Source organism: Nothoprocta perdicaria, unplaced genomic scaffold, assembly GCF_003342845.1.
Source record: "Nothoprocta perdicaria isolate Ctin4 unplaced genomic scaffold, notPer1 scaffold_51, whole genome shotgun sequence".
NCBI lineage: Eukaryota > Metazoa > Chordata > Aves > Tinamiformes > Tinamidae > Nothoprocta > Nothoprocta perdicaria.
The window spans coordinates 983,930-1,056,018 of record NW_020455766.1 but is presented as its reverse complement, the minus strand read 5'-3'; positions in this window follow the sequence as shown (position 1 = coordinate 1,056,018).

Genomic DNA, 72,089 nt, shown 5'->3' with positions numbered 1-72,089 from the left:
CTATTTAAATACATCATGGCTTGTAAAAAATAACACAGACTTAATAAAAGAGATTAAAAAAAAAAGATAGGAAAGAGAGAAGGGAAATGTTCTTACTAGAATTTGTGATGCTATCCAATGATGCAGTTAGATTGACGTTCTTGCATCACATCAGTCCTCCGCGTCCCTCGTTAATATAAAATTAAGTTCACTTTGTACTTCATGACAATGTTCTGGGAACATGCATTTACACTTATTAAAAGGTAATGAATATTTTACGTTTTTATTTGTTCAGCAAGCGTGAACACTTCCTCAAGAGTAAATTCTGTTTCTTGCCCCACATCTGGGTTCTCTACCCTACAATAGCATTTGCTAGCAATAGCTATTAGCATTAGATTAGCATGTGCAGAAATTTACTTCCACACTTGATATTTTAGTATTTGTCCAATGATACCAAGTCGTCATCGAAGTCTTACAGTGTGTGCTAAGAATGTGATATGCAACCAGAGTGGCAGAATTGGATTTAAAAGAAATAATATCAAAAAACAAATAGGACTTGACCAATTCCCTTAGCAGAGCTGTGACTTGTTTACATTGTTACTTAGATTTACGTATTTGCTTCTGCTTTCAGTGTTTAAATTGTTGAAAGCTTTATGAAGTGCTATCATAATTTGTGCAATATGAGTTCGGGTTGTTTGTTTGTTAACTCTTTTCCCCTAAGATTCCCCCACCCTATTCTCATTTATCCTGAGATAAGAAATGAAGGTGATGTGGTCTAGACTTACATAATTGCCAACAGGATCACAATCTGTCCCTGGTTTTCTCGCTCTCTATTGTGGCATATTCTGTTTTTTAACTAGGCACATGATGAGATGTAATTTGAATTTACAGCGTGGAAAAGAATCCCAGAGCACATTACAAACTCATCTACCAACTGCACACAGCAATCGTTTTCTCTCATTTCTGAAATGCAACCACTTCTGCTGGGAAGCACACTGACTTTTAATGGAATCACAACTGCTTAAGAAGGAAAAGAAGATAGACACCATATCCCAACACAATATCCTAGAGATTTTCAAACTGATCTGTGTTCCTTCAGTGCCTCTCAGAGCATTTCCTGATGGCCTGTGGAAACCTGAGTGGATTGTATGACACTCTTCTCCAGCTGCCTTAACTGGCCTCCCAGCTCTTCTCTGGAATAAACAGACTGCAAGTTTCATATTTGACACCTGTGTGGAAAACCCACATTGGGCAAAGGAGAAAAATTTTTATGGGAGGGAAAAATAGAAAAACAAACAAAACACCTAACAAACAAACAAAACCAAATACAAATGTAGGAAGAATTATTACAGAATGGCACAAACTAAATATTCTAGAATATCTGCAGAAATAGAGAAATATATCTATTAAGTGTCCACACAATCGTATAGCATTTGCTCTCAAATCAAAAATTAACTTCAGAAAATATTTTGAAGTCCCAAAGAAACTGATTAAAAGGTGTTCCTTAACTGAGGCTCGAGTCACAATCAAGTTCCAAAAGACTTAGTTATAGAGTCTCCTAAACTATTAAGAAACGTGCCACCAGAAATGGTATTTTATTCACATTTTGGCATCCATGAATCATTGTTGCACATGATCAGTGATCACAGCAGACTGAAGAAACTGCCTGTAGGATTTGCACAATCTTCCCATAGCCAGAGAAGGCATTTCACATACAATCTCTCAGTACTTGCTTGGGTAACATGTGTGGAGCCCTCAGCTGTATAGAAGACAGGGTTCTCCAAGCACACCTGCTGAGTCTTCATAAGAGAGATGAGAGACAAAATTGCCTAACATGAGTTTTGTCCAGGGTATAACAATTTGTAGAAGTAGTGAAGAAAAAAGAAAAAAAAAAAAAGCCACATGTCATCCTTCCCTTGGGGAAGGAAAGATAAAATACATGAGGATTAACAGTAAGCTGAGGAAGAAGCAATGTAGAGAAGCCTCATACGGAAGAAGAATCAGTCAAAAGAACAAATCCCCCCTTTTGAAAAAACAATATCTACCACACTTGACAGGAAGGCGAATATGAAGGACTCCATGCAAGTCTCAATCTCCCTACTGCTGGTACTGAGAAGCAATATGAGCAGGTCCCCCCACCAGCAAAGACCTTTGTGGCAGAGAAAGAACATCACGGAGGAAAATGGAGCCAGCAGCTTTTCATTACCTTAGAGTTAGGGCATCACGGGGAAGCAGTGAATCAGAGCAAATCCCAGCTACTTGTATGCCTATGACTTAGCACATGATGATTTTTGAGGCGTGATATTGTTCACTAGGCAGCAGCCGAGTCTCCCTAAAGGCCATGGAAAATCCAATCAGCTTATGTTCCCTGACAGCTCCTCCAGTTAGGCTCAGGTCTGTGTCCATGCACAAAACATACCAAAAGGAAAATACAAACTTGTCCGAGTATTTGAAACCCTCCCCCAGTTTCGGTTGCTGCAGTCAGCCCTGATTTTATCACTGCACCAGAGGTGTGATTGAGAGTGGCAGAGATGCACGAGGTTGCAGACAGTCCAGTCCTTTGTTGCTGCTGCCCCGCTCTAGTTGTTTATGAGAGACAGTTTCAGGCCTGGGTCTCAGCCCATCACTTTATGTTTCACAATCGCTTCACAGTAACATACAGCAAAATAACAACAAAAAACAAATTTTAGGTTGTCCAGACAAATCCAAATTTAGGTTGTCCAGAGAAAAAACAAGCCACCTGTCTGTTTGAACCCCAGTATTTTTATCAGGCTGGTTGTTGTATAAAGTAGGAGGAATGGGTGGGCTTTTTTTTTTTTTAGGGTTTTTTTTTTTTTTTTTTTTTTTTTTTTTTTTTTTTTTTTCAGTTCAAGAAGAAAGTTGGTGTACAGTGGGAACTTCTTAAGCTTTCACCAGTCCAGAAAGAAAGATTATTCTAACAGGTTGAAAAATAGAGCTAGTTCCCTTTTTGCTGGACACTTTGTATAATTTGCAAAACTTTCATTCCTCAAATAGTGAGGCTGGGAAAACAAATGGTGAATAGATAAGCAAGCACAATTCATCACGTAATAAAAATTCTGCCTCTTGTTTGGATGCCTAAGTATTTTAGCATTCACTTTCCTACAGCAAGTACACTACAACAGATGATAGCAAATATTCACTCATGCTGTAAATGGATTTATTAACTAATAACCACATTGCTATCATGGTTAAAACTTGCATAGGTGGCTGTGTAAACAGCATAATTAAATAAATAACACAGTTTCAATATCACTACAGAGTGACCTTTGTGAAAAGACTACTGACAGAATATATCTTCATCCATATTTTGATTTTGACCACAACATTCAGATATCAATATACATATGTTAATCTCTGTCCAAGGCCTAGAGTATTAAAGGATAATAGTCCAGGATCTATTCTGATTTGCATATGAATTCCTATTGTGCCAAATAGGATACCTTCCACCCTCCTTACTTCATGTCCTCGCTCCACTTTCTTACTAGACATAAATGAATTGACTCAGAGTTAATAAGAATGGAGCATGTATATCATATGAATTTGGGATCGAATCCATGCTGAATTTCTTCTGAGATTCAAAATACTTTATCTTCATTTTCTCATAGTTTTTCTCTGCCCCCAAAGGATTATGCTGCTATGCTACAAATTACCTATTCTCAAAGTATTTTCCACACTAGAGAAAATAGAGAAGCTCTGCTGTGATACTTCCATATGAAATTTCCACAGCCTGAAGGTTTGATCAAGACATGGAAACACACAATGGTAGATGGACTGAGCTTCCAATTCTACACTGCAGAACTGAAAGAGAGCTCACTTACTACGTTCATTGAAGTGCTATTCAGAAGTCTCTATAATATTTGATAAGTTGACCATCCATTCTGCTGTTCCATTTCCAATAATAATAAATCCCAAGTAAAACTTTTTCTTCAAATGACCTAAATGAGATGGTTACATCCATAACTCCTCAGTGCACCTTGACCCATGGCTAAAATTAGCCTATTTCTAGAATTACAGAGAACTACAAGCTTTCCCCAAGTAGTTTAATATAGTCACATTGTAGTCTTTATTTGATGCTTTAGCGTCCAAGGCCAGTGAAATTTTGTTGGGGTTGCATCACAGAAAGGTGTTCACCCAGACCAGATGCCAGTGTTCCAGATGAAGCTCAACACGTTATGCTAGAGCTTTCTCCTCTGTTCCCTCAAATTATCTCTGAGGTCTGGAGTCTATCCTTTCGATCACCCTGCACCCACTTCTCCCACAATCTGAAGAGCACATTACTTTTATTTCTCTGGTTGATGAATCTTTTGGTACCTCAGTCCTGATATATATCACAGTGGTTGTATGCTGTAAGATTCTGTCTCCATCTGCTTCCTGCTTCCACATCCTTGTGCAGCATAGGTCTTGTCCTTCAAATCTGCATATTTTGTCATTATTTCCCATTGACAGATGCTAATTTTCTTTTTAAAATCATGTGCCTTTTTTCACTTCTACATTCTTAGTACTTAAATAGCACTTTTCATCTGCATAGCTCAGAGAGCAAGAACCATATTAACCTCCTAAATCAAACTGTTGCCAAATTGTCAAGAACTCTGTCTACGCTCACTCACATCAAAAACCTGGCTTAGTTGTCCAAAGACTCACAAATTAAAGACTCACTGATAAGAATGAGGGCAAACCACATCTCTCTGTCTTTCTCAGTTCCTTCGCCTGTCTCTCACACTCACATATATACACTTAGAACAGTCCAGAACCACAACTACAGGATAATGGAACAAAGAATGATTTACAGTAGCATTGTCCAAGGAGAGATCTGTTTCACTATCGAAAGACCCAAAGATATAAATCGACCCTTGGCAAAATCAAAATGGGAAAGATAGAAAATAAAGATAAGAAGAAATAAAAGCACTAAATAAAAGGCAGAATGGGCCTCTGATATAAACAAAAATTTTCTCACAAAAGTCATGAGGGATAAGCAGAATCACTCCCGCTAATGATAACTGATGAAGAGGAAAGAAAAACTTTGTGAATTAAGACACATTTTGAGTTATTTCAGATTGTGTTCAGGTGAGTGAAAACTACAGATCCTTACCTCTCATGCAGACAGTTACAGAATGCTGTTAATGTCATAAAAATACACAGTCATCATCTTCATGTACTTCATTTCTAATCTAACTTGCTTGGTGTGGTTATGCTTTTTTGGTGGGGTTGAGAGGCAAAAGTAGTTTATGCCTTTTTGATGGGTTAAAAGGCAAAGGTACTAGCATAATTAATACAACATTTAAAGAGAGCTAATATTTCCTTTTCCCCCTTTGCTGTGATAGAATCAAAAGTGCTAACCACTACATACATGTTAAGACCAATGGTACAGTCCTGCATGGTAGGAGTGGCACAGAACAAGACAGAAGGTGTTGAACTTTCTTACTCAGCAAAACAAATAGGACACACAACTGTGTTTCTTTGTCTGATAGTGTGGCAGTCATCCACCTTCTCTTGCAAATGATTTTGTGCTTGTTTGCCTCCTCTTGTCTCGTGCAAAGTCATTTGAATGAGAGGTGACTTAAACTGGAGTATGAGGTGAGTGGAGCTGAAATGAGAGATCTAGTACTCCAGTGTATCACAATTCTTAACACCATCTTTGAAAGGCATCTCATAAAGCAAACACAGCTCTCATGTTAAAACGTCTACATTGCAAATCGTAGTATATTGTCAGACCAAAACAAGCTTTAAACACATTATCTGAGCATTGGAAATATCCCCACCATGAGAGCTTTGGTCTTATTTTACCATAATTCTTTAAACAGAGCCCAAGACTTGCTGGATAAGATCAACAGGCTGAACATCTGTTCAAATGCCAAGTAAACAGGCCCTTTTTAGAAACAGGGAATTTATTAACATGCTTAAGGCATGTGCTGACAAATATATTATTATTTCCTTTACAGTAGCGTCTAGAGAGGCCTCCAGCTGAGATAAGGACTTCCAGCTGTGCTAAACACTAGGCACACTATAGAAAAAGATAGGTCCCATTCAGAAGAGCTTACAAGCTATTGTGCTATTGTTCAGCCCGCTCTTCTTGTCAGCAGTGCTCCATATTTTGCATCTGTAATTTTGAGTAATGACTTAAGGATTTCATGTAAAAACACCAGCTTGCAAATCTCATGCTCTACTATACCTGCCAGATCCCAAACAACTGATTTTGATGGTATATTAGCTAAACACAAGGAAAGTCAAAAAATCTTTATATTTCTTTAAAGCAATATTAAACACTGAGATGGCAACTCAAATGCTAGTTAGCCTATTTTGCTTTACACAGTCATATGTCAGTCTTCTATAATAAGGTATGTGATGACTCATAACATCTAAAACGTTTCCCTTGGTGTTCAATATTTTATTGCATAGATGCCAATTACGTTACGATGGCAGACTGCACCAGCCCAAACAGCCATGCATTATATGAATGGTTCCATTGATTGCTATACTACAGAGGGTTATGCTTTCATAAATCATACTGAATAGGATTTCTTTCTGCAGACAGCAGGGGTAAAGTACTGGTGAAAGTGCTCTCATGGGTTACAGGCATCAGCCCTATGCTTGACCTTAGTCAAAGATTTCCCAGGCTTTGAATAACATCCCTTTCCCTCATCCCAACCCTTTGCACCCATTTCTTTAAACTTGTCTATGAGAAGGGAGAAAAAAAAATAGGCAACTTATTTTAAAGATACATGGTAATAGGTATCATGCTCAACACAATTAACAGGACTGAGTTAAAGCTTGAAATAACCCAGGATGAACAACAGGTTGTTCTTAAAGCACCTGGTTCATATAGCAGTCAATAAAGAAAGGCATACAGTTCATGCAGACGGATACAGTACAACATAAGACAGGACTTAGAGACACACAGTACATTCAAATTACTCTAACAGTCTAGAGATTACAGCTATCTGTCTTGAAGAAAAAAAGAAATCAGAACCACGTACTTCATTGAGAGACAACATGTATAAATCACGGGTAAGGGTAATAGGGACAAAGCAACAGATTGAAAATACAGACCTCTTTGAAATCATAAAAAATAACTAATTCCATACAAGCCATGAGTTCTTGCAATGGTTTAATTCACCACTTAAAATATCCTGTGACTGCTGCTAGCAGTCCTTATAACTTTGTACCTCAGAACAGGTACGAATCCTTGCAGAGCAGGAGGCCACAGACAGGTAAGAGCCCCCACAGACATGTAAGAGCAGTGCTCAGGATGCAGTTCACACCACCCACCCTTCTCAGCATTAAATGCACTGAAGCAACCAGGACCCTCCAGAAGAAGGGCATAAGCCACGACTGAGCTTTTCTCCTGGGCCACCTTCAGCATTGAAGGTGACACGTTCCTCCTCCTGACTGAGCTCCAGAGAGCGTGAAAGGAACGGTCCCTTTGAGCCCAATGTCCCCTCCATTCTCCTCACTTATTATATTCAGCAACGGCAAAGCTAGTCCTGGCCATTCTTAACAAGCATTCAATTCAGTAGGTAAATCAAATCTCATCCTGAAATATGAGATTTTTTTTCTCCTCCTTAAAAGAGGGAGGGAAGGAGCAATTTGCACACATAGTGATGAAAAAGGGCATTTACCTCAAAGAATACAGCTAGCAACCATAGGCACACTGGTTTTTCTCCCATAGAAAAATTTGCCAGACATATAGCTACTAAAATTACCATGAATTCTACATTGAGAACTTTCAGATTCCTCAGATTCTTTTAAACTCTACATTTAGAACCTGAGCACTTCTGCAAACTGAGACCTAGCAAACTTAGATCTAGCAAAAAGATGAGTTCTGTCCTACAAGATATATTCTGTTATGTAAAACTCACATTAAATCTATACCCACTAGTCATCTATCTATTGCTTATTTTGTCTTAGTCTTTCTCCTCAAAAAATTTTCAGCTGCTACTGGACACATCTAGTTTCCTCTTCTCTTTCTCAAATCATACATTTTAAGTTGTCCTTCCTATCCTCGTATCTAGTCGGTTTTTCCTCATAGAGGCAGTCACTAGCACAAACAGCAACTTCCCTACTGTTCCTTCACACGTTACCACTTCGTCTCCTGTAGCAATCCAGCCACAAATTCTTTTCCTCCTGCCTTTTCCAACATTGCTTTGCTCTGGCTCAGTCCATCGCACTGTAACTGGAACCCATCTAGTTCTAGAAGCCCCTCTGAGCTCAGCCGGGGTCTGCGAGGCCACCTTTCAGAGCAGGGCAGAACTCTGCCCTGCCAGACACGGGGCCACGTTTCCTCAGCAACGCTTCCTAACATCTGCTCCATGCAAAAGACACAAGGCATGTAAGGTTACTCTGCCACTGTAGCTTTTCAGAAGTAATACATGGAAACAAAAGCTCAGACAACTGTTTTGGTAAAAATCATGAAAGCCCAGAACGATACCCCAAGTGTGTCATTCACTTCTGTGTAAGAAGAGGCAACAAGCACACCTCCAGATGATCCAAAAGCCAAGCTCCTGTGCCAAGTTACCTGATAATTATTTTGGGCCTTACTGAGAGTCCCTTAAAAGCAATGCACTCTGCAAACACCCAGACAAAACCATAAAGCCCAAGTTCTGGGATGCCAGCTGCATTTTATTCACCTTATTTCTTACATCTGGTTAAACCTAGAATCCATTTCAACCTACACCCCAGTCACTCCCAGGTGGTTCTCATCAACCAGCACTGGAATGGCAGCACCTGGGGGCCTGCTGGAGCTGACAAAGATTTCCCCAAAATGGGTTACAAAAAGAGCATGTCCCCACACCCTTTCTCCCACCCCCCCCCCCCCCCCAAAAAAAAACAGAAAAAAAAAAAGCTGGTTGAAGAGACATCTTCTAATATTCCCACCACACAAGGATGAATGAAGCATAAGACTGGAGGAGTTAAAAAGAGATCAAACATTTTCAAGAGAAGTAAATGCTGCCCTAAGGAACCAATTCTATCCTTGCTTCTCACCTACCATTTCTGCTGAGTTTTTGAGATTAAGTAAATTACTTAATATCAATCTATTGCAAGAGATCATTGAGATCTAATAAAAATAAAGATGCCTTTGGTTGCAGATGGAATTATGCATGTCAAGAACTTTAAAAAAAATTAACTGTCCAGCCATTCTCAAAATGGCCATCTTAACATCTTTGTATCTAATCTGCAGGAAAGATGAGCACCCACAAACACTAGGGAAGCCAACTGCCATGGGGAACATTGCCATGGCTGTAGCTCCTTAGGCTAATGTGAAGCTGAACATAGCTAAAATTAACATCTTGGAGGCATTAGACACTGCACTGAGAAGCATCATAAAGATGCCCATGGAATAAGAAAAATGCCCATGGATAAAGAATTGCATGGGTTTCTTAACAGCTTTTCTTTGCAATATATGTACTTATCAGTAAATAATCAAATATGATCCATCAAAAGTGGAAAGGTTCTGGAGGAAGCATAAGTAAAGTTTGAATCATAATGCACATGTACAAGAAGGTCACATTTCAGGAGCCAGAACATGATCGCGTTACAGCAAGTTGCAAAATTTGCAGAAAATTGTAAAGAAACAAAATTCACATCTGAGGAAAAAGTGCAAACTGTAGTTCTTATTCTAATTCAAGCCTCTTTGCTTCAACTTTGTACATCTAGATGCCTTCAGGTAAACAGGGGATAGTTTAGTTTGTTCCAAAGTTGTAATGAAACATGTAGAAAGAGCAGCAACATTACTTTCATGGCCTGTAATTAAAGTGTGGTGTTCTTCCTTTGGGACTAGGAACTAATCTAAAAGTAACATATAGCACTGCAGTAAGATATAAAACAGACTTTCTATAAATATTATATCTGTAAAATTTGACCCAATACTTCATGCTTTCTGCATAGGATTAGAAATAAAGAACACAAAAATGGCAAAACTGTTTATTTTTCACACCAGGAGGAAAAAGCCTCATCATCTAGCCAAATATTGCTGGTAACATGATTCACTACTAATTAAAAGCTAGAAATCTTCCTTCGAGCTTCTGTAATTATACCATATATAGATATGACACTCTAAAGATGCTACTATATGTTTTAAAATTCCAATACCATGACAAGAAGTGAAAAAGAAATGGGCAGCTCAAAACTTGATGCCTCACACACAGTCTTAAGATGGGTGACTTAGTCATTCAACTAAGTATGTAATTTATGATCTTAGGAGCCCTTGGCCGTATTTCCTGACACAGTCATCCCCAAAACATAGCTCGAACTAAGCCAGCTGCCACAGCAATTATGCAGCAATCCTCCCCACACGCTGCAGAGTATATTCATTCTGCTGACATATTAAACATATTACAGTTATTGCTCACTGACACAAGGAGACCGCTTCCTTGGCGATGACCTTAATTACCTGAGAGGAAGGATGTGAAAAGGCAGGACTCGTCACACGGTGCCTTCAAGAGCACCTGCGCTGGATGTGGGCGAGGAGGAGAGCTTCTAATTTGTGTCAGTGACGTATTTTACTGCCCCTAATAGGACTACACCCAAATAAAAACTAAACTTCTGCTTAAGTAGTCCATTGGATCAACTCTCACTTGTAAAGTATTTCCTTATCTCACAGATATTCAATCTTTCTAGCACAATTTCTATAACATGCAAGATTTTTGCCTAAGACGCATTTATTTAAGTACCAAGTATTAGAAGATGCTCTCCCTTACATAAAGATATTTTGACCCTTTAAATGTTTGGCATCAACATGGAAACAAGAATGCACATTTACAGAACAAGCATGCCCTCAAAAATTGAAAGAAGCTAGTTAAGAAAAAATACACTTAGTTGAACTGCATATACTCGTGAAGATATCTGTGTCAAGCAAATGCTATTTAGAAATATATATGCAATAAAATCATACTTGCAACTTTGTTTTTTTGCCTAATAGGAACATTGTGCAATAATTCTGTTTAGTCCTTTCAGATATTCTGCTAGCTGAATGAATATTATGAAGTTTTAACTACATTTTCATGTATAGAGTACCAGCTTGCATTTGTCCTTAACAGCCAATTCTCCAAAATCGGATGGTATATAAATACAGCTCTTAAAAATGAAGCCTTTGGATGAAAAACAAAACAAAACAGTTGGGACCTGCTGCTATTTCACCTTCTTAAGGATTAATAATTTCCTCCCCCTTCCAATCTGTAACTTTCATCTACCTGCATGCTGAATCCCCAAGTGAGGGATGTACAAAGAGTAGACTGGAACTAGACTCCAAAGTTAACAAGAAAACACCAGATGTATCTGGGGAAGGACACATGTATGGAATTTATGCAAAGAGCTGCGATTTTATGCAATAATGTCCTAATTACAGAAAGGATTATCACCTGCGTCTGAAGGCTAATAAACACAGATAACCTATGAATGATCTCTACTCTTTCTGTCCTAACTGCTGAACATCCTTCCCTCTAACTTGACATGTTCTTCTCGAATCCCTAACCTGACATCCCCCTGTATTGTTTAGCCATCTATACCTACGCTCACAAAGAGTCCTTATGATCCCTCCTACCCAGAAGTAGAGAAAGAAAAACTTGTAAATTGTCAGTGACATCATCTGCTAGAAAATGATTCACACTTCATGAAACAGCAGGGAAAATTAAATTTACTCCCAGCCACCCCAGAGCTCTTCCACTGAATCAGTGTGTGGCAGAAATGATAGTGGGAGACGTAAATCCTTTCTGTATTTTAGAAAGACAAGGATTGTGTAATGAGCTGGAGTGCATAGAGCAAAATTACCATATACTGTCACTGAAATATATTTCCCCTGTGATTTTGCCAAAAAAGGTATGAAACTGGGACAGAAAATAAAATAGGTGATGCTAGAGGCAGAAAGTGGATTAGTACGCATCGCCAGTGATATGTGACCGGCTTGCAAAGCAGCGGGTTTCATGACTGACAGTACCAGCAGACAAGGCTTTTCAATATTCCCTCTGAAGCTGCCCTGTTCTCAGAACAGAGCAGCACCTGAATACAGTGCAACTTTTGCATAAGCCACTTTGCTGACAACGTGCAGAAGAGGAGGAGGAGATTTTAACACATGAAGGAGATGAGGTCCATACATCTCCCTGAACCCCGATGGAGCTTGGCATAAAAAGGGAAACAAAACCATTGTGTAACTTTTCCCCAGCATTCCTCAATCCCAACTGCTACTTCCATTTAAATTATAATAATGAGCTGTGCACTTTGCTCTCATACGTGAGGGATTCTTGACTCGCCATGACTAGAGCTGATTGAATTGCTTAACTTTCAGGCTGACATCTTTTCCAGGATGGCATCTTTTCCGATCCCTGCCTCAAAGCCCTGCAATATCCCAAAAAGTTAGGCATGAGCAGAACATAAGCCATGATCCCTTCTGCAAAAAAGACATCGCAACTGCAGGGCAAACTACCACTGGCTGACTCAAATGATATTTATTAACTCAGTGGCAAAAATGTTCCTTTAGTTCCACGTCGGTCTGAGTTGAAGAAAAGGAAAAAAGGCTTGAAGAGCTTAAAAGATAGAGCCTTCATCTACAGCTACCTTCCTAGCTCATCATGACACGAGGCATGTAGGACATGCTTGGGACAATAAGTGAAAATAGTTTCGGCCAAATCTCAGTATCTGGTATCTGATCTACACAGACAGGCAGACTTCAAGATTGCAGCAAACCATATACCTAAACATGAGTCAAAAAGTTTTCAGAACTTGGAAAACAAACCTGGGCACCATTTCAAGCAAGCTAGACCCTAAACAGTCATGCCTCAAAACCACATAAAACTTATTGTTTCATGCTATTTTGATACAAAGATGTACTGACAGCTTTCAGTACAGCTGTACTGACAGCTCTTGTCATGATTCTGTGTCCTTTTTGGAGCACCTCATTGACAAACTGGCAACTAGCCACAAGCACTGCAAGAAAATAAATGAAATGTACCCTTCTTTTTCAAACAATTCTGAATAGGCACTTGTACTGCTGCAAGTGATAAGCCAAGCGATGCCTGCTATGAGTTTCACTTTTTTTTTCATCAAGTAGCAATTTTAATAATGTAAGGCTTACGCAATGAATTGTTTTAATATAACCTGGTGTACGAGTATAAGCTCCAATAAAAAAAATAAAAATTGAAGGGCTCCTTAAAATATGTTTAAAAGATGACTAAGGAACTTAGAAGTTATTCTGAGATGTACGTATTTTTAACCCATTCTAGGTCTGCCTGTCCTCATGCTGGAAGTAGAAGAAATGAGGCACACGCGCCTGGCTTTTCAACCAAGCTAGGAGGCCACTGCACTGGGGACTCTCAGTTCATGCAGTGTCTTCTTAGGATATAAAGGTTCTGCCAGTAAAATCTGCAGCACCACATCCCTCAAAGGTACTAGCATGTGGCTGCTGCACTTCTGTTGGCCTTATTAATTCTATATTTAAGCACAAATACCTATATTTTAGTAATCGATTTGTTATGGAAAAAGGTATGTTCATTTGCACATTTTCATGTATTTTAGGAGACACAGCCTTTCCCATTATAATCATGAATATTCTCTGTCTTTTGATAACATTTTCTATAGTAATAAAAAATCAACCCAATAAAATTAGGGAATCTTTTGTGTTTATTTAATTTTACAGTGATAATATTATGAAAAGGAAGCTTCTCTGACAAGTACTGTGTAAAAGAGAGGCCTCTTCTGAAGAATAACTTGATTCTTGAGTGTATCTTTTCCTCCTCTACACCAGTAATGCATCACTGAGACCTACCACACTGGCTACTATATCTTTAGGAGTCTAGTAGAGGGAAACTTAAACACGTAACAGTGAACTAGTGAATTCTTTTTATTTTATTTTTATTATCTTTTTAACGACACTACTAGAGTGCAATAAACCACTCTGGTAAATAAGTCTGAGATTACTGAGATTATATACATATATATATATATACACGTGTGCGTGTGTGTTTTTATATATATATACATATTTTTTTTCTTCTATACCTTTTGTACCTCAAAATGAAAAACAAGAGCAAAACCTGTTCTACAGGATGTAGTGCTGTTTAAGTGATCAGCAAGCCAGTTCAAATGAAATAGTGATTTCCTACAGCTCAAAAAAACAGAAAAAAAAAAAGGTGATGATGTCCTTTGATTAGCTAACCTCTATGCTAATATGACAGCTCACAGCAGGGCTCTGGAGGCAGTCACACAGATCTGTTTAAACATACTAGTGAAACAACAAAAAAGAGAAAGGAAGCCTAAAGCACACACTGCCATACACCCTTCCTTATCCTTCTTTGAGCAGAAGATAGGTTACCATATCTCCCAAAAGCAGGAAATGTGCAAACTAACCAAGTTCCTGAGTCCTACTTCTTATCATTTACCTTAACACTGCCTCATATTAGTGCAACTTTCTCCTCTAAGACAACTTGCTTTCTAAGATGCTGAGTTGGATATTAGGCCTTAGCAGACAATGATTCATCTGAGCTGCCTCAGAAGTTAAACACTACAGTTTGTTTTGTTTGTTTAAGGATATCTCTGGGCAGCACGAAATCGAGGTCTGAAAGCTCCATTTGAGAAGTGCTAAAGCAGCACAAGTTCTTAGGAAATGTAAACTTCAGGCTGGCTCACGTATGCATTTTTAAATTGCATTTTGAAAATACGTCCAGATTCAGAACATACGTACTTCCAAAACTACAAAAATGTTTAATTTTTAATAGAAATGCCTTCCATTTAGTAAACTACTTTTCTGATGATCCCCAGACTATCCGAGTCAATACACGATCGGTTGTTTTCCCTTGCCTGCAAGCTAACTAAACATGTACCACCGTTTCTGCACAGAACCACAGTTGGCTATTTCAGTGCTGCAGAGCTGTCCCGTCGGCGTGCTGCTTTGCTGGCTGGATGAGGTGATTTTGCACAGATTCGTGGCACTGCAAGGCAGCAACCCTCAGGAGGAGGAAACGCAAACAAACAATAAAAAAAGGATAAATGCTTTGTTTCTTAGGCAAGTTTGATGACAGCTACTGTACCAGCACTCGTCTCTCAATTTTTGACTAAAAGGTGGCTTTGAAAGACAGTACTGTTTGTTTTGATGGAAAAGGACATGTCAGACCAAGCATGCCTTTTTCTAAGGGACAAAGTGCAATACTGCATTGAGCTCACTCCAAAACTTAAGAAACTACTGCCCAGTTGAGTACACCCTTGGTTTCAACTATCATTGCCCTTACACTTGAGTAGGAATGTTTCTTTCCTGCTGTCCATGCTAGACAGCAGGAAACACAAGTTTTCTGGAAAAAAAACACCATTTAAGGTAAAATCTTCTTTAAAAGCAGTCACCCAATCACTAGAAACACCAATGTGATGCTTACAAGGGGTCTGATCAAAAGGAAAACATACAGAACTTGGGACAGCAAATGTCAAAGCCAAAATGTCCATTGCAAGGAGGAGAGATACACGTCTTCCCAGCACACTCCCTGGCAACAGACACCCAAAGCTCTCATCAATAACAATAACATGCCCCAAAGAAGGGGGAAACATCCTGGCCAATATAACATTTTTCTCTGACAGAGGTAATACATCATTTTATTTCTCACAGTGATGGCTCTTTCAGCAGTTAAGTTGCAGGGAGCAGAAAGAAGACAATACCCCTCTTTTAAAAATTGCCCCAGTTTTCAAGTTAGCACAAGAGAGTCTGCTCAAAGGCAGACTAATTTAAAGGAATATTCCAAAGGGCAATTTTTCCCCAAAAGATGCCAAAAGGAATATTTTGTCTTTTTTATGCAATAAGAGGAAAAATGTTTTGGTGTTCTGATCCTTTCTGTTCAATCTCTTATTAACGTAAAAAATGAGTGGGCAGACATTCAGTATGCTCTCTGCCAGTCTATCTTGTTCTCAATCTGTGTACAGTTCCTGTCCATCTTGAAGATGGATCAGACAGGAAAAAAAAAACAAAAACAAAACAAAGAACACCACAGATTTGAAATGGCTACTTGCAGTTTCAGTACTCTTTCACAGTACTAACAAATCTTCCTCAATCTCCTACTTGTAATCAGGAGTCCCCATTTGCCGAGGCTGCATTTCCACTGTCAAGGTCATCCCATTGTGCTCAGCGCTGGACCTCCTTGGGGCAGGTGGTGGCAAGCACTGCTCTACAAAGGAGATATTTTTTATTTGTACAAATGGTTATTTAAAATAAAATGTAATGTCAATAAATGATGCTTAAAAAAACACAACATTTGCAGGTTTTATAGGAACCAGTAAGCATGACTGTGCAGTGCAAAAGGCTTCATTTACACAGAATTTTTATGGACATTCAAACACATGTTTGTTCTTTGCCATGTAAAAGGTATTTCCTCATCCTACCCCCCCAGCCTCTGCTTCTAAACAGTAGCCAGTAGAATATATTTTCCTTCCTGATTTGCACAAGCTATTTTTCCCACCTGAGTTCTTAAGCTGCACACTGCACCCTGTAAAAAATATTTAGTCTGATTTACAAAATCTATTTCTCTCCTTGGGCCTTTAAACTGCTGTTGCAGAAGTGATAAAGGTGTTCTCATTCAGACTTTTATTGTTCCTGGGCCTCTTGCCACCAGTTTTTATTTTTCCCTGCTTCCACTCTCTTCCCATCTCTTTCACGCAGAACGCCACAGTTGTCCATCAGAACCAATTCCATGTAATGGGAGACACATTTTTACGTGATTTCTAACCCATAAAAAAGGGGAAGGAAATAGCAACAGGATTGATATGCCTTGACCAGGAAGTAACCTGATCAGAAAGTAACTTGCACAAAGTTACTTGCACGTAAACACTGACAAATTTGAGGTTATTATTTTTGTTTTATTACATAGTGAAAAGTTTGAAAACTAATTTGCCTACCTTTATTCTATGTCTTACATTCACAATCAAAAACACTTTCTCTCTTTTAATCAGCCTAATGAAGGACTCTCTGTGAAAGCCCAAACACATCACAGTTCATCACTTGTTGCATCAGGTCACTTGTCTTTTTTTAACTTTTTTTTTTTTTTTTTAATTTAATAGGCTTCATTATTCCTTGATATCAGCTCACTTCAGAAGTATTATCTAGATTCAAATGCCTGCCATCATTATGAATGACAATTACAATGTTTCTAAAGCTGGGGTCTCTGTTCAGAGGCAACTTCACCATGCTGAAGAAACCAGGAAAGAGACCAGTACAGTAAACTACAATTTCACCTGAAATCCCAAACACAACCAAAGATATGAAATCATCAGATAAACTCATTTCTTATGACTTAATGACGGTGAATTAAAAAATTGTCTTATACATGCTGCTGTTTAAACTTCAAGTTCAATCAAATTCACATACTTTAAAATATCCAATTTAGCTACTGCGTACTCCCAATTATTTTCTTCTCATAAGTAGTAACTGCTCTTTCATAGCCCGCTTTTCATTTGCCTTACAATATAATCACCGCAAAAACATTTTAAACCGCCCCATTTGTCACCCAGACCTTCCCATTGCAGCTCACTGGCCCTGACCTTGTGAGCAGAGGGAGAGCAGTGGCCTGCAGAGCAGCAAACACCAACTCTTACATGAAAGGAGCTACCTCAGAACTAAGAGAATGTTTCACATGGTGCTTTGAAGTGTATGTTAAAACCATTAAAAATAAGGAGTTTTTTCAGATTTTTTAGATATATATATATATCTACATATATGAATAAAACTACATATTATATATATATATAAAATACTTTTTTTTATATATACATATATATATATATATATCCCACACCCTGGGAAAACATTTTGGGCCTCATCACAAACGCTTACAACCCTCCTACCATTTCACACCCCAAACGTTCGAAATGCTTCGTTGCTACAAAGTATGTTTAAATATTAATGCAGTGCAAACATAGCCAGTTGCAGACAGGTCAGTAGCTCTACAAACAGATTTAGTAGCTCTGCACAATGACTGTAATCCTTTAAATAAATCCACATATGTAAGTATCGCCAGGGCCCTAGGCCATACTAAGAGTCATACTAGGATGTTTACCCAGTTTATCAGGACTGGGATGTGTAAAGTCCATCTCAAGGAGGCTGCATGCCTCTCACTGCCTCAGAGCTTGCAGCACCTTTGACACCAACATACTGTGTTTTCCCTTAACAGAAGGGCATACACTTCCTTTGTAACAATCACAATCTGATTCACTAAAAAAAAAAAAAAAAATTGCACAAAAAGCCTCTTAAAAAGATGAAAAATCACCATAAAATGTACAAACTGCAAAAAGTTTGCATTTCCTTTTGTTTTCTAGAGAACAAGCATGATGCTACTGCACATATTTCACATTTGTGCATGTGTCATATTATTTATGCATGCGATATTCTCCATAAAATTCATGGATATCAATGAATATGTAACACAGAGAGATAAAAATGACAAAATCAAAAGCATAACACAAAACAATTAGTCACTTGTCCACATATTTCAAGTAAAAGTTTACTCAAAGCACACTCATTTTTCATCTGATAGATCTACCTTCACTGTAACCTCAGATTAGATAATAAATATGACATAGTATAAGTATCTTTTTCTTAATATCTGTCCTCATTAATATTTTGTACTTCAAAGGAATGGAGTAGTTCATACAGAGTTCAAATGAATACAGTTTGATTTTGTAAAAAGTATCTTTTCTTTGAGTGTTACCACTTACTGCATCACTTCAACATGAATTAAACATGAATTCATGATAAAATCATCAAAATGCAAAAACAAAGAGATGGTGGAGGGATCAAAGGCACCTTCTAGTTGCTAGAGAAACCAAAACAGCAAATGAATTTGAAGTACACAGTACTCAGGCAATCTCCTAGGACAAGTGCACATGAAGTGTGCGGGGAAACTCTTCCTCTATGTATTTCTGTAGCAGACCTGAAATGCACGGAGAATGATTTCATTAATACTATGCTTAGATGGGTTAACAGACCCCGAATTAGCAGGATACACTTCTAACAAGAGCTTCGGCAGGTCACCATGAAGAATTACAAGGTTGTCACCATGCAACTCTAGTGGGTAAAGGAAATTCAGATTCAAGGTTTTTGTTAGAGTTGTTGGTTTTTTGAGTGCTATTAATCAGGAATGCATCATTTGCATCATTTCTAAGAGCCCAGAAGAAAACGTATTAAAAAATTCAGGTTCACAGTCTGTAAATATCAAGTGCAGTTTCCTAAGTGGGGCTTTCACCTCCTGAAACAATTTCTAGCATTGGCCTGAGTTTTTCTTAAGCATTCTCCTTTCTCCACACACTTCTCTGAGATTTCCAGACAGACCGCAGAGCACCCAAAGACACCAGCTGTAATATTTATTGTATGCAACATGGAACCTGTCCAGTCACTTATTTCACATCAACACCACACAAAATGGCATATGGTTAACGGATTTGCAGCCACAGCTGTCCTTGTGGGATGGGAAAGACTGTATCCACTACAGTCTCCCTTAAAATCAGGTCCTCCTTCAGAGAGCAAGTGTCACTGCTTTGCTAAGCAGTCCAATTTTCCGATTAATATTGGACAACTTGCATTAAAATAGAGGCAGGAACAGCTGTATCAGTGCAGTGGAAACAGTTTTTGAAAGGTGACCGACGTGAGAGCAGCGCTGTGAGCCTGCACCTTGCCCACCCCACCGCAGGCCGGGCTTAGTCCTCGTCCTTCTCTTCTCACAGTGCTCGAGTGGATGCTCTTGGCAGGAAGATTAAAATGAACCAGAACTAATGGAAGGTATATTTAATAAAAGCATCATCATTGTAATGAGCATACAACTGCTACGCTAACGCTGAATAATGTTTAAGCTCCTGAACAAGTCCATATTGTTTCACCTAATGGGATTCACTGATTACCAAATAATTAATTCAGCTCCATAATTTTGCAGCACCATGTGGAAATGTGAAACCTCCTCATAAATTAATTAACGCTTAAGTCAATAAAAGAGACAAGTGTCTGGGATTGACGGCTGCTTCTCCTCAAATCAATCAAAACACTATCATTTACCTTGAGCCCCGCAGGATGGGTTCTTGGCTTGTCAGGAGTTTGGTCAAGTTTCCGTGCTGTAACCAGTTGTAATGCAAATCTAGCAGACCTGGGTAAACATTCAGCTGACAAAGCCCTCCTGAACATCATACTCTTCTTCAATCACTTTGATGCCGGGGTTTAACATCATCAAGTTGCTTATTTTCATTCTCACTACCTTTCCTGCTCCGTCCCATGTCCTTCTTACAGATGGTGATACTCTGCCAGTAGCTGGAAGCCAATATGCATACATGCTTATACATAAACATGTATTAAACTTGATGCATCTAATGTGAAGCCTGTTCTCACAGTCTTCTTAATAGGAGCGACACTAAGTCATTACAGCCATTGATTTTAGATCTGCACTCCTGGGTCCAGGCTTCGAATGTGAAGATATTGCTATGGGTCCTTACTCCCCATTTTCCAGTTCAGCTATCCAGGCTATTGGCATGTTTGCTGTGAGCACAGTTAGCAGAGTCAGGAATGCAAACAGCTTAACAAATCTATTTTTTAAATGGAGCATTTAACTATTTTTGAAAAATAAAGTAAATGAATCGGCTGTAGTCACAAGTCACACAATACATTCCTGGAAATACCTTTGCAAGCAGCCTGCTGCTTGCAACTGCTCTGACTTTAGTGGAGATTGGTGGAAATTCAGCAAGTTGTCTCCAGATCCATTTGCGCCGCCGGGGCCCTAATTACTATGATTTAGGACCAGTGCACTGGAGATTTCCTCCTCAGTCCTTCCCACCATACTCTACAACCGGATGATGAGGCAGCACCTCCTCTGTGGAAGAGCATTGACTACTGGTCCCCAGTAGGAACACGGAGGTGCTGGGAGCGCGGGCGCTGGGCGCAGGCCGCAGCAGCCTGCGGAGGGCCCACACACGCGGAGAGCAGGCCGGGCAGCCGCGGCCTGGCCCCGCTCGCTGCCCCCGCCACACCGCCCTGGCCTCTCCGCAGCACAACCTGCACGCTTGTGCCCTAAGACAAGAGCTCTGGGGTTTCATGACTTCCCCTGTGCAGAAAACATCACAAGGCAAGGAAAATATTTTGCTCCTACAGCCCTGGTTCTATCAGCACCAAAACAGACTTATTTTTCCAATTCCCTTTCTTTCTAGCCCCTGCCCCCCATCCCACCATCCGGCAATCTCTACATTTGAGAGGTCCACTGCTTATAGAAGTATCCCTAAAAAGGGGACACAAAAAATGGCATGTCTGATCTGCTGCTTCTTCGAAACCCAATGATGCACAAAGCCATCGCATGGATTTGAATGGCCTGAGAAGAAACAAGAAGAGATTCCTGGGCTATAGCCTGTTTTTGTGACAAAGCTGCCAGTACATCAGACACTAACCGATAGGGAAGAGGCTCCTAACCTAGCTCTATATCTGTAAACAAGTCTTTTTAGAGTCTATGATGTATTTGAAAAAAATAAAAATAAAAAAAAAAAACACTGGGAAATATTTGCTGGTGCTCTTTATTTCCCTCTCTGCAGCTTTTAAAGTAAATTTCAGAGAACTTTTACATTTTCTAGGCAGCTTTACAAATAACAGTGAAATGACAGAATCCAACAAATTGCCCTCATCCTGCCCTTGAACACTAGCAAATATATATTCAGCTCCCATCTATATACCTAGCTTATCTCAATTTAAAGTATTGACCTCATTGAATGGAAACCTTAAAAGTTAAAGCTTAGTAAGAATACCAGAGCTGAGCTTATGCATCAATCAGAACTACATAAATATAAATTCCTTGGCTAGTTAGACATTAGTATAATGTCATATACAAATGTGCAAATGACACAACTATTTGCAAAGGGTTTACCAAAAACAACCTGAAGCCCAATATGAATCAGCTAAGTTACTTGAGCACCTTAAAATAACAGAAAGATGGGATGCATCTTCTTAGAGATGCAGAGTTACTACCAAGGTTTTCAGGTGTCTATTTCCCTCAGGTACTTTAACACTTCTTTTTCATTTCTAACATCTTCTCAATCCTAAATCAAAAACAGACAAGCAGCATAATAGGTGGCAAAAAAACATCTACAAGGTGAGATAACTCCAAAGGAGTGGAGCTGGCTATGGCAAATAGCCGTTAAATTGGCAAAAGCAAGTGAAAATGGAAATAATCAACCCTAACCTGGCCTAGAGAGAATACAAAACTCCAGGGTATGTCCAGTCTTTCTGACTAGACTGGTTTGTATCAACATCATATAAAAGGGGTAAAGAGAAATAAGTTTTAGCTCGTTTTAAACAAGGGACTACATAATTCTTCCTGATTCATGCCTTTTGTATTGTCCTTATGAATTTTGAAACCTTATCTCTCCAAGATCCCCTAAATAACTGCAGTGAAGGGAAATAAAAAGTCTATTGCAGTTTCCTTGATAGGGTCCCAAATGAGTTTTTAAATGCTTTGAGTTAGACAAACATTCATCCAAAGGCAAATTTGTCCTAAAAGCATTTACAATCTCAAAGTTAATATCAGAAAAGCCGAGGTTACTATACCCCATTTGAGGACTTAGACCTTGAATAGGCTGATCTCAATTTACTTAAGGAACTTTTACAGGAGCAGAAAAACAATTGAGATTTCTGTCTCCACTAATCACAAAATCATTCTTCCCATTCTTCTTCCCAAAACTGTTCCTAACTCCATTATTTACTTTTCTTTCTGTGTTATCATCTTCTTGATATTAATAGTATTAACAAATACTTGGGGTTAAGTGAATTAATCTATAGTTTAAGTAATTAACAGTTTAAATATTCTGTAAATAAATTGTTCTACAAGACAAATATTTACAATAGTCCTTACAATACTGTCCTACAAAGGGAGCAGATTCATTTTACCTAGTAGATTTTTTCTCTTTTTGCTCCATATATTTCCTAAACCAATTGTTTATTTCCTCTCCTTCCAAAATATTTACAGCAGGTGTTTAGGGTGGCTAATGCACATAATATATGGAGCTGCATTCTGTCCTGAGGGAGAGAGGCCCAAAGAGGTTAAATATCTGGCACACAGGTCAGAAACACGTGAAAGGGATTCAAGACTCCTGATCACTGTATCCACAACTCAGCTCAATCCCTACAGAGTCTACACCAAAGCCTCTGTAAACCAGCAGATATCTTTCAACTGACCTTGATTTTTTCATTACACCAAGTTATATGAAAATAAAAATGAGAGAATAATTCACAACTGGAATCCTCTCACAGAGTTCCTGATTGCTTAAGGAAAGTAAATAGTCAGTGCTTGATTAATGCAATTATTCATCACATAGAGCGCATTAAAATCCAGCATTGCTAATACCTTGGCACAAATCTGAATTAGTTCACCCTCTCCAATTAGATGCCCCTCTTCAAGCTCAGGGTGATTATGAACATTCCTTCCTCAGACTTGCGTATTTTTTAACATACACCAATAAACACCCCCCCCCACCCCCCCACCCCCTCCAGTCTTTCTCCTGCTACTTCCTCTGCTGGAGTAATTTGTGAGGTGCCTGATGCACTCAAGCACTTTATCCCCTCCTGGGTTGCCCATGCGTGTGCACACTGGTGAGGTTTAGATCTTATCAATGCTCTTCACAGCCATAAAATACTTATTACAATACAGTGGAGATAAGAAGGTCTACGTCTTGCATTCAGTTAACCAGATTTCTTTTTTTTTTTTTTTTTCCTAATAATTTGATTCATTGAAGAAGGAGCAATTTCATTTACCCTGATGGCTGTGTTCTAAGCCACGTACGATCCTTTCTCCTCCACCACATCTTTCTCATCATCTGCACTCATGTATGTGTGTGTCCACACATGCAAACACACATGCACACCCTCTCTCTCAAGCTGGTCTTGTGCTTTGTTCAGCTGTCATCTCAGATGGATTGGAAACAGAAGATTGAAAGCATTTTGACTAGAGAACAGGTTCAACTTTCAACTGCAGGCATTTAGCCACTGGTTTCCTGTTCTTTATTCTCTGATGCTTAGTCAATGCAGCCCTAATAAAACACAGTCGTGTCATGTATTTTAATGAATAGCACAGGAGAAAAACTAATCTTATCAGAAGAGTGACATTCAGTCCATGGCAATTACATATATTGGGCAGTATATTGAATTTTTACTAGTGCAAATTAGAAAAGCATCATTAATTCCACAATACTCATAACTATAAAGGCAAATACAATATAAATAACTACATTAGAGAAGTAGCTTACTTTGTGTTAAATATTGAAATCACTGGAATTATGTTCATTTACCTGACATAGTTCTGGACTTACTCTTTCCACAACAAAGAAATAAAAAGTCCTCTAAAGATTAAGTGCAGCATATTTCAAACTAAAACTGTTGCTTTGTCATGTCAAAACTGAGCTATTAAAAAGGCACAAAAGCAAGCACCGGGTCTTTAGTGTGGTGATGTGGAGTAAAAAACAAATGTGTATCGACTACATCATTTTGACCTCTCATTAGTAAGTAATGCTACAAATGTCCTTCCACAGACCTTACAAGTATTTCACTTCCATGCTTTCAAAGTTTGGCAAATGTACAATGAGAGAGAGGAACCTCTCATTGAACAGGTAAAAAATACTTCCTTGCAAACTTCCACCTAGATTTTGCAACTTTTAAAGGACATATTTCCACTTTGTTATGTCTTACACAAGTGCTATTGAACTATCCTTCAGAATCCTAATCTCATCAAACATTCCTTCCAAGAATATACAGTAAATCAAAATCATACAAATGAAAGCAGAACAAATTCATTTTCTTTGTTACTTCACCTATCATACCAGGTATATTTTGAAATCTAATTACTAGGGAAAATTATTATTCAGTATATAGACACTCAATTTAAGCAACAAACTAATTTTTCTCTTGTCCAAAAATCTTCTACATGCAGTCTAGTGTCTGCACTGCTTTGTGAACTTTCTTTTTTAAAAAAACAAAAAGGTGTAAATAAAGCATTACAATTTAGGAAATCAAGCTTTGTGCTAAAGTATCAAAAAGAGTCAAAAGAGCCGAAAGAGTCTGGCAATGTCCTACAAGAGCAGCAAGTCTTGGTTCTTGGGAAAGGAAAATACTAACTAAATGCAATTTAGCAGTCATCATTGTGACCACTCATCATTAACAATTCCTTGTACATGTTGAATTCATTTCCAGATCACACCAAACAATTACTCTAGAGTAAAATGATTTTTTTTTTGATTACTTTGTGAATTGATGACTTTTCTTTGCAATCTCTTCCCAAATGATATGGGGAACACCTTGATGCATTCACTACTTTCACCTGTCTTTGTAACTAAGATGTGTATGTGGCAACACCTACCTACTCTCTGAAACAGGTTTGGATATTGAAAATACTGCTTTCTTTTGGACTCCTCTTATCAGAAGTGTTAAGATTATTTCTGCCTTTTTCATCTGTAGTTTTCCTTCAGTATTTTGAAAGAGGAAAAAGCTGTTTCTAGCATCTTTAACAAGGATAAGCTATATCTAGGATAGCACTATAAGATGAAAAGTAAACCTTAGACTCTACTTTAAAGGTATTAACCTTGAAAGATAGTGAAAATGTTGTCATTGTGTGAAAAACTTGGAAATCTTATAAAATAGGAAAATTTTCCATGAAAAAATAAAATATGAAAATGAAAATAATCCATGAATTAAATTTCAGAAAAATAAGATAAAGTAGAAGATCTTTGTGAAGTTTGGTGAGCTCTTCTTGTTTTTCCACAAGTCCAAGACACTCCCTTAGCTGAACTTAATATGTATATCAACATATGGAATTATATGCTGCAAAGCTACAGCACCGTGAAGTGCTGCACATAAAAAGACCTCTGTATAAAAAGTGATTCTTCCTGGCTGTGTGTACACAGGATTGAGTTACACCATCTACCTCGATAAGGGCTTTTTGTTCTGAAATGGAAGGGTGACATTTGTCCATACATTTGTGTGGTAAAGATACTCTGACTGTAGATTATTTTAAGCTCTACCTTCATCTTGTGAAAAGTAGAAAAATTACCTCCCACAATATAAAGTTTTATTTATCTTTTTATTTTCCTTTTGAACTTCTATGATCTTTCTATACACTGCACTGATTTATACTTTTTAACAAATTAAGCATGTGATTATCGTTGAGATGCAACAGTGATTTTTGATACAATATATAATTATCCTTCTTCTACGTATGCTGAAATGAAGATACGGATCTGCATGTACTCGTGTTTATCTATAATTGCCTGTGAGCAGTCGCAAGGTAACGGGACTCATTATATGCATCAGTTCACACCTGTTTACATAGTCACCAAAATCCAGGAGTAAGCTCTTTTGTACTATTGATCTATTATATCCAGGATGAATTTGATGACTTTATGACTAATCTGATGTTTGTTTTTCTGTACTGTTCCCCTCTTTTAGCCTCCATCTCACCAAGCTAACTGCTGTGGATAAGCTATTTATATGTCTACTCTGAGTGATAAATCACTGAACATAAACTTTATGCATAGACATTTTTAATGTCTTTTTTTTTTTAAACATAAAACATCTGTTCTCTTTTATTTGGGTCATCACCAAGCTACTCTGTATCTGATTTATTTTTCTGATTCCTAGACTAATTTTTCTCCTATATTTTCAAACAACTCCCTACTGTGTGGCTCCAGTTTAAATCAATATCAAAAACCCTATGGAATTAAGTGCTTTACAATTGTAACCTTTTGTGACAGAATACTCAGTGTGCACTCTGACGTGAATTCAGTTAAAATAATCTATGCAAAATTTGCAGCTAGATCTTCCAACTGCCTTTAAGTCACTAAGTCCTTCACCGGCAGCACCATGAATTTATTTCTCTCTTCATCTAGCTGAGCCTCAGAGTCATCAGCAGTAGCCAGTCAGTGCTTGAGGTCTTCTATGTCCAGTTAAGGAAACTGAGGCTGAAATTGTGGTTGATGCACTCCTACAAATATGCAGGAATTTGTTACTTTTGCATTTGCATTTGTTACTTTCATAAATAAGTATTTTAAAAGTTTTTCCAAAGTGACATGTGTGAAATTGAGCTCATCATCCTATCTTGATCAAGGTGCTAGACAGAAATTTCAGAGCAGACAAATGTTTCATTTTAGCACACTGAGTATTAGACACTGAAGTGCCATTTCCAGAAGAACTGGGCTCTTTCATCCAGAAAATACAAGGAATGGCCACACTCTGCTCACGAGGTGCCTGTGCTTAATGCTGCGGTAGCTACCTGAACTACTTCTGAAGAAGGGCTCTTTCTTCTGTTAGTGATCTCATCCTTGTCCACAGAAGCCTGATAAAAAGATAAAAACATCTGGTATTGAAGTCTAGCAGTCTTTCACCCTTGCTGACCTTCAAATCAGGGACATTCTTCCTTTTCTATGCTGAAAAATGAGCAAGTCATTTCAGGTTAGCTTGTGGCTTTAGGTGCATCTCCCGGGAAAAGACAGCAACCATGACCTGAGAGTCCCCTCAGACATTCTAACACAGACACAGCCCCTGATGGGGAAAATGCAAAAGTCGAAGTTACTGCTGCCTTGAAAGAGTGCAGTTTCTGCCCAACAGCCTTGTGGCAGCCGGCTCCTCCGTTCAGCAGGAGACAGTGCAGGGCCAAGTCCTCTTATTATCACTTGCTTCCCACAAAGGGACCAGAAAGAGGAAAATATTCCCTTCACCCAGGAGGTGAGTTGCTGCTAGTTAGTGGGGTGTAAATAGAGATGAGAAGGGCAGGACTGCTAAATACCTGATATTCCTTCCTCTGCCAAGTCAGAAAAGGATATAGTCAAATCCATTCTATTTTGAAAAAAAAAAAAAAAAAAAAAAAAAAAAAAGAAGAAGAAACAGTTGTGGGAAAGATGAGAAAAAAAATCAAACAAATTGCTGTCTTTTTTTAGTTAATTACATTTTAGATTACATTGCATCTTGCTCTTCCAAAAGAGCATCATGCTGCTTTCAAGAATTCCTGCTCCTCTGGGGCACCAACATGATTCATGCTTCCTTCAGACCAATATTTTGCCGCTACCTTTAACCCAATGAGGCATCAGTTGTTTTCAGAAGTACAAATGAGTTTAATAAGGGTCCCAGCAAGACTCTGTAATCATGGTTGACTTGTCGCACCTCTGGCCCCCCCAGGCTACATTTTGTTATTGATCTGTTTATTGCTTCCGCTGAGAGAACATTGTCAATCCACCTATGTCAGAATCCAGCCCGCAGCACGGAGCAAACACTGTTATTACTATTTAAGTGATGAATGAGACATGAATTCCATTCAGCATGTTTCTGAAGCAGGAAATATTCATTTTTTAAAGCACTGATACTTAGGAAAGTCAACTGTCAGTTCTTTCTCGTTTCTTGATACAAATAGTCATCAGTTTTACTGAGCTCCAGGTGGAAATGTTCATACACAACAGAATGTTGCTGTTTAGCTTTGGTGTTTTAGTGGAACCTCCCTGGAATAAATATCAGGATTACAAGCCTTACCGAAGCCAACACATTGGGCAAGGGGTGGGATTGGGTTGTCTGTTATTGCTGTTTTTCCAGTAGATTCGCAGTAGATCCTCAGTGGAACAGATCTCAGGCCTGATCTTTTAAAGATTTTTCAAGACTTTAAAAAAAAAAAAAAAAAAAAAAAAAAAGCAGGCAATAGCTAAGACATTAAAAGAGGCAAAGTTTATATGAAGACTCTATCTCATGATTATAATCAGAGCACAGTTACCCCAAATATATACTTGCCTTGCCTCTTAAAAACATCAGAAAACACAGTGTGGACATAGCTCTCTTACTTCATCTACTTCTACATTTTCAATAGAGGATCAAGACTGAAAAAAGGATTCTGTTTCTTCCTGCTCATCATAATTTGCCTTATTCATTAAAAGCTAGTTGCCCACTGAAAAGGAGTCATTTCCCAAAATCTTAATAAAAGAACCTGTTTTTGTTTGCATTCCCTGCAGCTTTTAAGCTCAATTCTGTATTTGCTGTATAAAACATGACTCATTTCACTGCCGTAGTCCACCTGAACTGTTGTGGTTTACACTAAGAAAAAGACAACTGAGATGACCTGATATAAAGAGCAAAATTTTCAGCCATTTTGAACATTGTTGGCCTATCCCAAGGTATCTCCTGGATAGGAATATTTTAATGGAAAATGCATGAGAGATAGAGGCATGGACAAGTTTCCAAGCACTTACTGAATTCATTAAGAAAGATAATCAATTGTTCTCCTAAAAAAAAAAAAATCAACAGAAAATATCTTTTTTCTAAAACCTCCCAAACATCAACCCTGATGATTAATGGAATAATAAAATCCAGAAGTGCCCTTAAAAAAACGCAGTAGTAAAACAAAAAAGAACAGAAGAAAAAAGAACAGAAGTCGTTTTCACCATTTCAAAGAAATCTAGAGATCCCAGTCTATAGAAAGTGATGAGAAGCCTGGACATCAATAAATGATGAATCAGACTTCCATTTCATAGAAGCAACACACTGTCACTGCAAAGCTAGTGGTTCTCATGCTATGGGGGTCCAAACAACATAGGTGCCATATGCCCAAGACTTTAAAAACTGCACAGAGATCTGAGTAACTTTCCATCTAAAAGATTCATCTAAAAAATGTGAGAAGTGCCCCATATTCTTACCCAAATTTCTAAGGAAACATTATCATGGAATTAAAATCTAAAGGATATAAAAGTATATTTTCAGTTTATTTCCCACAGTGCTCTGAGTTACGAATAACGTGAAGAACATTTATAAATTTTAACAGCGCACATTTATCTATGTATTTCAATTCAGCATTGCCAAAATATTTATGGAAATATATAGAAAATATTTAGGAAAGCAGGGAATTGGTAAGAATCCAACTGCAGAAAAGTTCAAACAATTCCTTTCTTTTTTTTTCTTTAAGTTACTTGTTTCTTCTCCCATTTAATACTAAACATTAACCGTCAACCTAACACACTTCAATCTTTCAGGCTTCTATTTTGCTGAGATCGGAATTTCTCTTCAAGATACCTTCCAGTCTCATATTCAGAGTGATGAAAACACTAGTTTTTCCCTCATTGAGTATACTGACATGTGAGATAATATTAGAAGTCCTGTATCAACCTATACTACATGAAAAGACTATGAGTTTTTAACTAAGGCCAGGAATCACATGCTGGAAAGAAATGGGTCAGACAGGAAGATTTCTCATCAGGGGGAAACCAAGTCCTGGCACAGTACTTCCAAAACCTTCACACACCAGGAATGACTAATCCATTGATGGGTATTAGTCAGGTCATTAAGGTTAAACATGTTTAAACCCAAGATTTAGAAGCTTTGATAATTGCAAAAGCTGGAAAATATTATTTACTCCATACCTGCCCATTCATTCTTAATCACGACTGACCAATTTCCTTCACCTTTTATGCTGAAACTCCAATAAATTAATTTTCTCAATCCCTTGTGTACTTTTTTCTTTTCCTGATAGAGCACAATAAGCTGTCTCTTACCTAAATGTGAATTGCCAAGTCCTTTAAAGCTTACAAAACAAGAAAAAAAAAAAGGAAAGTAGACACCTGCTTAGAAAAACAATCCGAAAGCAAACTAAACCTGCAAGTGCTTGTCCATTGTTTGAATTTTATTGAATTTAGCTATTGGCAAGGCTATTCACCATACACAGAATCTTAGTAGGAAAAACTCAAATGGATGAAGAATCAATGCCCAGCTTTATTAACATTCAGTCTGCCTTATGTGCATATATATATCTCTTATTTAGTAGACATTAGATTTTACATGGCACTGCTGGAAGCTTTTTCCTCTCCAACAGACCCAAGAAGAGGAGGAAAAAAAAATTATCTTGAAATACTGCAGGAACTGCAATACTGCAAGCTGCAGTAACATATTAAAGGCTAAGGGCAAAGACGGGAGCGCTGCAACTCCTGCACCAGAGAAAGAAAGAGAAAGAAATGGCAAATGGCACGGCCCCCTCTGCTAGCGCTGGAAACAAGACATGATCTCTCACTGGCAGGACAGCAGCAGGAGTTATTGCCATATCCCCACAAAAACTTTTGGGGCTTTCACTTTTTTTCCTGATAAAGTGTGTTTCTGCCCTGTTTCCAGTGAGATATTTTCCTACCCAATTTGTAGTGGTTTCTCAGGAATCCAATTCAACCCTGCCTATAAATTAAAAGGGAATATTTATGATTCTGGATAGACTGTATCCTGTGTTACAAACAAACAGGCAAATATCCCTCTTCAAACTGTACTTCTTTGCTTTTAAAAACTTCATAAAATGCTGTCACCCACTTCCTAATTTCCCAATAGCTTTATTACCAGGCAGTGTGTTATAAAAAGATCTCAGAGTAACTTCTTATTTCTGATAAAGAAAGAGAATCGTTACTTTGGGTTATCATCATATTTCGGTGAAATTGAACTGAAAGAATAAAAATGTTTCTGTAGTCAGATGGGACCAAATAGCCCCCATTTCCCGCCAGTGCTATTCCTGATGGGAGAAAAGAAAGCAAATGCATTGGCTTGGTACCAGCTACGTTGAGGAAAGGGCCGGAACAAGGAGTACAAGGCAGGCAGAGGGGGTTGGATCCAGACCTCTTGCCTTCACGGGTCATTTCTCTCACACTTGGCACTTAGTGGTGTCCACAGAATCTCTTAAAAGGCCTCTGCATCCCCAAATACCCCAGAAAAAATGGAGAAAGCAACATTACATACTGCAATAATTATTATACCCATTTTGCTCTCACACAATTCACACTTAGGGATTTCACACAGCATATTTTAAAAATATATTTGTCAATTGTGATCTACTAAGCCCTCTATCTGCAGCCATCTAATGAGAATTTCCAAAAAAACCCTGCCAGTTACGAGCTACATGCAGGAGTACAGACAGCGAGGATTACACCCTAAGGTGTCTTCACATATAGAGCACACGCTGCTCGGATCAGACGTCGCAATGGGAGGAATTTACTGATGCATCACGGCAGGGAGCCCAGGTCACAGCATCTTCACGGGGGCTGCTCTGCCCCTGCGGATGCCAAGGGAGAAACTTTAATTTAACTGGTGCTTAAAGGAAGCAGGATTGGTCCCTGAAATGGTGCAACTTCAACAACTGGGAAAGCACAGAAATGAAATAAGGTGAAAGACCCCAAAGGCGGGTGGGCCTGGGAGGTAGGCAGAGCCAGGACGGCGCCAGCACAGCCCCATGGAGCCCAGCGTGAGGCAACAGGGAGCCCAGCGTGAGGCAACAGGGAGGCTGGGAGGACCAGGAAGAGCAAAGGGCTGCGCTGGGGGACTGCGACCATCACAGTCCTCACACGTCTTCTGCCCCATCCAAGTGGAGAGTCAGCCACTGGGCAACGTCCAGCCCATTCTCACACTCAAGAACACAAGAATATCCCTCTCATCTAATCATCACGTTGAATTAGGTATTTCATTGAAACGAAACCTACAACCTACCTGCCCTTGTTGATACGTAACTCACCTGCCCTTGTTGACAGAAAACAACCCTATCTGATGTGGCTCCCCATGCACTGATTATAGACAGATTTGTCTTTTATGTTTTTTACTTATTAAAAGACAAAGCACTGTGGATGTGGCTTCCCAGAGATATCTATCTCTATGCGGCAAGCTCAGCTACTCATATTTCAGATACATCTCTGTAGAGTATCAAGGGCTGGTTGGCTTCTAGCATAATTAAAATCTACTACTTAACTTTATTATTCCATTATTAAATGATATCAACTTTTAACTGTGTATCTAACAATGTCTAGTGCCTAGGAACCACAGTTTCATTTACAATTAAACAAATAAAAGCCATCATGTTCTTCCAGGCATGGGGACCATCCCTGAATTCTGAAATTTTCTCACCACCAAACTTTGTCTAGTAGGTTTTGAGTTTTTGCTGAAAGGCAGCATTTCCATTTCACTTGTTCATCTTGATTTAGGTTGACTGAATTGCTTTTAATCTCTTGCGGGATGCTATCGTGTGAAATGCTTTATGACTACTTTGAGAAGAAAAAGAATTTGGTCATGCTTAGTTTATAGCTGGGAGGAGGGCAGCAAGAAATCTTTACCTATCCAGTGGACAGTATATAAAAAGCATGTGGAAATTTGCAGCCCATTCTTTGCTGCGTGGCTCTCTACCATATTAAAAGGTTGGATAGGTAACCAGCTAGATCTATAGCAGCAGAAGGGCTCTAGGAAAGACTCACTCTTGCCTGCTTGGTCCATGGCTTCAGAAACAGGTAGAGGATCGTGGGTCAGTTTGGTGTTTGCTGGCATATCCCAGGAGATGAACGTTGTTCAGGAAATTGAACAGGTATTAAATGCATTAGTTCATCCACTTTCCATTATTCATCTGCAGTAATATTACTTACGTGTCATCTTATTCCTAGAGATAGCACGTTTCTTTCTTCACCCCATCAGCAACACAATATCCATAATATTCTTCTTATTTAAGTAATCTCAAATATTATTATGCTAAATTTTTGATAGAAACTGCCATCAAAAACACAGACATTTAGATAACAGTAGGATGTTTGGAAATTTCCATCTTTCGGACTCCCTGTATAGCTTCAAAGGGTAGCTCACCATCTAACAAATATATCTTCCAAGATTCTTAGATTTTGCAGATCCTAATGGAGCAGCATTCAGGTTATCATATTATGAAGACAGAGGGCATGAAGAGCCTACAAGATGTCAAACTCAGAGCCGACAGTTCCATTAGGCAGAAAATGTCTATGCTTTTCTGTACGTATTTCCCATTTTTCTTGCACTTTCCTTTTTGCCCATTTCAATGAACCCAGAAAACGGTAAATAAGTAAATTATGAAGTGGCATGCTTTTGCCTCATTTCCCTCCCGAGGCATGACCTCATTACTCAGAGAATGCCTTAGTGCCTTCCATCCAGATGGCGTTTGTTTGTCTGACACGGGGGCGGATATATTTCACACATGTCCAGGAGTTTTTAAGACGGAGTGGGTGGAAGAGTCAGACCAAGCACTTTGCTGCTTTTTGGCAGGAAGGCACAGCAGAAATGAATTCACAACATCTGAGGCCCCTTACCTTTATAAGAACAGCATACTAAAGTTCTAGAGGTTTCCACAACGAACAAAAAAGCGAAATCACAACAAACAGTTTGCAAAGGTGCATATGAGTTGCTAAAAGTACTAGTGGATCTTCACCAAGAGCCAAATAGAAAATTATTGACAATAATTTTAAAAAAATGTTAAAAAAAAATCTAACTTGACCATAAATATGTTATGCACCAGCAGAAATCTGTCTATATTAAATTATGCATTAAGACTCATCATGTACAGCACCAGCTTTCTTTAACCTCTGTCCCCAGGGGCTGTGGCATCTCATAACATTTAAAAGAACAGAAACATTCAAGAAACAGACAGAATGAAAAGCATGGCAACGCCTTCCACTATTTTAGAGTTATCTGAAGTTTTGCATATTCTTACTTTTCAGAAAAACAAGGAAAAGTTTTTCTAAAAAAAGTTGAATAATTAATAACATTATAAAATAATGATAAAAAGATGGTTACTTTAGAAAAGGTATAAACTGGTAGCAGTGTAGAACTGGGTTCAGTGTATAAACTTGTAAAAATGTCAGATTATATTTATTAGGCAATGATGAATATCAAACTCGAGAGAAGAAACTGCCAGCATAAAGACAATGTTGTATGGAGCAATCAGCATGGTACAATCTACATATGCATGCTTTTACAATAACAAAAGGAGCTGAATATCAAATAGGATTGCTTGAGGTTATTTTTAGCATTCTTTAAAACAAGACTGGGGATTGCTGAAGGTAGCACGGCTAAATCATTTTAATGTGGCGAAAAACTTACAAGTAAATGGCTTAACTTATCATTTTGTGTTCCTTAAACAATTGAATATAAAACAGTCCTTTGTGGGGCCCAAACATCATTTTGAAAGACCTTCGCTAGATTGCTTCTTCATTTTTGATTTGTGCTAAAATTTACCTAAGCAATCATTGTACCTTGAAATAGTAGGGTAGTAGAGGAATCTAATAAAATTAATGAAATATAAAAATTAAAAGAGTGCAAAAGCTCAGCTCCAGATTGACTTTTGGACAAATATCTTGACATCACTTAAAAGCCACACAGTGCAGAAAACTGATAGATTAATGGATATTATCATCCCTCCTGACTGTTTCCTAGCCCTTTTATATACCAGAAAACACTGACTATCTATGGGAATAGTTCTGGTTTGACATTTGAAATATCCCTTTGTTCCCTTGGTTTATATACATGAAATAAATTGGTTTAATAGGGAACTAAGTTAAACTCGTTAGAGAATTTCTTAAAACTGTTATATAATGGTTACAGTACTGGAATCCAAGGCAACTTAAATTTCAACCCATGATAAGATTTGTCACCATCCTCACTATGAAGCAGAGCTAAGCAAAGTTTTCTCATATAGTAACTGCATCAACACCCAAAGATTTTGAAAAAATGAAAGTATAACCTTGAAGAAATTAAAGTGACCACATATTTTCTTATAATGTATGAAATAGTTTGGAAAAAAAGGAAAAACATATAAGCATAAAATTTGGGCCAAGGGAAAGGAGAAAGAGATTCATCTTATTTCGAAATATAAAACCATCAATTCACAACAGAGAGATTTTTCTAGTTTACCAGGATTACTTTTCATTGTTTAGGTTTGACACCTGAGCTAAAATTTCCATTATTGGCACTATCCTGTTGGTCATTTGTTTGTCATTTTGTTGTTTATCGCACAAAGTTTTGTTTAATAAGTAACAATAAGCTAATTTAAATGATCACCTGAAGAACCACATGCGTATATCCATTTACAATTCATCCTTGGCTTTCCCATCAGTAAAACATGGCTAAATTTACCAACCTTCTTATAAAAAGCAATTTTGCTGAGAAGTAGCTTTAGGACATCCACAGTGGGCCCATCCCCTTGCGTTCTTTTCTCTCCTTGTCGTAACCTCAAGTTGATTGACTGCCACTTAGCGCAGGCTAACTAACTTTTTAGAAATATTTCTATAAAATACAATGGACACCTTCCTGACATCTTTCCCTAACTGCCTTTTTATGAGAAGACTAAGTGGTATATGGTTGCTTATTTAGGATTGCTACTAAGCTTTACTTCTTTATCCTTAGGAGGTCAGCACAATGTGTGCCCGCCTCTTACCCAAATTACTGAGCAAGGACATACACTCCTTTCTCCCAATTTTTCTGCAAATTGCCTTATAGAATTGTGTGTGCTTTGTTTGCAAACTTCTGTCACTTTCCTTCATTATATTCTCCTTTTTTCCTTTTGTATTTTAGAACATGTGTAAAAGATACCTGTCTCACCCTAGGCTTTAGAGCCCTTATACACAAAGTAACTAAGCCAATGCATCCTTGTGAACACAAATGACATCCCTAGGGTGCCTAAGCTAACAACTCATTTTGCAGTGCTTCCTCAACAAATACCAGTCACCACGGTGCTTTTGCTTGTCTCACAGCAGAAGAGTTTGCTATCACATCATCATCTGATCTGAGGTTAAACATTACAGGGAGATTAGTTTAAAGCATTAAAATATATTTCAAAATACGTGACAGATAAATTCCCTGGGAGTTTTTATACCCCATTCTTCTAAAACTAGGAATCCAGTTTCAGTATTTTAGTTCATCATTTGAGAAAGAGAAAACAAGTGCTGTGAAGTTCAAATGACAAAAACATCACTTCATACCACACCCGGTCAGCAGGAAGCTGTTAATGAAGCGTGCAAAATATTGGTTCCATGCTCCAGCGGAGACGCACATCTAGTATATTAATTATATCCATCCCTCTTGCCAAGCATGAGGCTCTTGCCTCAACTAGAAGGTGCAAGGAATTAACGAGAGAAGGAATAGAGTGGGGAAAAAAGAAACTCGTAAATTTTCCTCAAAAATATCAGCTTTCATCAAAGATGAAAAACATAGTTCAGAGTTCGGGAAACCTTCTCTGAGGAAACCAAAGTGTTATCTGTGATGCAGAAGTGCACTTGAGTCTCCAAAGACCTTGAAATGTTTATCTTCCAAATGGGTTGCCCCATGTGTCTTGAGGGCTATATTGGAAGACCTAAACTGTTTATTCAGGGCATGTAAGGAAGAAAAAGATGGATTATACGAGAGCGATAGGTTTTAAGAAAGGTTAGAGGAAAATGACACACAGGGTTAGACAAGTAAGCACAAAAGATGTTATCAACCTGAGGCCTGGGAAGGAAGCTGAATTAGCATCTTTTCTTTTGCAGTTTAAGATGCTTGGAAAAGCATCAAGGAGTAGGATTCTCATATGAATGAGGATAGGGTTACACTTTTTTTGGCATTAGGTATGGCGTGATGATGCCAAGGATTCTTTGGATAATGCAAATCAGTGGGGAAGCTTCTCCTCAAACTGGTGATGGCCAAACTACATAGTAAAAATTATCATTTTTTTAGAACGTGTTTAAACATGTTTGAAATCGTGATAGCCTAACACTGACCTAACAAAGGGGAATGAAGGAGGAGGCTCATTTGAGAGGAGCACAGGAGAGCTTTTCCAACAACACAAGGTCCTACACTACCCTGCCAATGCACCAAGGCCTGTTCACTGCATGGTCACACCACTATTTCAGAGTGGTTTGGCCTTTGCCTCAAATGCAGATACAAAAATTTAAGTAATAGCATTTTGTGCAGTGTGTGATGTACCCTCCTGAATTTTAGCGGGGAAGATTCCCTCTGAGGCTTTGAGTAGGAAAATGTGGTATGTTTTGAATCTGAAGCGATTCAGCTTGTAGTGATTCAGATGGGACACTCAAGAAATGGATACTGGACACAACAAGACTGTGTTCTCAGTTTCCAGACAGCAGCGACCAACTTCAATGTGAAATGCATGTGGCACAGTACCTCTAAACAGATATTCTGGTGAAAGCATTTAGTTCCTATCATCATTTGTACTCTTAAAATACTTTATTCTCTCAATAAGTTACTGATAGGATTTTTTGCTCATCTGATGGCAATGATCAAAGCTCGCTCACTCTGTGACCCTCAGAGACTTTCAGTCACTAGTCAGCTCTGTGTCTCTACCTTGCTTTTTACTTTAATCATACCTGCAGTCTCTCAAAAATTGTGCAGTGTTTACAATAACGTGCTGAAGCCTTTTGAGTCCATCTGATGAAACATTATTAATAATTCATAATAATATAATAAATCATTTACATTTCTGCAAAAAGATTTATCACACTGTCTTGCCTGAACCTCCTCTCTTTCGAGGTCCTGTTTGTCATACACAAATACTGCTGGCAAAACTCAACTGAAAAACATGTTTCTGCCAATCAAACCCTAGGAGGTGTGTGTGCTTTTTTCATGACAGGATCTGTTTTTGTAGGTTAAATTCTGCGCAATTTCAAAACTCTTTTATGAATATCCCTGACGCTAAAATCCCTAACAAAAACTGAAAGCTCAGTAACATAAATATATGAGTATAAAACGATCTTCTATTTATGTAGAGAATGCATATGCAGAGGACATATATTGAGCATCAATTGCTGTTAGAAATTTACACCCTTTCCAAAAGATTGCAGCTAGAAACACAATGAAGATTTTATGACTTCCTATAAAGAATACTGAATTGGCCCTCTTCTCATCCAAAAAAATGTTAGATGGGGCAATGGCCTATTATTCCTGAAGAACATTTCAATCACAATTATGACTAAAAACAATCTAGGCCAACTCCACAAACAATCCTATTGATTTCATAACACTCCTTTCTGTGAGATGCGAAGAGTAATCTACAGAAATGGTGACTAACTGCAGGTCCTGGTGCCTTTACATTGAGTGGTGACTCTCTGCTTCCGACAGCAAGGCACTCGAGGACTTTGTTTTAGGTTTCCAGTTTAGCCTGGGCTGTTGAAAATGGGGTTCAAGGTCAAGCAATGGTTTGTCTTTCCACCTTCTTAATATTTTTGATCAGTCTGCAACACTTCCATAATGCTGACTTTTACCTCGACCCTCACTCTAATCCTGTTAGCACAATATTGATTCCAATTAAGGCAACAGCAGCAGAAGTTGAGCCAATTACTGCTCTATGGGAGAGGACAGACAACTTCTGTAGATGTTTAATTAAAACATATATACTCAAATTCTCTCAATCTTGCCTGCCTCAATGGGATTCAGCAAAATACAACTCTATTTTGAATCACTGTTTTCTTTAAGCTCTTAGCCAAAGTTTAGTTTTTGTAGTTTTTCTGCCAGACCACACTTCCCTTAAATGAATACTTGTTATTTCACTTCACTTTTGTAAGGTCATATTCTTCAATCCCATTTTATCTGCAGAGCCTACTTTTCCCACTGTAGGAGAAAACAATAGTGTCTGCATTTTGCTAAATTTTCTCCCAATAAACTCATAGTTAGGTGGCTATTCCCACTTCCCCACAGAATCAACAGTAAAATATACAATTAAAGTCCACTAGAACCTCCAAAATCTGGAAGGTTGAAGGCCTTTGACAGGGAATAGACCAGCCTAACATCTTTAGATATTTTTTCTCTCAGACTAGGTAACCTTCTCTGAGACTTGGGTGCCACAGCTTTCCTCTGGCAGCCTCCTTTCATTTAGCAGCATGTTCACAGGAAGCTAAGCAGCTCCACAAAAGGACAGACAAACATCAAACACCAGTGGACAACTCTGGCAGTTAAGAGGACTGAAGGACTGAAAATTTCAACAAATCTCCAGGAACCGTGAAAACACTAAATGTTCAGCACATTGTCATCCTGTCCGTTATTCCTAGGCCAGTAGTAGAAATCAATTTCTGTAAGAAACTATCAAAACCTGGAGAGCTAGAATATTGCTGCAGGTGTTGGATGTCATTTTTTCAAAAGTCTTCTCATGCCAGTTTCTAACAATCAGGAGAGTTCTCAGTTTTGCACAGAGGACAGAACTTTTTCTGTGCACAACATGAGAATTCAATTACTATGGGACCTATTCAAAGAATACGCCTTGAAAGATTTTGCATGAATCCAGTGGAGTTCAAGATGGATAATACACTTCAGTCACCAACATCTGCATATCCAAAACACTGCACTATCCGAGAGAGCAATCAAGCCCTTCTGCATAAACTCAGCAGGGCTGCACTCCACCCTGCTGGCTAAAAGGTCAGATGTTAAACTGATTTCACAGTATTACAGGAAACCTCAGAAACCAGCAAAAGAAAATAAGCCTTATCGAGACCATGCAAGAGTTTGAACAGTACATCATTTGAAAAGAATTAGTCACAACCGCACTAGGTGATACAGTAGACTCCTTTCCCAGCTCTTACGCTGCTGAGTGCAAGTGCAGAGGCACCGCTATTTCAGTTTAGAGACTACTCAGAAGGATGTCTGCATTATAGTCTAGTCCTTTATGCTCAAGGTACAAAAGCAAAGTGTTTATCATACTGGATTTTTATTACATAAACTGAGAAAAATGATAAAACTAATGTTTTTGGTTGATGCACAATTATGTTTCTTCCTGCCTCTAATGAAGCAATGAACAAGCTTAAGTAATTCAACGCTAGAAATTATATATTCAAATCTCAGGATACTTTGACCATTGCACATTGCTGCAGAGGTTCGCACTCAATTACCTTTTCATTTTGGGCCAATTCACCTACCCATACATGAAGAATGAAATCACTGCAACATAATCTGGCCCTTTTTAAAAAGCTCTAAAAACACAACAGCATCCCTGAAACTAATTTAGCTACAGCCTTGTGAATACATCACAGCAGCCACCAAAAATGATTTAGCTGCATCCTGGTGAATATGTGATACAAAACTAAAGGTGATTTAGTCCCATCCCAAGAGTGGCAGCAACTCCCAAGTGAATTATGGTTAAATTTATACTTTCAAAATCTCACCTTTCAGTGGGGAGCTGTTTATCTGTCCGCAGATGCCACAGTATACTTTAATCCAGGTTTATGTCTTCATCATTCACGTGCCTATAGCCTCATTCAATATACCCACATGTATACATTTTACCCTTCATCTGAGCCTGGACCACTGCACATGTGAGGCATTCCTTTCTGCTTACTGGCACTGGAATTACTAGAGCCATTGCCTATGTTGCTCATATACACAAAAACTGAGCTCATATTCAAGTTTTCAGTCACTAGCAAAGCAGAACAGTTGCTTTAAGTGTCTAAACCATCACTGCATGAGAATACAGCTGTCTATAAAACACAGTTTAGCAATAATTTAGAAATAGTCCTATAGTATGTCTTCAGCTAATATAAACTATTTTTTTTATATACTAGAGAAGGCAACTGAGAGTCCTATGAATTTGAACAATGTTAGTCACGATCTCCCGTCTCCTCCTTCATTTTTAAATGAATATTGACATCTCTATTCCCTCCCCACTACAATAAATTTGATTTAAACACGAAGATAAAGAAAAGGCCTAGATGGATGAGCAGGGCAATATGACAAAGCCTTTCTCTTGGTAGCCAAACACATCAGCAAGGGAGGATACACCTGCCTTGATGAAAGCCCCAGATTCTGTTAAAGGGTATCCTGTTACTGCTAAAAGATATTTTTTCCTGTTACTGGTAAAAGAGAGATTTTTTCTTTTTTTTTTTTTTTTTTTAAATAAGTAACATTTTTGGTTGTTTTTGTTTTTTAAAAAACAGAAATAGCAAAACTGGTCAAAGCAACAGTGTTATATTAGAGGTATAACATTGTTAACATTTTTTATGCTTCAAAAAGAACTAACGGATATTTTCCATATACTGTAACTTGAAACATGATTTTTGGGCAAGTATTTTGCTTTTGAATAAATGATAAGTACTTAAAATAACACTCTACTCTATTTACTTCTCAAATATAGCAAAGTAAATAACTTCTAAAAACTATCATCACTAAATGCTCTTTTCTCATATTTTGTTTAGTTATATATATATTCATTCTGTAATCAGACAGAGAGACAGTGGTTAAATGGAATAAAATCTGTTTTACAGTACTGCCTTTTATGGTTGGGAGGAAAAAAAACAATTAGGCTAGCACTAGCTTTGGACTTATTCAGATATATTCAGTGGTCATTATGCTCTTAGGTTTCATTTATGCACAAGAGTGTGTGTCAGATTACACAGCAACCTCACTCATGAGCTTTAGATTTGGACTTTTGAGGTGTTTCTTCCTAGAAGTGTCCTGGGGACAGCTGCAGTAAAGCAAACTCTCCATTCTCCTACTGCAAGAGTTGGGCACAATCCTAATCATGCCACCTTCCTCCTGGAAGACCAGTCAAACTCCTGAGCAAATATTGAAAACAGTCTTTACATCAGACTTTCATTAGCCAGCATTACTACAAAAACATATAGCCACTGGCTACAAGATCTTTAATCTTTTATGCATACCAAGATGCAATTTCACCATATGTTTTTCATTGTTGCTGCTATTAATTTAAATCAGTTGTTCTTCTTTCCATTATGGTTAATGCTACCAAATATCCATATATATATATATATATAAGTACACACACACAGATGATTTTTATATTCACCAAGTAGCCTTTGCCCAGGTTATTGTTCCATTGAGTATTTCTAGAAGGTACGAATAAATATATTTTCCAGCTTAACCTAACACAGTGCATTGAATAACCTCATCAGTGAAAGCTGTTCGACTAATGATTGCTACTATTTCTTATTCTAATTTATCAAAATTGGGGTTAGTAGATACTGTAATATGAAACAACACTTGTTATCGTTCACAGGACTGTAAAGCCAAATGGAGTGCAATAAATGCTTCTCCTTATTATATATTGCTTGTGATATTTGCTCACTTGAAAATCCATTAGCAGAACTGCCTTGATGTAAATGAAAACAGTTGTGGTCCCTCTCATCTATCATACTGTGTAGCTAGGCTTACGAGCAGAAACACAGCATCGATGGACTTATTTCAGTTGTTCTGCTGTTGTAATGCATATTTATGAGGAGAACAGTGAAAGCCAGCTTGTGCACACACACAGTTATTTATTTTCAAACTTCAAGAAGCAGCAAAACGTAATACTGACCTCAGCTGCATTGGCACTCTCGGCTAGCAAAACTTCCCAAAATAAAAAGATTTCGAATGCTAGCATGGTTTTGCTTAGCATGTGGCATTGCTTCAAGATGAAAAGAGCTGTGACTCCTGCAGCTTTCAAGATTTATTTACCTATGAAACTAGGAACAAAATTTGCTAATTACATGCAAAAACGGCAGCAAATTAAGCATTGTTGTTCAGCTTTTGATCTGTACTGTCAAAAGAAAGAGGACTTAGCAGGAAATATTATAAATAATGCATAATGATATCAGAAAAGAATGGGTATCATCTCCATAATCTCTGATAGAATAATTCTCTGCTACATGTATAAGCAGGAACGCCATCATAATGCAAATTTCACTGCTTCCCATCTCTGAGATGGCAGAAGAAGTTCAAAACTTTTGGCAAAGTTTCTTGCCGGACTTTTTTTCCCTGCAGCCTTTCAGTTACAATTGGGCAAAACAGTAAAAAAGTGACAAAAATGAAACATGACTTTTTTTAAGGGAAAAAAAAAATGATGAATTTGTTTTGAAGAGCTCTCCATGATATCACAATTTGATAGAGTTCTTCTGTCATTAAAAGTGATGCCTTCCCAAACTCAATAAATTCCTCTTTTTGGAAAAAAGCAAACTAAACTCTTTATGCTAGCATGTATTAATTACATAATAGCAGTTATGTTTGTGTTTACTGCTTGGTTGACAGCCTAAGGACTGCTTGCAGCTCACCATAAAGTAAAAGCAACCACTGGAGTTCCTATCACTAGGGGTGCAGCTCCTCCGCAGAGCCGCGTGTCGCACAGAGAGATCAGACGGGCTGCCACCTCTCCAGACACACGCAGCACACGATGCCCAGGCTGCTGAGATGCTTTTCGTGACTTGCTTTGGAGATGCTGGAAGGAGGATTTGTTGGAAACATTTTATTCTCCCCCATTTGAAAAATGCCACTGGCCGTTCAGGAGGGCACCGGAGCATGAGATGCTGTTTGGGCAGCGTGGCATGCCATGGTCCATGGAAAAGTCCCGCAAAGCAATGGTATGAATTATAAACCATCTCCGAAAAAGCATCAGCTTGCCCAGCATAGGATAATCTCCCCAGAAAAGGCAGGAGAGCAAGAAGAAAGAGCTGTTCCTTCAGAAACTCATACCATGCAGGAGTTACCATGTTCAGGTGTTAACTCTTTGTAAGGATGTGTCTATCCAGGAATCGAATGTTAATTCAATAAACTCCATACATTTTTAGGGGCTTTCAAATATTACCCTAACAGCTCGCATGAGGAAATACGCACGCTTGGTACTATAATTATAGGACATGGCTTATTGTGACAAAATAACATCAGTAAAGTTTTGGATCTTAGGCACTTTTAAGATTATACTGTAATTATGTGTCTGACTCAATAATGGAGAGTTGTGCATATCCATTTGAAGCAATGTATGGTAGCTAACCAAAGTCACATCTATTTTTCAGTCATGACCTAGCATGTTTCTCCAGCAGTGCCAAAGTAATTTGGGAATTAAAGCAGAGAGTTGAATGAGCACTCAGACCGACCTTAGACCTTTCATATCCAGTTTACTTAAGGCTCAGGGCTGGCATCACAGGGTCTGGCCGGTTGCTTAATGTAGGTGTTTGGGTCTGCAAATTGGGCCCAGGGTATAATTTAGTACCACACAATTCACAAAAGATAGATACTTTTCTAGCTGAAAAGCTGATGCAGTGACATCCATAAAAATAAACAAGCGTTTGTTACTCAGAGAACATATCCTGGAATATATTTCCAAGTGCCGTCAGAGTGACAAGGAGGATGATAACAAGGACCATTTGTTTGCCATTAATCATCATAAACAACAGAAAAGATAAAAGTTTAAAATAAATAAATGGAAAGCTGATGATCTGAGTCAGCTTTCTGCATGCTATTTTGCCCTTTACTTTAACAAGTTATTTTATTTTTAAGAAGTCACTTAGCTGTGGGTGATAACAGCAAGTGTGTTTAAAATTTTAATCACCTAAAAAGCAGGCCATTTTAGTGCTTTGAGACTTTTCAAGTAAGAAAGAGAGAAAAACATATATTGCTTAATATTTAATGTGAAGCACGGGTTGGCTAAAGTACTAGACCTTTTCCAATTCACAGCTTTAGAATAAAAGCAAAGTGAAAAGCAGCAGTATGTACTTAGCACTCACGCACACCCCCCCAGCAGAACTGGAGGAGTATTTTCCGTCTCAGGAACACCACCAGCAGAACAGCAAGGGTTTCAGAGGAGCTTCAGCTACACGTTGGCACGCGAGGGCAGAAGTCCCTCCATCTGCCTGGCCGCCTATCCCAGCCGCAGGCGAGCGGGTCCCCGTCCTCCAACCAAGTGAGAACAGGGAAGCTGGAGCCTTGCTCATGTCTCCCTGAGCGGCGACTCTCCAATTCTGCAAGTCCTTTCTGACACGTTGCATTTCCCAGGAATGCTCAGGAGCCTCCCAGCATGGATGCACTGCCCAGGCTGGCAGGGCTTAGCCCTTGTACGCGGCTCTCTACACTCCTCCAAAGAGCTGCAGAAGCCACAACAAGACCCCATTCCTACACAACTGCTGTTTCCAACCCTCAGATACTGGGGCATATCCAGGCACCTAAGCTGAGAACGGGGAGAACTCAAACACTGGCACACCGAACAGCAGTCTGCAGGCGCTGAGCACCTCGCTGCTGCCAGGGCACAGGCAGCCTGTTGACTGCAGTGCCTGGGGGACGGCAGTTGGGGTGAAACTTTAAGACTTCAGCAACATACCTATTTCAGCCCAGAATTTTAGGTCTGTTTTGTTTGTAAGTGTCAAATTTGCAACTTTCTGCAGAAAATACATCAAAGAACTTGCTTCGCAGTCTAATATCTGACTATCCTTGTCCACCCTAAAGACACATGAATTGCTGCAGCCCCCATGCCATTTTCCCAGCTCAAAAACTACTCTGAAATCCAGCAGTGTGGCCTTTCCTTCCTGCACAGGGATTTTCTTCAGCACCACGCAAAATGAGCCTGCCTCATCGTCCTCCCCTGCTACGAGATTCTCAAACATCAGCAAGCGCTTTATCACAGCTCTGCACAGAAGAAACTCCTGTTTCGCATCTGCAAGCCGCCTTTGAAAAGCGATCAGCCCCCTTCTCTCACAGCTTAGCAAACGCCCGACTTGCATGTCAGCTCTTGTCAGCAATATAAAAATAGACCCTGCTGCCACGGAGTGATACTCTGTGCGTTCTTGCCTTGCTGGGCTCTTAAGGCTGTTTGCACTCATACTGCCAGAGTGCATACATAACTATCCGTGGGTCATATTTCTGAATGCTATTATCCTTCTAAGATTGTTTTCGCCCAGTAAATTTATATCTGCTATTAATAAGATATGTCACGGAGCGCTCACATTTTCATTTCAGTCCTGTAGATGGTATATCAGAATCACGGTTACATGAATGTGATTCATTGTGAGCCATATGATCAGCTGCTACAAGAATTCTGTCTATAACTGTATCAAATTTAATCACAAATTGGTGGATGAAAATACCTAATTGAGGGATGCCTGCACAAGCGGTAATCAAAAGGACCTGCCTTACCAATGCAGCACATTTCTGATTAAAATACTATCTATTTCTGATTAAAATACTACAGGACCCAATACTCAAATAAAAAAAAAAAAAACCCCGTTCCTCCTTAAAATAATTTCATCCTATGTTATTCTAGGGAAACACAAGATAGAAATTCATTCTTCATCTGGGAGGACAGATCAGGTGATACTGGAATAATGTGTAGAAACGTGATGTCAGTTAAGAATGAAATACCACTAACTACACTGCTAAAAAAAAAAAAAAAAAGGATGAAAAAAAAAGTCACACAGCAGTGCTTTCTGCTGATGCCAGTGTTAGTTAATAAGGGAAATTGTTTGTGACTTATTCCAAACAAATGAAATCTGTAAGGACATTACATAGATGATTAAAATCCAAAAATTCTTACTCTATGGTTGCAAATATATGTACAAATTGAACTTCTGGTTCAACCTACACTTGAGAATAGCCTGCATAGTAGCTAATCTCTAAAGAAAATGCAGTAAATCATATACAAATTACCATGAATATTTATCAAATGTTTTAATTAAAATTATCAAGCTGTTAGATTGCGTTCCAAAAAAAAAAAAAAAAATCAAAAGAGACAAGAACCATGAAGCAAAAACAGTGTAGCAGAACAAAAACTCAGCTGGAACCGCCATCAACAGCCAAGGAAAAAAATAGGTTGTGTGAACATCCCACAGCCTTAATTCAATAATACTCAGAAAGCCTAAACATCCCAAAGGGTGCACATTGCTAGAAAATGGAATTCATTAATGCTCAAGCTCAAAAATCAATGCAGGAAACGCACTGAACCAAAAAGCATATGTTATGAGTCAAATTTTCATCAATATAAATCACTGTTTGTCTATTTTTGCTTTCTTTTGTCAAACACAAATAAGCCATCTTAGGGCAACTAACTTTTGTTCTCGGAGAGCTTAGTAGCAGGTGAGGTTTAGTGAGACATAAAAGCAGATCCAAAACTACCTTGCCCCTGATGCAGTAACTTGCTAAATTCCTTCCGCTAGTCAGCTGGAATATATAACAGCCACTTTCTTGTACAGCATAACCCTGCTTGCTATGGTTGACGATTTGGCACTGTAATTTTGTTCCAGAGAACAGGCATCACCAGCGTGGGTTTGCTTGCAATATTAACAGAGCCCTCATGCAGCTGTCAAGCAAGGCCAAAAGGAAAATAGAATTTGGACTGCGACATAGGAAAAAAAATCACATAAAGCAAATAATAGTTATTTATGGATCCATTTAGGGTGAATGAATTATTTTCTTGCATGTCACGAGGGTGTTATGGTAGTAGAAAACCTCCTGGACAACTGAGACTGTGTTTAGTGTCAGTATTTTTACTTAAGAAACTATATTTACTGTTTAACTTAGCTGAAAATTGAATCTAAATATGGTATTTACTTATAAGATGATGATAGCTCCCTCTTGTCAGAATTGCTACGAACACATTGCTACAAAGATCACATTAAGCTACCAAAGAAAGCTTAATGTAGAAATGCCATGCTTACAGGCTTCGCTCTAGACAGGTATGAAGTAGAGCCCTTAACTTGAAATATATTTAGAATTATAATTTATATCCACAATAAAAATAAGAAAATGCATACAACAAATTGGTTTATAGTATATTGTATTCCATGGAAAAGTATTATTCTACCCACTAACATTGCCCAGAAGAAAAATACACTTAATCTTGAATAGAGGATATGCAAACTGAACTCTTTGTTTTAAATGAAAGTTGTAAATTCTCAGTATTTTTAACACAATCCAGTGTAATATTGCTACCGAGAGAAATGCTTAAACGTGCTGCTCTATTACTGTAAACAGAAAGACTTCCTGAAGAGATTGGGGTGATAGGCAGTCCATCTGCAAGTGCAGACTGCCTAAATTATAGATGCAGAAGCCACAATTAATCAACTCCTACAGCTCTCATTAAAAACTAACTAAACTGCAAGGCAGACAGTTACCTGCTGTATTTACCTTAAGTTTTATTTCAAAAAGACAAAAAATGGTGCTATCATTAAAGATGGTCTCAGAGAGAAACGACCCTTAGAACAAAAACTGCATCAGAAGGGAAAAAGTACAAACCTACCCATCCACATTTTCACTTCACTTTCCAATAACAACAGCATACTATGGGGCTTTTGCTTCATTTGTATTTCAAAATACAGTTTCAGATTCATGCACATGATCCACAAATCATTTAAGTCTGCATTTATAGTAAAACTGAATTTGTAATAATTCACATCACTTTTTCCTTCTTCCTCTGGGTTCTGTGAAGGTTTCCATTTTGCAGCTACTGTGTTTTAGACTGTATATATTCCAGTTTCAGCATTTTATTTTCCATTCCATCTTGCTGCCTTCACCATGACCAGAAATACTGAAATCCTGGCCCATAAACCTCAAGGTTTTCAAGTGACTGCACAGTCAGTATCTGACTATATAAAGTTCACTTTCTTCCATAGCACTTAACATATTCCAGCACTAGATCCTAAGGGGCTACAGCTATAGACTGCTCATTTATAATATGTATTTTATGTGAATTTCCAACAACAGGGAAATAAGAGCCAGCTGCCTCTTTCCTCTCTACAACACATCTAATACTCTGAAGAACTGGACAAACCAGTCCAGTTTCTCAGTCCAGTCCTCAAAGCAAAGAGACCATTAATGACACTAAAGCATTTTTTTCCCCTTTTTTTGTTGCCAATAGCACTTGGCAAAAATCTGTCAATTTTAAGCAATACATCTTGATTAGTATATATTAAAATTGCTTGCAACATCCCTCCCTTGATCAGAGAGGGGTTTACTTCTTTTTTTGTTTCTTCAGTAGTGCTTTATCTCAGGAAAATGCGATTATAGTCTTTTTAGGGCCAAAGACTGGTGAGCATACAGATCATCAGAAAACTTTTTATTCATATGAAGATTTATTAATGAACTCATCTCTAATCTGTTGTTGGTTTCCTGAGTTTTCACAAACAATACCTCCCACCTTGCTGCAAGTATTTTAAAAGAAAACCAGCATCACTATATCTAATTTGCACTTTAAAAAGCAGAGTAAAGTAGTTTATGTCAGAGCACGCAGATGGCCAGCAAGAGACAGGAATAATTCCCACTCTCCTGAGGTTTGGGACAGCACTTTATCCAGCAGCCCACACCTACGGCGCCATGTTCACATACCTCTGGAGCAAAATCCTTTGATCCCATTTTTGCCATAGAAGTCCCTTTGCAATCCATAGGACAATCAACATATTTTAAAAGTAAATGGGTACTCCCTATACTTCAGTTATATTGATTTATTATCTCTGGAATATTACTTTATCGCAGGGCGAGAAAGCTGATATTTTAAGTCCAGAATGAAATATTTGGCTAAGAGCTAGAAGTGTTGTCATTTTGTAAAATGCTAAGCATATATTAAAAAAACTGCTTTGTCAACATTGATTTTATTTCCTTTTATTCCTAACTTAATTCAGATGACCGCTTCATAACAGCCAGACAAGGAAAGAAACATCTTCATTTCTCCAGCCAGCCCTTACGTGGTTTCTTGCTCCATCATTATGAAATTAAATCCAGGGAATGAACACTATGGGTGAAATGGTAAAACACATCCATTTCCTCTAGGAAAATATGCCGGCAAAAAAGTGAATAATTATACGCACACATATTAAAAAGCATTAATATGGTTTGCAATTCTGTTCAAACTGAACTGCTTTTAAAAATTGCCTTTGGAGTTTGCAGACTACTTGCATCTTAACATTTATTTATCTGGATATACACATATTTTTCACTTTTCTAATAATAACATTAGAAATAAACAATATGAAGGGAACCTATTTTTATATACAATTCAGAATCTATAATTAAAAAAAGGAATTATTATATGAAGAAAGCATAATTTGGTATTTCCTGAATTGGAAAATCCTACACATGCCCTGACCACAGGATTTTGCTCTGTCACAGCAAAATGTCTGACCTCCACCGGCCCAGGCAGACCCCAGGGAGGAACACGGCAACTGAGAGGGAGGTTTAATTAGCTCACATTAATTACCGGGCAATAACTGATTTATTGCTGTTCAGGCTTGTTAGGAAGTGGAGAAAAGCGTCAGCCAAAAGCAAAAGCCTCTCAAAACCCCCCAAAGCCTGAGGCAGGGGGAAATGAGGATGACGATCTTTGCTCAGAATCACCCTGGCTTGAAAGATGGAGCCAGGAGGACCCCAGTGGGTGCCAAGGTCAAGGAAACCCGTTTGTCACTGCTGGCAAGGACCCAAGACCTGCTGCTCTGTGATACCCATCTCTGTTGGGTCAAAATAGCTCTCATTGTGCTAACCAGGTAGTAAATGCAAAAAAAGAACAATTGCTTGGATATTTCACTTCTGCAGCAGAGGGATGACCCCATACAAGCAACTGGGAACCAGAGGAACCAGGTCTGTGGTTCAGCTGAAACAATCCTCCCAACCAATCCTCCCCAAAGCCATGCGGGACAGTGCAGGGAGCATTAAATGCCAAAGCAGACACCCTCTTCCCCATGGTTTGAACATTAAGCTGGTTAGTTAATGACGGGAGAACTACATAAGGGCCTACAAATTTTAAAGCAGAAGCTGAGCAAGGGGTTAATAAAACTCAAGCGATTGCAAGTCTACAGTGCATTAATTTCACAGGAATCTTCCTATTCTTGTAGGTGACACAGAGGTACAATCCCACCTCCAAACTTGTTCCCAGGCACCCAACGTTCTGGGTTAGCAACAGATACAGTTTTTTATTGAACCCTGGCCTTGTCTTGGATCTTGGACTACCAAACAGATAATAGCTAGCTGATATCTGTAAGATTTTCCTTTGACAGCTTCAAGGTAAAAAAGAAAAAAAAAAAAAAAAAAGAGGATGTCATTTAGACATTTAATATTTCTGACAAGACTAATTTTCAAATCCTATCATGTGTCATGAATCACACAGGATGATAGAACCTTCTCAAAAAGCACACAGATGTTTTTAATTAAACCCACTCATAATATTAGTTCTAATGAAATAAAAGATACTTGGAGCAGCAGTTCTGTATTCCTGCATGACAAATTCTCTATTACTAGCATTGTCTCTGGCATCTTATACAAAAAAATTCTAACACACCTCAACACTTTCTGAATTATCAGCACGCTAAAATGTGTAAGCAACTAAATGCACATAAGTTATTTTTAAGACAGTATTTATGGGAATACAAAAATAATTCCAGTTGTTGTCAGCACCACTTTCTTCAGAACTGTTGACTAAGAAGTTTTCAAAGATGTAAAGCCTGTTCTACTTTCACTGTAGACAGTCAGAACCTTTTCATTGATTTTAATGGGATTTGAATTTAGTCCATAGAGATATAAACTGAGACTTTTTAAGCACTATTAGTGATAGCATCTGCCACTATATTTCTTATGAAAAGAAAGGCTATGAAATACCTTTGAGAAATCTGAAACAAGCTGTTAACATGCAAGCTCTCAGTCTCTACTTTAATATTATTGCAATTTCAAAGTCAAAATTGGTAGTATATACAAACTGGAATTTAATGCCATAGTACATGCTGGAAACATTTAACACTATATGTCAAAATAAATACACATCCCTCAAAACTCTTATTACAAATACATTCCGTTGAACACAGAGGCTGCAATATAAAATAAAGGTGTACCTGGAATATATTTAGGATCAGGAAGGATAAACGAAAATATGAGAATGCAAGTTCTTTCCCCAGACTCAAGCCATGTAGATCACAAGTGAATCTGGGTTGGAAGTAATGTAGTATTAAATCAAAACAGAAAGCACCAGCAATACAGCCCTGATAGTCTAACCACAGCCCAAAACTGCAAAAGAAGAGCTCAGACCAAGAACTTGACATTTATTTTCGGGACTTTATCCTGCTCACTATTAATGACATTTTTTGTAACCCAGAGTCATGACATCTCTCTCTAGAAATTATATTTATCCCAATAGCTGCTTTTTAAGACTATCAAAGAGTCCCTGTTTTCACAAATTACCTTTGTTTTAGGATTAAAGAGGGGCATTATTTTGTCTTTAGATAAAAAGGTTTATTTGACACTTGTCATTGCTAAGCACAGTGCTCCATAGCAGTTAGGCAGCAATGACTTGCATTTATACAGTCTTATTAAACTGGCATTGAGTCAATTCTTGACTGAAATTATGGAAAACACAACAGTAACACATAACTGTGCAGCATATCAGCACAGGGTAACTCAGCTGCAAAACATGAGCTGCATCTTGCTCACGTCAGATAACAGCATGCATGAGAAAAACTTGACAGATGTGAATTCTATCCCATTGCTCCACGTTTTGGAGGCCTCAGCTTATCTCAGATCATAGAATCACAGCTTGACTAACACCAAATAAGGGATAGACAACCATAGAAGCACAGAGGTACCTCTCATCTGAAAGTTGAGGGGAATGGGGATGAGGATGAATTCCCTTCGCAGCAGCCTAGCTGCGAGTTCAAGTCACGAGAACATCAGTCTACTGGCTTTGGGGAAGGTACATAAAATTCTAGAATTAGGACAAAAAATATATCCTTCCTTTATCCTGCTTAACAGTAACTATTATAGGGGAAGCTCAAGGATCTCCAGCAGCTATAAGCAATTCAGCATGGGACGGGGCTGCAGCTTGCCTTGCTGCCTCTGCCTTCCCCTGCAGCTTCCCACTCTCTCCCTCTATTGCCAGCAAAGTCCAGACTGATCTATAATTTATATTATCCAAAAGGGAAGTACAGTAAATAAACTCTGACAAGGGAAGAGAAGAATATCAAGCTGCCTAGTAAGGGATCATTATCTCGAGAAGATCAGAGCATTCATCTGACCATTACATTATTGACTAAGTTTCATCTGAAATGCATGCCATGCACTCTTACTTTGCCCTGGTATTGCTGTAGACAATCCCTTCATTTCCCACATACTCTATATTTACACACTCTTGCCTGAATTTTTACTCTTTGAGGCAAATGTTTATATCATCCTTCATTTTAATCTCATCTTCGCTAAATTAAATACATTAAAAGGAGCCCGTACCATGAAGGGTTGCATGCACTCTTACCTTTCCTAAAGGACTTTTAATGACATAACTACGATTCTAAGTCAAGGGCCAATGGGGAAACGTTGACTATGCAAGTATCTTTCTGTCCCCAGTTCACTTGCAGTAGGAACAAGATGCCACTGCATTGATATATTTGTTACGTTAACACTCTCTCATCTTTAAAATGAAGTCACTTTGGGCTTCACCAACAGGAGCTGTCACCGCCTGCAAAGGGCAGTCTTTCTGCAACACGGATCTTTCTGTTGTTTGACAGGAAGGTCTCCAAAGCATACAGCAAAAAGACAAATTTTTATCCATCATGATCTCACCAGACAGCAAGGGGAACATGTCATATCATGTGAGATGGGCATTGTATTGTTTTACCTTAAATTATGCACCGGAGTGTGGAACTGTGGTAAAAAATTGAAAACATAAATAGTTTCAGGAAAAAGTATTCCTTAGGATAGCAATGCAGTGATCTCACTAATTCCCATAGCTGCCACCCTAAATAATTCTCTCTGTTACGAAGTCCCACAGTATTTCTGTAAAAGTTTCTTATATTTCAAAATATCTAACAGCTTTTAAAAATCTGCTCTGTATTTTGATAGGACATCTTTCTTTATAATTTCTTGTCATACCTGGGACATTGCTTACACTCAGGACAGTTTCTGTGCCAAGCTCGATAAGAATTAGTGGCTAAAAAGCCTGTGGGCTCAATATTCCTCCGGCTCTTAATTGTCACACTCAGGGCCGAGCAGGTCCAGTGCCCAGCAAAGGCAATGGAGGTATTGCCACTGGCAATTCCACCGGCTTGGATTTGGGCCCAAATCCCTCCTTTACAGAATATAAATCTCATTCAAATCAGACTGGCAGTCTTTCCGATCCACTGTACATAAACTGGAGAATGAACCTCCACAATCTTTGAAACTAGCTCTCACCCAGATGATATGGCTTTGGAAATAGCTTTCTCTGCTCCTATTAGTTCTGCCACTTCGTCAGAGTGACACAGACAGGAGGGTCTTATGGGGATGCAAGAAAGAAGTGAAGCAAGTAACTTCCTCAAAATAGATCTTCTCAAAGTAACTGGCAACCCTCCAGCACAAGTGAACATCGGGGTAGACAGAAGAGATACCTATATCTAAGATAAAAAAACAGTTAACACATCAAATAGGAAAAAAAGATGAAAGTCAGAAGGACAGAGAGAGTCAGAAGAATCACCAATGCACCCCTAGACAGGAACGCTCCAGAACAAGCCATGTGTTATAAATCATATACATCATCAGCATATTTTTCTAATAAAATGGTATCAGCTATAATTCCAGAGCATTAGGTTTTCCTAAAAGGAAACATCACGATGTGCTTATTCCTTTTTAATAATAGCCATACACTGAAAACACTTGTAGAAGAAATTCAAAGCATCAGGTGACAGATACATAATGGTTACTTGTATTTTCATCCTTCCCATCTTGTCACTCCCACCTTGTTTTAGAAACTACAGACAAATCTCCAAACCTGCTATCAGGCAGGTGTAGATGGACCCTATCTGCTTGTACAGTATCTAAAGATCTTTTGGGCTTCTAATTCCTGAATTGATCTTCAGAACACAATCATTTTGCTCCATTTTGTCCTTAGAACAACCACCTTGCGAAGTCTCAGGCACCAGTCACCATCACCAGTTGTTCATGCGAGTTAACCCAGTATACATAATAAATAGGCTTAGCAGAAAGACAGCTCAACGTGCAGCTAGCATAGTTAGAGGCATTGGGTTTGCTTGCAGTGACTCCATACTAAGTTGGCATCTGCTACCATCAATTTGCCAAGTATATTGTCAAGAAAGTTCTTGGTAAAACATAAGTTTAAGGCTTAAATCTTCTCTGATCATGCAGTACCATGGCCATTGCCCATTACTTTTCCAGTCTCAAAGAGAAAAAAAAAAATCTGGTGCTTTTTAGATCAGATTGAAACAGTTTTATTATAGAGGAGATTGAAGAATGGTACAAGGTTAGGAGATCAACTAGGGAGTTGGACTCAAATAACAGAAAGGAAAATTACAACATGCACTCTTAAAAGGCACCTGAAACACAGCAGTCATCACAGGACAGCTCAGTGCCTCCCTCCACTGGGCTCCTTCCTCAGACTCGAGCACGATGGAGCAGCACTATCCTGACAGCTGAAGGCACCACACATAAACCACCACCCTATCTCCATACCAGAGGGCAATCCAGGTGGGCAAAACTGCAAGTTCCAAAGTCCTCAAAGACTATCTGGTTTCCTTACAAGGCAAGTGCAGTACCAAAGAACCTTCATGGGGATGCTTCTGTCATTCTATAACTACAGTAAATACATATACACACATATTAATTTCACTTTCCCCCTCAACCTTTCTTCTATAAATTCAAATGCTATAATTGCATAAGAGACCATTGCCAGGGAAAATTCAAGTTTCCTTTCCCACCTGGCTGCTACTTTTGCTCCCTTGTTTACTCTCCAGTTTTACCTGGGGCTTGGAGGCTCTCTATCCTAACCCAGTATTTTGACTTCCAGTGTCAGTAACTCTTCACTACCGACTGTTTGTTCCCAGCTCTCCACCAAATGTAACCACGACAGACTGGCAGGACAGAAGACTGTGGTGAGAACCTGGATCCTGGAAGTGCAGTTCCTACTACCACCAGTTTACTAATCACACGAACTAACTGCTGCTCAAACCACTCGCTACTTCTTTAGATGGACAGAAATTAGATTTTGGGCACCAGTTCATAAAATTTAACTTGAAAGTGTATCATTTCTGAAGCCACAGACTATCTAGCTGCCTTCTGGAAGCGGTTCAATGATATAATTATATTCACAGTGAAGCTGTGAAGAGTAAAGTAAACATTTTAGGAAGATATGCCTTTTGCAGAATACACATAGTAAGTTACAATTTTGAAATAATTACTCCTTAGCCTCAATACAGAGATAAGCATAAATTAGTCACAAGTGCAATAAGAGAAAAAAAAAGAAATTCACTCCATCACAGTGGCCTTGAAATCATCAGGAGACCTGACTAACTTAAAAGGATTTGTGACCACTTTTTATAAGAGAACAGCTATTCCAGGATTTGTAAACAGTCAAAAATTTTGAATATCTGAAATATATACTAATTCAGGCTATTTACAGTATATTTACAGGGTATTAGGTTGCCAGGCACAAAGCTATATATGCAAACTTCTCCTATAGCTGTCCAGCAGAATTCACATTTTTAAAAAGTTGGTCTCCTGGAAGCAGAGTTTACATTTCCTCAGACACCTTGTTCCTCTACTAATTTTTTCTGTCCCGAAAGAAAGACTTTGTGTAGAATTGAAAACATTGACCATTAAGCCTGATGCCATTACCCTGACCTCTATTTTGTCTCAGCTGGTCTTAGACACTGAGCAATAGGCCTTTGCTCAAAACAACCCCTTATTTCAAAAGTACCAGAAGATCCAAATTTCAGTAAGACTTGGAACATAAAATGAATTTCCTCTCTGCTGAAATTATCCAATAAAATGCTCCCATTGTTTCTTCATGAGTTTTCCCTTACTTCTTCCTGATACAAAAGTTTCCAAAGTGCTTAACTTATAAAACTATGCTAACTCCTCCTGGACTAAGCTACTTATAGATGCATCACAGTCAGCACTATGCATTAAAACTACTGAACCAAAGAGCTGGAGAGGATAACAGAATCCTGATAGAGGCCAGATTTGAGAGCAGCTCTTTCTGGAAATTTCACTAGAGCAACTCCCAGAATTGTTAAATACCACATCTCTCAAGACTACACAATAAACAACACCTCTCATGCACTCCAAACCCCCCAAAGGGATTCCAGACAGTGCAACAGCAACAGCTTTCTAGAAATACCGTGATTTTAGACATGATAAAACTCAATCTCTGCCATTAGAGTGAGTTGAAACTGCTGGATTCGGAACAAAGTTCTATAGTTCCAAGTCAACACAGAACAAATGCAGGAAAAGAAAAGCTATTAAATAACAGTAATGCACTATGCAAAACACAGGGGCTGATCATTATTCTTCTGTGTTGGTGAGGCCTCACCTGCAGGCTGTTCTTCAAAGGAAGATGTAAAAACAGGGAAGATACCAAAGGAAGGTACCAAAACTCATTAGCAGCTCTGAATGTAGGAGGTTTCATGACCTAGTCATGAAAGAAAACTGAAGGAATTGTCCTGATGGGCTACAAAAGAGAAAACAAGAGAAGAGGAACATAAAACCAGCCTTTGAGCTTGCAAAAGGCTGTAAGGAAGCGATCCATTATTCCCCACATGCACTGGGGGATAAGAAGAAAAGGAATGTAATTTAGATATAGCGGAAACTGTCTACATAACCATGTGAGAACCGGAGCTGGGGCAGGCCGTCAATCAAAGTGATTAAATCTTTTTCACTAGAAATTTCAGGAACAGGTTAGACAAACAAACAGGTCAGTCAACATCTATATATCAGTTCTCCTTCCTTGGGGCAGAGGAACAGCCTTTCCAAAGTCTCTTTCTGTGAGAGAGGCTTTCTGTGATTACCATGGCTCTCCCTTGCAATTTCAGAAGATAAACTCCTCCTTCCCCAAAGTTCAAGTGTATATTTGATTTTAAATTGCTTTATAACAGGTATACTTAAATACACATATTTTAAATAACTTGCCTATGGCTACACTCTTTCGGCTGAAGCTTAATGAAAGATCCTTTATTTAATCTGCAATTTTGTATTTAACTAAAGAAAAAAAATTGAAAATATGAAAAAACTATGAATAAAAGGTCATTCCATACATTGAAATATAATTGATCAGATTTTTGTGAATATACCGAGACAACATTTCCTAGGATAGTGCAGACCATCAAGCCTTAGTCTTGGTAATACTGCCTGGTGTTATCTTAAATTCTCTTCCCTGTTAGGATCAATATTTCTTTGCTCAGCACATCTCTCAGAGCAGCTGAAGTGATGAAGAACCTATGAAGTGTGTTCTGCCATCATCCTCTCCAAAAGTGAAGGCAGAACCACGGTAAGTCATTTACATTATTGTCATATTTTCTGTATCATTTTTTCTCCAGAGATGCATCTTACTCTCTTTCGATTGAAATTAAGTGTTGTAATTTCCATAATGTATTATTGTCACATACACTGCCACCATTTTGTCACCATTTGTAAGCCCTTTAAGATCAATTTGATCTATGATACGCTTAATTTTTTTTACACAGTTAAACACATAGATGTTTACAACAGGTATTAAAATGTATTAAGTCCAGCAAAGGGTTGGTGACCACAGTGATATTATCACACTGTAAGAGTAAAAATGCAGTAGTAGTATATTTTATGAAAAACAAACAATAAATACAATAGGCTTTTGATATATGCAGATTGGAATAAATCTTGTCCCATTCAAGATGAGAAACATCTCTCAAGCTGTGCAGAATGGAAAATGGATTTGGTTTACTGTGGATAACAGTAACATCCACAACTGGAAAATGTAATACTCGCTCTTCCTCCCAAAACGCTTTGGAGGACACCCATTGTGCTAAGTTGTTTTACACACTCATAATAAAATTATGCTCCCTCCTCCAAAGACGTTTCATGTTGACTACAGCAGAGACCACAAAGTAATCTGCTAAACAAATGACAGCAACGAAGACAATGCAGGACAGGTAAATCTTTACTGGCACAAAAATATTTTGGAAAACTTCCTTTAAAGGGTAGCATGCAAAGAGGCTCCTTACCTGGAAGGCATGTTGTGAGGGCAAATCCTGCACCCAGGAGGCAAGCAGAGCTTTGGTCCTGCACCCTGCAAACAATTGCTATTGCAGAAATGGGTAGCTAAATGTAATACAGGGGCCAAGGCAAATGTAGACAAGTACAGAAAAGCTACGTGCACAAAGCTGAGGCCATGGCATGCAGTGAGACCTCACCGTGCCTGCCACATTCACAGGTGAATTAAGCACTTTGGCACCTGGTTCTAGCTGGAGCACAATCTTTTTCTTTCAGTCTTAAATCCATCACCTTCCTCCTCTTCTTTCTCCCACTCCCCACTCCTGTTTTCATCCAAAACTCAGACTTCAGTAAAACACAAGTAGAAGAAACACGGTACTTTCAAGCAAAAAATATATATAGCTCAAAAGAGCTGAGCTGCAGTTGCATACCCATCAAAGACCAGAACTGTTGGCTACTGCAATCCCATCGGATTCACTTCCTGGAAAAACAGCTTTTTTTCACTCAGTTCTGTGCTCTGTGACTACTGTGTTTGGTGCCTGTGCATGTATTTCCCAACAAAGTTATAACATTCTTAGGACTTGTTCTCGGGCACGCTTATGTGCCTGCACATTGGCATACATGAATACAAATGAGTTTACAATGAATCTGAGTTAATAGGATTTAAATGTGACCATGCAAAAATATGCACCTCAACCAATATGAATTTGTTTAATTGTACTGTTCTAATAGCTTACTTGCTTTTCATTTACTGTCCTGTATCCCAAATGTCTTTGTGGTTTGGTGTAGGAGGAGGGCATAATTAAACTTTAGCAACTTTTCTTTATTAATTTCACCTAGCAGTTCCATGGAGAGGAGAGATGATCATATCTGGAATGGCAGTGATTTATTGCCTTCCCACTCTGACAGTGCCTGCTGAAAGCACAAAAGTTATTAAGTAATGCTTAACATTAGGACTTGCAACAGAAAGTCTGGGCAAAAGACAACATCTTCCTCAACCTCTTCCTCCCACCAGCAACCTCACATCTTAGAGACGGACTGGATACAGTAGCCATGCTTTGCAATCCAATTATATTCCACTTTTTGCAACCCAAAACGCATTTCCTCCTGACTACTTTTGTGGCCATTCAGAGAAAGTCTTAACATACAAGTGAATTAACTGTAGGCTCCAGCATATCATCCCAAATACAGCAGCATACGCAGCTCTATAGTGAACTTCCATGCCTTAAGGCTTGTTCACACGCAGGCAATAATATAGTCAGGCCCTTAGACAACAGGTGCCGACAACAGGATAAAAATCACCACTGTAATTACTGTCACTCCTGATGGCAGTTAAAGAATCAGAGGAATAAGAGATGGCAAAGCCTGGCATGTCGTTTAGTGTATTCCTATGCTCCTCCATGATTGTTCCTTACATTTCACCCAGCAACCTGACAACACTTGTTAAAAATGCCCAAAGCAATTAAGTTTCAATGTCTTTCTTCAGGAGACAATCCTAGGTTGTAACAGATTTCACTGTCTGGATGAGCTCCCTGATATTCAATCTAAATTTCTCATCTTAATAATTTCCTCTCATTATTTCCTTCTTCAGACCTATTGTCAAACCCTTCCTCTTCATCCACCACTACATCCTTCAGGTATATAAAAGCATTATTTAGTTTTCTTTCCTGATTTATCTACTGCATTTTCTACAGCAATTTTGCTCCTCTTCACAATTGAGCTAAAGAACAAATTTAGAATTTACTTTTAAATCCCTATTCCACCTTACTACATGACACATTAGCATATCGTAGGGAGACAACCTGCGCTGTTATTGTTGTTGTATACTTATATTGCTAGTCTGTAAGAGCTCCCACTAATGCGAGCACAGTAATTTACCTTGTTGTAAGGAAATGCTGTCAAACGACAAATATATTTACTTGCAAACACTTGTCTGAAACAGCAGGAGTCTGAGCATTCTGGTGCATACTGCAAACCTTTTTTAAACAGAGAATATTGAACATAGAGGAACTGCGCTGCTGGAGAACTAGAGCAGGGTGGAATGCAACTCTAAAGTTCAGATTCACCCCATTTGCCTTGTGTACAGTATATACTTTCATTTGGCATCGCTTAATATGCGCAGATACACAGCACTCCTGTATATTACTGATATATATAGACAGTAGGTGTTAATCATTTTCTGTATTCAATACAACAAACATTAATTCAAAAATATTGTTAACATTTTCTGCACTTGATAAAACACTTCTGCATAGATAATATTCTTCATAGATAGTATTATTTCCCTGTCCTAAAAAGGGAACAAATGCAAAGAATAAGCAGATGAGAACACTTGCATTCTGCTTTCAATAGACAGTTGCTACGTGCCTAGAAAAAAAGCTCTTGAGATCATGCCCTTGATGATAGGAAAAACAAATTAAAAAAAAAATACAGTAATGTATTTTGAAAGCGCCTGCTAAAAGATCTGATCATTTCAGCTTGGTCAGATACCATTCTTTGGCTATTTGATATCAGACACAAGTTTAAGACTCGCTAGATCAGATAAAAATTGTGCCTGAGAGATAAGGATATTAGTAATCAACATTAATAGATAAACAGGATACATGCTCTCAAGAATCTTACTTCTGTGATCTTACAATGCAAGATCTTCTATCAAAGAAATAACTCTTAAAATATCAGGAAAAGAGCAGCATGCAGGTGACTCCTGTAAGATGGAAAATTAACCACAGGTGAAGATGGTACAAAGCACAGAGATATTAAAGGCAAAGAGCGTTTTGGTGTCACAATCCTGTCTGCTCCCACCAGCTTAAGAAACACTATTATCCAGCCAGGGCAGCTCACCCCAGAGTCCAAGTTAAGTTATCAACAATTTTTTTGTTGGAGAGAGGGAAAAGACTATACTGCATGTGGCTATTATGTAGTGCTACAAGTTTGTATCCTCTCTTCCTGCTCTTTGTACAAGTGCTGAGAGTCGGGCACAGTTCTGCTGCCAGAAAGTAAAAGGATACAGTGACAAAACCAGTAAAGTGAACCCAACAGAGTGAACTTGCACTCTGTGACATAGTATGGATAAAGTTGGAAGCTTCAAAATGCTACTTTAATTTCAAATTAAAAGGTAATCTAATTAAATTTTAGAAAAATGCGTAACAAAAAGCACACTTTATTTTTGATTCTTGTTAATCAGTCCCACCGCAGTTAGCAGCAGGCATTTCTGGCACTGAGAGAATTACATCTCAAGTGTCTATTTCATTAAAGTAATGTTATCACACTTTAGGTATATCAGTAATATTCTGCTCCCAGAGCACTTCTATTAACGCCCTTCTCACTCCACACGGAACAATGAATCTGTCTTCCTTGGGTAATGAAACACAGCCAACTGCTGGTAAGCCTTGAAGAACTGACCTCTCCCTTCTACAGCTATCTAGGCAGTCAGGTAATATTTCCCTAAGGTTTTTTTTCACTTCACATTTTCTTATCAACTCCATGAATATAACAATATATGGTAAAGGCCTGACAAGCCCAGGTAGTTCCTCCTTAGCAATCAGTAGCCCTTTATGTTAGGTCATGCTATGGTGTTTCCTTTTTAAGGATGTTTCTGTAACACCCTTATATTTATAACTCATTATGCTCTTCCTAATACTATAACTTTTCTTCCTTTCTGACTGTGGAAAGCTTAACTGTCCAGTAAAACCACTGCATTACTTGCTTTTCAAAAGATGCATAAAGATTCCTTTAGAATGAAAGTAAAAACTACATGGGAAATGTAGCAGATGATATGTAAAGAAAGAGTTGCAATTAAACTTGCAGGATTTTCTACATGACTAAGTGAGGTATAGTTCTGTGCTAGAGCTGTAATACCTCAGGAAAATCTCTTGGCAAAGTCATTCTTTATGAATCTAATATGATCATAATAACAGTTAACAGATAAATTAAAAAAGTCAAAGTTACGGCAGCAGGGCAAGTGAATGCACACAAGGGGGTAAAAAAAAGAGAGTAATAAAAAGAGAACAGAAGAAACTGAAAAATATGTTTCCTTGTCGTATTAGAATTTTTCCTGCTCTCTCATGGGTTTCTTTCTTTAATCCTCCTGAATCAAAGGGCAGCGTGGCTTGCTCAGCAGATTGACAGGCACTGTCAGAAATGCACCGAGCTGGCTCTCACCTACATAATGGCACAGGGGCAAGGAAGGGGCTGTGAAACCGGGAATGGCTTATAATTTTACCTTCCACTAAGTGTTTTGCCTCTGTGTGACACTTTCAACTGTTACTCAGAGAAAATTTGAGTCTTAGCAGGGAAGAAGTAGCAGGTCAGGACAGGTCATTCTCTCTTTGGAAATAAGGATGGTCATGACTGCTTATCCATCTTCCTTTACATTGTTTCAAGAACAATAAGAAAAAAAAGCACAAATCAGAGATCCTCCAAGCTCTCATAATTGTATCTAATTAAACCGTGCATTTGTCTCTAGATTTCTGAGACTACGGTTCCCCCCAAGACCAACTTAATAAAAAGATCCACAAGTTAGAGCTGGTGACCACAGAAGATGACTAAGTCATTGAGGAAGATCAGGACCAGGTCGCTCAGAGCAGCCTGCTCCTAGAACAGGCTTCTAGCTCAGGGACTTCTCCAGGCAAGACTAGAAACTCTCCAAGGAGGAAGAGCCCACAGCTTCTCTGCACAACATGTTTCAGGCCCACAACTTCACTGGGCCACATGTTGTAGTGCTGAACAGCTCTTGGTGTTTTTGTTTTTGTTTTTGTTTTTACTTTATGTAAAATCTATTTACACTGTTCTAACCTGCTTATCCAACGCAAAGGCAACCACATGGCAAGGAAGGCAGGTTACATAGCACAGGTATTCACTGCTCAAATATTGTGCAACAACAACCTAAGCTGGGTAAGGATCTGTCCTAAACAGACAAGTACTGATCGTTATTCAGAAGCTGTTGAAAACAAAGAACCAAATCCTTAAATATCATTCCTGCCCCTTAAATTCAGAAAAATAAAAGCATTTATCACGCCAGGGAACAAAAATCATAAGCAAATGTATATGCATTAAAAAAGAGTTATTTTGAACAGTCTCTTTAAAAGAATACATAGAACTACTTAAGCAGCAAAAACAATTTCTACAATTGCTACCCTTTCCTAAAATGATTTCTACTGCAGACTTTTCACTATCTGCAGACTAAGTTATTAACAATTTTGTTTCTCCAACCTCATAAACATTGACTAGCCAGCCATGAGGCTCCACAGAGTTCAGAGCACAGCAGAGGGGAAGAAATAGCACTCGATGACAAGAATAACGCCGCTGTACTGATTGCTGGCCTGACTGTCTTAGACTGACCATCTTGTAAAGGAGACGCCTCAAACAACACCTGACAAATCGACTCCACTGGATTATGCACCTTTTAAAGGCCTCCATCATCAGGAAGACAACATGCCATACATGGTAAAATTGTAAATAGCCATAGGAGATAATGCATTCAACTTCCCTTATCCTATTTTCTACTTGACAGTGTTGCTGCCTCTAAGACTATACTACAATGTGCACCACCTACTGCACATAGGCACCACGTTAAAAGTTAGGACAATTGGAATTAATTGATACTGGACTTCTTTTTTAGCTCCTTGAGTAGCTCTATTGTTGTGTTATTCCCAAGACACTTAAAATACTACTATTTGTTCCACCTTGCCCTTTACTAAAAATCTGGGATTGATGCCTCAGAAGAAAAGATGAGAAGAGAGATAAAGAGAAGAAAGAACTTGCCCTTCAAAAAGAATTCTCAATTTGTATGCAATATATGAGTTACAACACTGAATGCATTATGAATATACCCATATGGTAAAGGCAAAAAAAAAAAAAAAAAGATTTATATAATATGTTAACCCAGTGAGAAAGTAGCATCAAGACAGCAAGATTGCTTCTGGTATCCAAGCCTTTGCATTCCAAGCGAGCTAAGGTATTTTAAATACAATAATGACCTTTAACATGAAAACATATTGTATCTTTCTACCCAATCCACTGCAAGAATACAGACAAATTCAAGAACAACCGGCATATCTAAAAAGCACCCAATTTTCTTTTTCATATTCAAATGCCCATTGTCAAGATTTTTCTTAGCTGTGATAGGTTTTTATTATTGGAGAAGCTGTAAACCCTACTTTCTTAGTAATTAAAAAGACGTCAAAAATGCAGAGATTTTGTCACAATATAAACCTGTCACTTAGATGGATAATCTAAGCATAATCCTGTAGTGGTGTGGCACACTTGGGAAATTGTAACAAGAGGAACTCTCATCTTAATGTTCCTCTTTATGCTTAGAATTCAGCCCATAATGGTACTTGAACTTTCTAACAAATCTAAGATAAATTTTAATAAAAATGCTTTTTGTTAAGACCATGCACAGTTTACAGACTGCAGATAAAAGGGAATGAAACATAGGGATACCGAATGATCATGATCAACACTTTTCATAATAAAAACTAAAGAAAACTGCACATCCTTGGGATCACACTGAAAAGGTTGTGCAGTTGGAGCAGCTGAATACCTCTAGCCTTGAGAGGGAGCTATATATCCCTATATATTTATGTTGATTTTTGTTTGTTTATTACCAGATAATTACCTTATAATGGCTGTGCAGGTAAGGCTAATAAATCAGTTTTATGGTCCTAGATTGAGTTCTAAAGAAGTGAGCAAAATCATTTATTATATGAAAGGGTTTCTTTTTTTTTTTTTTTTTACCCTTTTTAGACTAGATTTTGAACATTCAACAGTTACAGACCAAAAGAACTAGATTTTCAGGTTTCTGCAAGTATTACTCTTGGAAAAATCTGAAGAACTCTGGAGAGCTTTTGCGAACCAAGATAAAAATGAATGTATCTACCATTAACCTCTGTAATTGGGAATACAAAAAACTTGGAGAATATCATCATCTATTGTTGCAAACTTGCTTTAAGACGACACAAGGGAAGATTTTAGCCTTTCAGTCTGCTTTCTAAAAAGCTAAAGCTTTTAATAGCCCATGTCTAATTAAAGTCTCCCATTCCAAACTCCTGTTTTCAAAACAATATTACACAGCTGTTAGTAACTGAAATTTCAACATGTTTCTTTCAGAAGAATTGAGGTATTTTCATGTATAAACTAAAAGTGAAATATCTAATCACCTTTGTGCATCATTCATGAGCTCCCAAGATTAAAGTAGATGTGCAATGAATATGCAATCTATCTATCCATTCACTCTCTGACAGATATTTCAAAGTAGGTTTGTTTTTTTGCTAGCATTTTTGCTGTTGACATATGATTTTGATGGTAATGCTATGAACAGTTCTCAAAAAATTAGATTGAAAAATGATCTTGTAACAAGAGTTCTAAATAATTCAGTATTTTTATGACAAGAATCTTTGTACATCATTGCCTGTATTAATTCTTGTGGACCACTCTCCCTATATTCATTTTTTCCTAAAGGAACAGTTTCTCTCCAAATGTTATCATCTTTCCACTAGACTATAATAAAATGTGACACCTGCTTTCTCCTTACGGAGCAAATAAAGACATATTGCCTGCCGATGTATGTTCATCACTTGCAAGCAATTTCAATCAATATGAATATTTTCACTGGTAGAAAATCTATAAAAGAAGTTTTCAGTCATTAAATCAAAGTAACATGTATATGAATTCAACAAAACAACAAAATTTGTAGACTTCAAAATTCTGTGTTTAGTCAAGATGTTATCTTCCTCATAAGGATGTGACTTGCACTGGTAAAGTGAGTATGTTATATAAAACATGCAAAAGAATAAGGACACAGTGTCTGTTTCTTGGCATCCATAACATCAAACCTATTAGACTTAGCAAGGAACATCTCTGGAAAATTATACATACGCAAACGGGCTTGTGCTAAGCAACCACATCGTGGGGTGTACGTGAACACAGCATCTCCTAGTTGCTTGTGCTTGCGGCAAGCGTGAATTGTTCTCACATGTCATCAAATAAATCAAAAAGAGCACACAGTAAAATGTTGTAGGCAACTGTGGCCAACGCCATGGTACCACTTCAGATGGAGAAGTGCATGCCTGAGTGCATCGTTGTTCAGGGACTGTTACAACACGCGTGCCATTTCTTGAAGGGAGGTCTGACATTGCACGTAGACCTTCTGCAGTGTGTTTGCCAGCAGTCAATCTCAAAAGAGAACGCTCTAAACAGCTCATGATTCACACGCTGTTCACAAGCTTGAATGATGTTCTACGAATCAAGAGATCAAGGTCATTAACTTATTAAACATATGGTATACCAAAAAAGGCACACAACTTCCCAACTCCAAGCATGCGAACAGAAGGAACGCTAACATCAGACTATAGCATTCAAATCATTTAGGAATGCCTTTTTTTTTTTTCCCCACAACCCTTTCTAAAGCATAAGCTGCACACAGAACCGAACTCTTAGTTACATTTTTTTTTTAACAGGTAAGAGAACTTCTCCACTAGGTAAAAAACACAGATGCAAAAGAAATGGTATGTTCAGAGATCATCTGAAAAAAAAAAGGAAATAAGCACCTGACAATGACTCTAAAATTCTGCTGAATATGAAATTCTTGGTGATCGATTATTCAGAAGAAGCCAATTACTCCTTTTTTTGCTGGGCTATCAATATATTAGAAGTCCTTTTCAGCACTACTTTCAGGTCAGGATTTCTTTGAACCTTGACATAGGTTTTGAGTACATTAATTGAGAAGCAAGCCAGGAATACTTGTACAATAGAGCATGTGCATGTTTGTAAGAAATTGGTTCACTCACACTTTGCAAATCAACATCCTCTTTAATGCAGATCTGGACACTCCCACCTGAAACCTACTCCAAGATGAATTCACTAACGTTTCAGTGGAAGTCAAGGCATTCTGCTTTTACCACACATCATGCTAAGAAGAGCAAGCTAAGAAGACTTTATTAACTAGTTGAGTTAGAAAGATCTCTTATGGCATAAATAATAATCATTGCATAGCCCAGCAGGAGCATCACCCAAAAGTGCCCTAGGTGCAGGCTTGAGCTCAAGTACACATTATTCTATTACTCCTGTCTCTATGTTCATTATCACACTTCTGAAGTTTTCTTCTTAGGATGTATAGTGGTTTATCAAGCTACCAGCAGTTCCTTCATCTCTACTCTGTCTCACTCAGCTCCTGCAGGCAACAACTTCTAAATTCACATAAATGCACACATTGTTATTCAAATCATTTTTGAAGCTTTGTATATCAAAAGGACTGAAAGGTTTTTGTGAATTCTCATTCTCATTTGATAAATTATTTCAACAAGAAGGAAAAAAAAAAAAAAAAAAANAAAAAAAAAAAAAAAAGGACAAGTGACTGAAGGAAGATGATGCTTAGATCCTTGGACATTTGGCCGGAACGAAGCAGATACAGACTAAAGCACAGAAAAAAGGCTACTGGCTGTTCAGTCAGATTTTGCAGTTTTGCTTCTTCTGGTTTTTGATCGGTGCCAAAACTTTATTTTCTAAAAGGGAGCAGCTAAAAAACACTAATGTTCCCTAATGTCAGGAAACTTCAATTATCTAGGTCTTCCTCACAATCTCTCTCTCTTTTTAATAAATGCTGCTTTGTAAGCTATTTCAGTGGATTCCCTGCATATTTCTGAAATAAAAGCAGTGCCTTGCTGTTAATTTAGTTGCTCTCAAACATTTCAGCTTTCCTCTGCTGCTGGTTTCTTCACGGTGCACTTTCAGCAGGACGCTGTCACCAGCACAGGAGCAGGCCTGGGTGCCAGGAGCATGGACTCGCTGACGCTCTCTTACTAAGCGGTAAACACACAGGTTTCCTCATCCAGAAAACGCTGCAGCTGCTGCTAATGCTGGTATAACTTCCTAACACCATCAGTGACAACTGTGGTACATAATATCAGTTCAGGATGAGAAGCTCCAAAACTGAGAATAAATTCCCTGAATACGAATCATGCTGTATTGCCTGACAGCCCTTCCCTGACTTCGTTCTGATAAGCGCACCAAACAGCCCAGCCATGACATTACAGTTTGGCAAAGTGGTTAAAAAAAAAAGTTAGAGAATGACATGAGCAGCCCATTTAGATCAACAGCTGCTGCTCTACAAGCACAGGATAGATTAAAAGTCTGTTTGTCCTCTTGTGTTCTGCAAAACTTGGCCCTAAGCATTTTGACCCACAGATGACCGCAGAAACAGCATTTTAAACCATCCGTTTCCTTTTATAGTTGTCACTGCTGACCCAAAATTTATATAATCTGTGCCTCAATAACCGTAAAAGATCTTGAAATTTCAATTAAAAGGCCTTTTAAGGCATTCATGCTAATCCAGAGTTTACAAAAGAAAGAAAGATGGATGATCAGATGGATGGACATAAGACTGAAGGAAGACAGGACATAGCAGTGCTTGGAGAACTCAGAAATTATTATGTTTGGCTAGAATAAGACAAACTTCTATTTAAATCTTCTATTCAGCTAAAAGGATTTGATCCCAAACCCTAGCTCCTACAAGACTACCAGAACCACCATGTACAGTGCTGGGCAGCAAACAGATTCTCAACCATGAACCCCTCCACCCACACACACACACACACACTATTTACTGGAGCAAGGAGTGGGAAAAAAAAAATCATAAAACTTCCCAAACACACAGCTGGTCAGCAAGACTGTATGACCTCTTCTTCTTCGGTCTCAAATTTTGAATTAAAAAAAAAAAAAGAAAAAGAAAAAAAAACCACCACTACACTTTCCTGACAAGATCAGCATCAACTAGCTCTGGACAAAGCCTTTCCCTTTTGATTTATTTGCCATCCAACTCCAAGTCTATTAAATTTAGGTATAAGAAAAGATGATGGATCAAGAGCTTCAGAAGTCTATGAATAGTCTGTTTTTCTTACCATGTACCTTATAGATTTACAAAGTAATTCTGTGAGCTCACAATGAATGATTTCCCAAATTGACGTAACTGATATTTTCTTTAACTTTGCTGTACGTCTAGGAAAGACAGTACAACATTGTGACATCAAAGGCTTTCTAGCCATTCTACTCTACAAAAAAAAACCCCAGAGATCCTTACAGTGGTCTCAGAAAGAGGGAATGCTTCTTCCAGACAGGCTCAGCATCGCCGCAGATTATTAAACACATCTGAGACATCCTATTGCATGGGGTCACTGCATTCATCTGTTGGCTTATCAGCACATCAGTCAAGGTGACAGCATCATCAACTCATTTCAAAATGAAAGAGAGTAAAGGAAGGAAGAAAGGTTAAAAATCAAAATCCTGAGATTTCTAAAGTCACAGGACAAAACATAATGTTGCCCAGATGCTGCTTAACACATTCCAAAGCCTTCTATAGAGCAGACTTCTGTGTGTTTTGCTTCTCCATTTCAAAACACATTTAACCACCAGTCTCTTTAGTGTCACAGGATGCAATACTTTTCAAAAGTGGTTTTACTGATGCAGAAAAATGGGGTAAGGAATAGAACAGTCCCACTATCATATTATCCAGGAAATATTTCTTTAAGCATTTATCTATCTCTGGGAACTTCAAAAAAAATCTATACAACCTTAGATTTAAGTCCCCACCTACATGTAAAATGGATATTGGCTAGGGTCTCATTACCATATCAGAATTTATTACAGGCTAAAAAAACCAACTGAAAAAAAAGATTTAAAAAAAGAAGAGTTTACTCTGCACTTGGCCCTATACTATGCAGGACCAACTGTAACCAGCAGACTTGATTAAAGCCAAACTTAGCAATTCCTGCAGCACGTGGCAATCAAACTATGAATCCTACAACATCCACACTAACGTTGTAAAGGACATTTACATCTTCTTTATAGTGAAGCAAACTAATGTAGGTAATGTGAAGGTTCAAAGGATTGAAATACTTGCACAGTAATCTACACGGAGATTTTCACAGATTACAAAGCATGAAATATATAGTACAGTAAATAATCCCTTTGCCAGGATGTGTTGATGCAGTTAAGTTCTTAAACGCTTCAAGGACACTAAATAATCTCTCCCTTCTGACAGAGGCAAACTCTAACAAGGAAAATAACAGAGGAATGGCGCCGAAAAGCTGAGTGATTTAGATAGTGATTCAGCCTGACTAGAACTGTAATGAAATAATTTTCACTCTCAGTTGCCTTCTGCGAGTACTTGAGATGGAAATTTCAGAAGGTTAAAAGCGAGCGCTTGGCCTCGGATCCTGCTGCGAGACCAAGGCCCTGGTCCATGGGCCTACCCGTTGATGGGGGCTCAGAGGACGTGTCTCCCTCCCAGCCCCACCAGAACCTCTCCTGTTCTAGCACTGCTCCATGAAGGCTTTAGGGAAGAGCAGTGTATTAATCCTTTTCTCTGATCCTTGAATGTTTGCTCCCTGCTACTGAACTTGCCCCGGTTCTGCAGCAGTGGAAGGTGGGAAGCAGAACAAGTTCCTTGCTTACAATCACAGTTATAGGAGTTTTATTTTGCATGCCTTTATTCTATTTTTTCCTATAGAGTTTTCTCCAGAGCCACTGAAGCTAATTCATATGAAGGTAAGTTTTGTATTCCTTTTCTAATGACATTTTATATGAAAGTTTTGTGAACTGGAAAATTATGCATTTGTGCTTGCTTATCATCATATCAACAGAAAACTAATTTTATTGTCTTCCCTACAGAGCAATTTGACATATATATAAC